Below are 72,089 nucleotides of genomic sequence, written 5' to 3'. Positions count from 1 at the left end.
TGTTTTGTGGAGGTATAATTTTCAATCATATAGGTGTTCCATTAATTGTCCAATTATTGAGTGTTTGTTTTATATGTGTAATTTTTACAGTTATAAGTTAAGGATTATCTTTCCATATAAATCTCTGTGTACTTTTCTGTTTTTCCCCGTAGGATAAATTTGTAGATGTGGAATTTCTGGATCAAATGGTATGAACCAGTTTGTTTCTTCCCCTGTCCCCAACCACATACATATCACCTAATTTATTTGTCATATGTGATAAAAACATTATTTTCCAGTTGTTTTTTGCCTATGGATTTTTTGTGTCACTTATGGTGGGGTTATTTTTGCATGTTACAGTTTTACATTTTTAAATATCCGCAACTATCAAATTGTAGTTTTGTGATTTATTCTTTCCTCTGATGCGTACATTCACCTGTGTTTTTCCCCTAACCATTTCATTGCTTCATTTTCTACAATTAACTCTAATCATGTGGAATTTTTCTGAAGTAGGATCTAATTTTGTTCTTGTCTTTTTTCAAATAGGTCACCAATTGTTTCAGCATCATTCATTGAATAATCCAGCCTTCTTCCATTGATTTGAAATGGCAACAACTGTTCTCTCATTAGGTAGGGTGTAGCCTTCCACAGGTCAGCCATTTTCTCTCTACCTAAGATGGTTACATTCCACAATAGCACTCCTACCTTCTTGCAGCTTTGGAAAGCGTTCTAAAGGGTCATGTTCATGCTTATGCTCTTCAAGAATTCTAGGCACATGCAGTTTTAAGCAGGGTTTTCACACAGGATTTTAAAATTAACTATTTAAAATTTTTATTTTTATCAGATGTTTTTTACAAATTAAAGTTGAGGAATCTGAATATATAAAATCACTGTTCCAGATGTGCTATTCCTCTTAGACACACCTGAATTCTAATTTTGTGTTCAAAAGAATATCCCTGAGGTTAGTGTTACTCCTAAGGTTCTTCCTTCAACCTCTTTTTCTACTCCTTAGGTACTCAGAGAATTAAAGCTGTCTGGACTCAGTTCCTGAAATTTTCTAGAATGGTATAAGAGGGAAATGTAAGAAGTGTATGAGGAGCAGTATTCTGATCTAGGGATTTAAAGGGGATAGGGTGAGTCCCAATCCATGACACCACTGTCACCATGTCTTATAGATAGGAACACACTCCTATGGTTCATTTCTTCACTGCAGGTGGAAGGCTTAAGTATAGAACATTGAATCTTTTAGTGGAAGATGGGTTAAATGTTGCTCACAAAAATATTTGACTATTAAAATCACATGCCATTCACTGTTGACCACCCCCATCTCCAACACAGCCTTCTTCCTATATTATCTGAACTGGCCTATAACCTTTACTGATTCTAAACGAAAACAAAGGAGCAGGGGTGGGAAGATGGCTTGCCCACCCTTATTACAACAGGCTCCTTTAGCTCATAGCCACGGCCCCAGTCCTTTCTTGACTTGCCGCATTAGGCTGTGATTTGTTTGTGACTAGAGGCTGGTTTCCCTGGCAACGGCAGCATGCCAGCACTTGCGCATTCCCTCCTCTGCAGTGGCAGAATGCAACTGTGAAAGCAAAGGCCGGGTCTTGAGGGCCAGAGTCACTGAAGGAGTTATTCTGCAGTCATGATGTCAGCTTTTCTGGGCTAAACTGCCATCATTATTGTACATAAAGCATTGTATTTTTAAAATTTAATTCAATTTTATTCCTCCCCCCATTGAGCCACTTCCTTTTTCTTCTCCAAAATTACCTGCTCTCAGTATGTCCACCAGTGACCACAAAGTCTTCCCAAAGTTTGAGGTTACTGAAGCCCTCAGGGGGCCAAGGAGATTCATAGTAATGCCAGCACAGGAAACAAACTGCCTGGTTTCAAACCTCCTCCAATTACAATTAATTTGTGTGTGCCTCAGTTTCCTCAGATGTAAAATGGGGATAATAATAGCACCTTTAGAACAGTGTTTGGTAATAATAACCACTGTGTAAGTGTTGGCCATTATTATTTATTGATATTGAAGGAGACTTGCCTTGAAACACTTTCACACAAACTCACCCTTTAGCACACAGACTCTTCCCATGGCACACAGATGACAGGGCAGAAACACTTGGCCCATAGCGTACACACATTTCCTGTATTGCTCAGACCCAGAGGCACACATATTTTCCCCAAGGCAAAAAGACTCACCTAAGGGACACAGAATCGCCCTACCATAAAGACTCTACTCATGAAACATAGAGAATCCCAACATCACAGACTGTCCCCATATCACAAGGCCCTTCCCCTGGCACACAAAGTTTCTCTAGAGCACATAGACTGACCCCATAGAACATAGATTCTCTCAAAATCGTGCATATTCTCAAAGCAAAAACACTCACTCCACAGCACACAGACAAGCACTACAGCACACAAATATTCCCTATAGCACACAAACTCTCATTACAAAACATAGACTCTGCCCATGACAAATAGACTTCCTACAGTACAAAGATTGTCCTCACATTGCACAGATTCTCCCCACAGCTGAAAGATTCTCTCCACACAACACAGTGTGTCCCACAAACCTAAGAGCCGCACAGCCCACACCTATAGAAACACTCCTTAAACACGAACTGTCTTCACAGGACACAGGGCCCTCCCTATGGCACACAGGCCCTCCTCACTTCAGTTAGACTGGCTTCAAGATGCACAGCCTTCCCCCAAGATGCAGACTTGCCCTACAGCTTGAGGACTAACCGCATGGCACACAGATTAAACCCATAGCACAGAGACTCTCCACAGCACTCGGACAAGCTCATCCCAGAGCAGAGAGATGCAACAGTACATCTTATAGCACATATATCCTCTCATGATGTACAGGGTTGCATCACAACACACAGACTTTTCCTTCAGTGCATCAATTCACTTCTCAACAAACACAGTTATCATGCAATGCACATACTAGCTCCATGGTGCACTTGCCCAACAACATCTAAGCCTTCATCAACCATACAGTTACCACATAATACACACTGTGGCCCTGTAGCAACAAAACATACCCCAAATTCTTCAGGCAAACTGCAATAAATAGGCACACCTCACAATGCACAGCATTATATCACAGCATTCAAATTGGCCCTTCAATGTGCAGACTTGTTTGACAACAGACACACTCATGCCACAGTAGCACCAAATCTTTCTCCAAAGTGTTCAGATATTCCCCTGAGGACATAGTCAAGACGTGATCCACAATACTCTCACCTCACAACATAGATGCAACCAATCCCGTACATACATACAAACACACTCCACAGCACAACACTCCACCCCTGTAATGCACAGAATTGTGTCACAACACACACTTGCCATACAATTAAACTTCACAAAAACCACACTCCTTATGGTGATTATACAGTGTAAACACATGCTCCAAAATACCTACAAGCATTTGCTCTAGCACTCCTACATTCACCTCAAAGCAAATAGACTGTCCCTGCTCACACTGCTGCCCATAAACAAAATAGGCTGAGCCATGCACAGAACTCCACCAAAATGCATAGATTCTTCCATCAATATGCATACTTGCTCCACAACACACACAAACACCACTGAACACTGAGACTCACTCTAAATATACAGACAAACCCTTTGGGAAATTGACTTTACCTGCCCCAAAACATAGTCACCCCCACAACACTTAAAATTCACAGGCATGCCTGTTAATGCATAGATTTCTTCTGCAATGCACTGAACTGCATCATGACACAGACTTACGATAAAATGGGATACAATGCAATAAACATTACCGTCCAGTGCAAAGAGCTCCATCATAGTTTGCAGACATGCTTTACCATACTGTTGAGCTACAACTCTGGCCTACAACAGATACACAGCTTGTGTAATGGTTAAGGGCAAGGCCTCTGGACCTGTACTACTGGGTTTGAATCCATGTTCCATCCCTTTCTAATTGCATCTCCTTGGGTAAGTATATTTCTCTGTTGTCTAGTTTGCTCATCTGTAAAACAATGATAACAACATTATCTACTCAAAAGGGTTGTTTGTGAATATTAAATGAATTAAGGTATGTTATGTATTTAGTACAGTGCCTGGCACATAAGAACTATTACAATGTTAATATATTACTGTCACCCACCACCACCATTACTACTAAGGTTAAAAGGCCCTTCCTCAAATACCTAGAATCATGTGACAGCACAAAGATTCATCACATGATACAAAGACTAGCCCTAGAACATCTAGAGCAACATACAGACACCTCACCATAACACCCACATACCTACAGAACACAAACAGAACCCTAAACAAAATGTCACTCACAATACACCAAACTGTATCACAATTAATAAATTTGCTATAAAAAGCGCAGGCTTGCTCCATAACACCCAGCCACATCCCACCAGACACAGGCTAACAACACAACACAACACAACACAACCCAACACAACACAACACACATGCACCCTATAATTCAGCAGTAAGCCCTATATTATATAAACACATCTTACTACACACTAATTTTTGTCACACAATGTGTGGGTATATCTACTATTTACAAACATGCTCCTAAATTCATGCTCCTGAATTTATAACACTTACACCATGATACTGACTCATCCTGCAACACACAAACTCACCCAATAATTCAGTGGTGCTCTATGATGTGGACTTACCACAATACACAAACTTACCCAAAGGCATATAGATATGCTCTACAGTACATCGGCTTGCTGCAAAACAGCTTAGCATACACAGACATACTCTGTACATTGCATGGGACTACATTATAATAGACTAAACCCTCAACCTAAGGCCTTTCCCCATAAACTAAGGTTTGCCTCAGGAATAGGAAGAATACTCCATGACGCGTTACATCTCCCAAGACAGCTAGAGGTATGTTAATATGCACAGAGAAGCTTCACAGTGTTCAACATTACATAACGTGCACTCTCACTCCACAGTGTACAAATTCATCCCTCTCTCAAATGCTCATTGGCCTCCAATGCATAGACATGCCCCACAACACAAAAACACTTTCCATGAGCACAAACAGTCTCAAAATACACCGATGTACTCCGCACCTACACACATACACACCTTCTACCCTACAACAAAGGCATTCTACAATGTACCCCTCAATGTAGCAATTAGCCTCAGAATACCTGGAGACCCCTACAACACATACACATTTCCCATAGCCAACATGGTTCCCCAATGACTCACAGAATTGCTTCACAATCTACAAACTTCTTCTATGAAGTACAGATCTAGGCAACAATACCCAGACTCATTCCATAAGGCACAGAGACATGTCATAGTCCAGGGACTAGACTCACAACAAGGAAACATACCTTTCAAAATACTCTTGTAAACACACAAAATTCTATGACAGCTCACAAAATCACATCACCACCCATCTTTTCTTTAAAGCAGAGGCTAGACACGCCAACTTACAGTGTTGGCCGCAATAGAAAGTCTTGCCACACAGTTCAAATATTAGCATCTCAACTTCCAAACTTGATATAGAACAATGTCCTTTCAATAAGATCCACCCTGCAATTCACAGATAAGCCCCACAATACTTGGATAAATTTGACAATCCCTAGGTACGCTGCACCCCAATACATGCCACAACATCTAGACATAACCCATGAGGCCCAGAGACATGCCCAAAGACATGCACGGCACACCCCAAAACAAAGGGGAAGTACAGATTGTGCTTAAAAGCTTACACTTAGGATTCAGGTTGCCTGGGTTCCAATCCCACATGTATCATTTACTAATTATGTGACCTTGCAAAGTTTCCTTAACCTTTCTTTGCCTTATTTTCCTCAGCTATAAATTGGGAATAATAATGGTACTTATTAGAGTTGCTAAGAGGAATAGATGAGTGAATGTCTTACGAAGTATTTAGAACAGTGCCTGGTATAGAATTGTTGTCATCCATGTTAACTGATCTTGTTGTTGTTGTTTCTACGCGTGGAACGGGACCATGATGGTAAGACTCAACCTAAAATAATTAGAATTTACCCCCAACACATAGAGTATACCCCCATAAAGCACAGAATCACATCACAGCTTACACTCTCACAAGCCTTCCCTTACAATTTCCATGTAGACTACACTTAGCTCATAACATCCAGAAGCATGTACCACTTGTCTGTACATTATAGGCCATGCTGAAGCGTTTTATATCTATATAATGTATAGACAGTGTCTGCAGCACCTAGAGTCATCACAGAACACCTATGCACACATTGCAATGAGTAAACATACCTGCGATACAGAACCATCCGTGCAAAGATTCATTCCATTCAACTAAACGCACCCTATCCTATATATCATGCTCGACAATACACATACCACATATCACATAGGCCACACAACACAAAGAACTTATTTTAAGTTCCTTAGAAACAATCCACAACACATACACGTCTTCAACACATAGGATTGTATCACACCATCGTTATGAAAACCCACAAAAATTACCTGTATACCCCAAATTACCCACAGTGCCCCATAATTCAGGTAATCTATCCACAGGATCCAGATTTGCTCCACAGCACACATACTATTCCCATAGCACATGAATTGGCCCAGTCCCCATAAATATGATCTTTAATGTACAGAGTCATCCAACAAAGCAGACACACCCAACAGCACATATACTGGGCATGCAACACACATATCAGCTCCATACAGTGAAGACTTACTTAACCCAAAACATCTAAAATCAACCCAGTAAAAACCTTCATTTTACAATGCCAAGACTTGTCTAAGAAAATACAAGAAAAACCTTGTTATGCACAGACCTGATATAAAACACTTCAGCATGCCTTATAATGTATAGACCCAACTGCACAGTACAGACTCCTCCCACAAAGTAGAGAATGGCATCACAATACCTGGACATACTTTACAATGGACAGGCATCCCCACAACCCAAAGCCCCCAAGGGAACATAATTACATCACAATACAAAGGCCCCAAATCCTTCAGTTGTCCTCAAATAGTTCCCAAATAGATATGCAAAACCCGTCGCACTCAAATACAGCCTATAACCACAGACTTATAACCAAAGACTTATCTTACAATCTGTAGACAGGCCACAAAATGCATAAACATCTCTTACAACACAACCCTCTGCCTGCATTAACTACCCTCACATCAGAATATCCAGAGTCATCACACTGCTCACAGATTACTCCACAACCCACAAATATGCCACAAAACAAACAGGCATGTCTCTCAAAGTATGGACACAACCACTACCCATAAGCTCACCCCATAATGCACAAGATAATAACACAATGCTAAGGTATGCCCCACAAAGCCCAGACTGCCACACAATGCACACACTCACCACATAGTTAAGTCGTGCCCCCCAATACAAAGTATAAACCCCAACAAAGATAAACCCCACAATTCATGGACTGGCCTCATAACGCAAGACATACCACATAACACACAGACTCTCCTAACATGCAGGTGTTGGAATCACAATGCACAGGCTCACTCTACAAAGCTGATTTGTTCCACAATAGACACAACTGCTCCACAATGAAAACACTAGAACCAACACCCAGGCTCACTGTACAGCATTCCTCCCCCATTTTCCCACCACATAAGAGGCCCCGTAATGCATAGATATGCCCCCCAATACACAGACTTGCCCAACCATACACTGCATAGACATGTGCCACAATCCAGACAGATGTCGGAATACCTCATATGCAATACAAACATGTCTCAAAACAATCATCCACAATGTACAGACTTACTCCACGAAGCACTGGTTTATCCCACTGAGTCTGATCCAGTACCACAATCCTAGACTTGCCCCAAAACACAAAGGCATGTCCTAGGATGCGCAGAAATGTGCCACAACATTCAAAATCACCCCATAACGCCCAGATTCACTCCACAATACCCAGAAACTTCATACTGTTAATGCACAGACAGAAATTCACAGCACACAAACTTGCCTCAAAAGTGCATACTTGTACCACAGTGCACAGACATGCTCTACAACAGAGAAGGTGTTTGTGCAAACACCTGGCTTATAAGGAAAACAGAAGCAACAAAGCACCTATACCTGCCATGCATTACAAAGACAAATTCTACAATGTCCATCCACAGCCCACTACACAACAGATTCATCCCACCAATTGTGAGCTCAGGGCACAGCATACAGAATTGCAAAAAAGCCAATGCACAATCACAAATGCAAGCTCAGACTCTTCCCCAAAAGCACAGAATTATATCCCAAAGCACTGATATACCCCACAAAGCACAGTATCAAGTCACAACGGGGAGACACATCTCATGTCACAAGACTCTCTACAGTGCAGAAACATGCTTCAACATACATCTCTTCTCCCATAACACAGTCATCTAGACTTCCTTTACAATTTGTAGATGCAGTGCCAAGACACTGCCCACCATTCAGACCCACACCAAAACACACAAAACCACCCCTGAGCATACAGATTACCACATATTGTATAAGGTCAGCTGATGACACACAGATGTGCCACAAAATACTCACAATAGACACAAAACACATACGCACACACATACACACATCTCAGCACTAAGACTGACTCTAAAACACAGTCAATGACAACATTTAACCACCTCTCCCAAGAAGGCATAGAATAGTATCACTCAATCTGTCCTATAATATATGGACTCATCACACAATTAACTCACTTACCCCATGGTGCAAAGATTTGCCTAAGCAGTGCACACAGATGTACTACAACATGTAGAAACACCCTACAATGCAAAAAGTTGCCCCCAAATGTAGACCCCTCACACAACACACAGGATTGCATTGCAGCCAATCAGCTCACTATTCAAGACATAAATTAGCCTAACACACACTTTGCCCCACACTGCACTAGCTCAATAAATACCAGATTGTACCAAGTTATACATATTTGACCCATAGAGTCTCAAACTCACACTACAACACACAGGCTCTAAAAACAGCTGCCAAATCATGTTAAAACATAAAAACATGTCCCATGGAAACACTCCTTACCAAACCTATGCTTGTCCTGCAATGGATAGAAGACACAGCAGCAATCAAACTCAGTTTACAAGTTTTTGAGTTGTCCCATAATGTACAGAATTGCATCATAATGCACTATGACTAAGAACTCACAGACCTACCCCAGACAACAATGATTTACCCCACCACACACTACGTAGTTCCCAAATTTGCACCAAACCCTCACACTCAGCCAAAAATACACAAACTCATGCTGCATGAAGCACAGCATAACACATAGATTTACCCTCACTTAGAATCAATTCACAACTCACATTTGTCCCCCAATCACAACTTAGACACTCCCAAAACTCTTGTATACATCCCACGATACGCAAAGCATGCACTCCTTAATGAATGGGCCCCTTCATAACATCCAGTCCCATCCTCAAATGCATAGACTCACCCCCTCCCCCACCAGCATAGTCTTCTTATTTAGTAGCTCTAAAACATGACACAGAAAATATTTGCCCAACATTGTGTAGAATTTTACACAACTTCCAAATTCATCCTATAATTCACAGACTTTCACCCCTACACACAGGGTTATCGCACAATGCAGACTCATTCACAAAGCAAATAATTAACCTAGAGTACACCACAACCACCAGATATGCCCCCAAATACACAAACATGCAGCACAACACCAAGAAATAATCAACAACATGAGCCTTTCTATGCCCAGCCCTCCCACTACTCCCATACTCGCCTCTTAATATCTAGACCAACTTAGGATGTCACATATGCTCCATGACATAAGACTCCCACCACAGCACATGCAATCACATCACAATGCACAAATTTACCTTACAATGAAAAAATTCTCCAAAAAATGCTATGACTTGCTCCATAAGTCATCCAATATTACTATAACACATAGGTTTACCTCAAAACTTAGTTTATACTGTAATACTACAGATATGTCTCATAACACCTATAATAAACTTACAATAAACAGGCTTGCCCCACAATGCCCAGACTTACCCCATAACACTGAAATATGTCCTATAACACAGAGGTAAGTTCCACAATGCAAAAACCTCCCTATAATGTACAGCTGTACTCTACAACATAAACTCACCCGCTATAGTAAGAATAGACTGCAGGTATCCAGACACACTCCCAAATACAGTCTTGCCACACAACACTAAGACATGTCTTACCATGCACAAATTAGCTACATAACACCTTCACACAGATAATTTACATAGACAGATGTGCCCTATGACACAAAGGTTTCTACCACAAACACAAAATTGCATTCTGATGTACAGATTCACCCCAAAACACAGAGGCAAATACCCTACAAAGAAAACGTGTTTCCAATGCCCAGAATTGCCCTATGACACACAGGCTTGCCTCACAGGATGAAGGCATGCTCCATATAGCACACTGATGCTACTCACCAGACATGCTTTACAGCACAGCCTTGCCCCACAAGGCACCCTTGACCCAAAACCTAGACACCATCTATGGTGCACATACTCACCCCCACAACACCTTGGCAAAAACCCAGATGAAAAGATGCATCCTACAATGTACAAAATCTCTTGAAAATACAGACACTCCCACAGTCCCAGAATGGCGACTTCATGCTCAGACTTTCTCCAAATGCAAATTCACTTCAAGACACCTAGAATCAAATCACAACATACAAACTCAACCCATATAACATTCTGCCCACGATGCACTGACATGCTCCTCAACACACAGACTCTCCTACATACATAAAATATCATTACAACTTCACATCACCTCACAAAATCAATACGTGACCCACACCATTACAGACAAGCCTCATGATGTACACACTTGCCCCACAGTATTGAGAGACATACCACACAAACACACCCCACAAGACAAACATCATCCAATATAAAGATCCCAAACTCAGGACATACTCAGTTACACACTGGTATACCCCACAACACAGAATTACCCCATAAGTCAGATATGTCTTACAGCACACAGAGTAGTCCCACAGCACAAACACAAGTTCTCCCACACCCAGACTTGCCCCTAATAACCTACACTCTCTTGACAACACCGGGACACACCCAATACCACATACAGAATTAGCCTATATAATACAGGTTTGCCCCATAATGAACATTGGACCACAACCTCCAGAAATGCCATACTGTGTACAGACATAACTCTACACCTAACAGACTTCCCCCTTTTAAAAAACTCACGTAGATTTCCCATAAGGCACAGACATACCCTACAATGCAAAGATTGCCCCTATGACACAATGATTTACTATAGAACCTCTAGAATCAACCCATGACACATAGTCTCATCCCATTATTCCAAGATGTATCCTACAATATAGAGACTGCAATGTGTAGACCACAATACCTAGACATGCCCTACAATGTGAGGACATGTTCTACAACCCATAGATTTCCCTCGCAGTATACCCCAAAAATTCACAGTCATAAAATTCACAACATTCAAAATCACTCCCACAAAGCACAGTCACTCCAAACCAGATACTCAGGACCCACAAGGCCCATAATTCATAGAGACAATTCACAATGCACAGCTTTAGCTGCTCACAGCCCCTAGCTATGCCTCCCTTAAATGTTGAGAACAGCCTCACAGTGCACACACAAGTCATACTAGTCATAGTCTGACACCACAAGAAACTCATTCATAGGACCTATAATTTACTAACACATCATACAACCCATATATTTGCCCCACAACACCTAGACCCACCTTCATACAGACTCACCCCACAACAAAACTCATCACCCCAAAACACAGACTCAACCCACAATTCAAAGAAACTTCCCTTGTAACAAAAAAATTTTCTCTACCACACTCAGATTCACTTCACCTCACCTGACTCACCCCACAACACCTAACCTTACACCACTACACAGAGACATGCTGCCTAACCTAGAAACTAGCCCAGAAGACTGGGACACCCTCCCTATGGTTCTCATAGACTCATACTACCACATACACAGAGAGACATAACCCACAACACACATATTCACCCTGCATCGTACAGTCTTGACCCAAAATTTACAGACATCCTTAATAATACCAAGGATTGCTTCATAATACTCAGAAAACCTACAACACCAAGAAAAGCGGCACAATATATATGCTCACACTAGAACATTTAGTTTCACTTCTGGAGGCCCACACTCACTCTATCACATTTAATCCTGCCTCCTAGGGAAGAAGGTAGAAGTAACTTTGGAGTCTTTTGTAATAGGCAAGCCCGAGGAAGCTGAAGGTGGGGGGAGGCAGCATGTGGGCCCTGGCTAGGGCCCGACATGGGAAGGAAGATAGGTACATGCCAGCGTTTCCAACAATGGCAGTGGAGTTTGAAGGTCTGAGCGGACATTTGTTTTTTGTTTTCAGATTATAAAAAGCCTATGTTATTAGACCATGGTTACCATCTTCAGTAATCAACATTTTTCAAAGGAGGCTGTCTCTTAATGTTTATTTTCCTGGCTACTTCAAGAGTAGGAAAAAAATCTTGAGTCCCTTCTGGTTGGTTGTATTATAGAAAAGGAGATATAGAAATGATAAGAAAAGTCTTTCCAGAAGAAAGTGCTCATATCTACATACACACATATTCATCATAGCCAAGTACATACACAACAGAATACATACATACACACACACATGCAATATCACAGATGTTCATACTGACTTAGGCCTACAGGTGTGTCTTAATCCTACACACTATACATTCTTAAAGCTACAACCAAAGACATTTATTTGCACAAATACAAACATAAAACCCAGAATCCCAACAGGAGCAATTTCATGCATACACATATACACACAAATGCCCACAGTTCTGTGTGTAGACTCAGAGCAACATACAGTCACAGATATTCACCCCACACTTGTACAGACCCAGAGAAGCACACAGAGGCATATATATGCCATCCAGACAATGTGTTTATTGATTCATAACCTCAAAGATGAAAAAACACACATACATACACACATACAAACACACACAGATGATTCTGAAGGCTCATGAGACACATTCTGAGATACCCCCGGATGTTTATGCAGAAATGTAGATAAGTATACACAAACCCACACAGGCACATGTGTGTTTATATATGTGCACACATACCCATAGACATGCATAGAGTCATTCATATGCAGACACAGGTATATGTGTTTTTACTAATTGGCAGAAACACACAAACACTGAAACAAATTCATTCATAGGTAGATACATGTGTTTTAAACATGTGCTTAGTGGCATTTTCATGCTCACGGAGTCACATTCATATACACACAGAGGCATAGTTGTTACTAAAGCACACATGCATAAGCTTGCTCATGCCTGTATATGAAACCTGTATTCATGCTCACAATGAGCACATGTAAATGTGCATGTGTGTATGTATGAAATGCACATGAGCACATATGAGAATATTCATGCATGTGGGTGTACATAGAAAAATGTACAAGCACAAAAGTGTGCATACATATATGTACTTGTACATGGAGACATATACATGCACATACAGACAAAACAGAGATGGATCCATAAAGAGATCTCTACATGTATATACCATTGAAGACAGTGGTATATACATTAGAGAGATATGCTTTCATATATAGTGAGATATGCATTACAGATACATTAGATGATAGGTAGATGATAGATAGATGATAGATGATATAGATAGATAGATAGATGATAGATAGATAGATAGATAGATAGATAGATAGATAGATGATAGATAGATGATAGATAGATAGATGATAGATAGATAGATAGATAGATAGATAGATAGATAGATAGATGATGATAGATAGATAGATAGATAGATAGATAGATAGATAGATAGATAGATAGATAGATGATAGATAGATGATAGATAGATAGATGATAGATGATAGATAGATAGATGATAGATAGATAGATAGATAGATAGATAGATAGATAGATAGATAGATGATAGATAGATGATAGATAGATAGATAGATAGATAGATAGATAGATATAGATAGATAGATGATAGATGATAGATAGATAGATAGATAGATAGATGATAGATAGATAGATAGATGATAGATAGATAGATAGATAGATAGATAGATAGATAGATAGATAGATGATAGATAGATAGATAGATAGATAGATAGATGATAGATAGATAGATAGATAGATAGATAGATAGATAGATAGATAGATGATAGATAGATAGATGATAGATGATAGATAGATAGATAGATAGATAGATAGATAGATAGATAGATGATAGATAGATAGATAGATGATAGATAGATAGATGATAGATAGATAGATAGATAGATAGATAGATGATAGATAGATAGATAGATAGATGATAGATAGATAGATGATAGATAGATAGATAGATAGATAGATAGATAGATAGATAGATGATAGATAGATAGAGAGATAGATGATAGATAGATAGATAGATAGATAGATAGATAGATGATAGATGATAGATAGATAGATAGATAGATAGATAGATAGATAGATAGATAGATAGATAGATAGATAGATAGATAGATGATAGATAGATAGATAGATGATAGATGATAGATAGATAGATAGATAGATAGATAGATAGATAGATAGATAGATAGATAGATAGATGATAGATAGATGATAGATAGATAGATGATAGATGATAGATAGATAGATAGATAGATAGATAGATGATAGATAGATAGATAGATAGATAGATAGATAGATAGATAGATAGATGATAGATGATAGATAGATAGATGATAGATAGATAGATAGATAGATAGATAGATAGATAGATAGATAGATGATAGATAGATAGATAGATAGATAGATAGATGATAGATGATAGATAGATAGATAGATAGATAGATAGATAGATAGATAGATAGATAGATAGATGATAGATAGATAGATAGATAGATGATAGATAGATAGATAGATAGATAGATAGATAGATAGATAGATAGATAGATGATAGATAGATGATAGATGATAGATAGATAGATAGATAGATAGATAGATAGATAGATAGATAGATAGATAGATGATAGATAGATGATAGATAGATTAGATAGATAGATAGATAGATAGATAGATAGATAGATAGATAGATATAGATAATTGATGATAGATAGATAGACTTAGCAGAGATGCTTTCATATGAAGAAGCATATAGCCACACATATAGGCACAGGCCTAAAGATCTACATAAATATATGCACAGGCAAACATTAGCACTCACACAAAGACTCACTTAGAAGCTCAAGAGAAGCATGCAAAGTTACATACATGCAGAGAAAATCAGGTAAATTCACAGAGACACAGGCACGTGCACACAGAGAGGTACCCATACCCATATAGACTCACAAAGAGATGGGCATAGAAGTTTGTGCAGATGTATGTAGAAACATATACAGATTTATACACATACAGGCCTTCTACATGGATGTACAGATAAACATGGAGATACACAAACATGTATGTGAACACCTAGGCATACAGATACACACAGAAGCATGGATGTCTATTGACCTGTGCATGCAGACATAGAAATATGGGCACCCACACTAGCAGAGCCCAACACACCTTCACTGACACATACTTCTACAAACATTTGTGTGTATAGTCATATATATGTATGCAAACATAGATGACCATATATACCACAGAGGCATGCACAAACGCAGGGACAGAGACATACCCGTACACACAGGTATAGAAAATTCTCGTGCATATACAGTTGTCACATGCACTCAACATAAACATCTGCACATGGACACACAGATGCAGTCACCTAGAGAGTCATCCAAAGAAATTCATTCTCACCTGGCCGATGTTGCTCAGTGGTTGAGTGTCGACCTATGAACCAGGAGGTCAGAGTTCGATTCTCAGTCAGGGCACATGCCCAGGTTGCAGGTTTGATCCCCAGTAGGGGGCATGCAGGAGGCAGCCGATGAATGACTCTCTCATCGTTGATTTTTCTATCTCTCTCCCTTTCCCTTCCTCTCTCTGAAATCAATATATATTTAAAAAAAATAAATTTATTCTCATGCAGACAGATTTATGCAGACATACACATGCCCCCATAGACATGCAGATGGGTCACACAGACATACATATGCAGACAGAGGTGGATGAACAGATGATTGGACATCAAGGCATACAATGTGAATATAGAAGCACCTAGACACAGAAAAAGGGGCTTACAAACAAGAACATAAAAGTACACTTAGACACATAGACTCACACTCACACACACATACATATATTATGTATATATTATGTACACACACACATAGACATACAAAGACCCATCTAACAAATGAATATTTGCAAGCAGTAAACTTAAGGGTAAAGGTGTCCACACAGACATAGATGCTATGGACTCATGCAGAGCTAAATACACAGAAATAGAGGTACAGTCCCATAGACATATATGTGCACATAGACATGGATACTGCACCCCCAAAAGACAAGATTCCACCACTTAGATGGTGACACACTCCAAACTGCCCTTAAAGGCACATGCACACAGAGCTCCATAAATGCACTTGCACATACAGACACATACGGGGGTGGGCAAAAGTAGGTCTACAGTTGTTCATATGGAAAATAATACAATAATTAATAATACAAGAATAAACTGTAAACCTACTTTTGCCCACCCCTGTAAATGCACACGCAGATGTACATGCAGATGCCAGATGTACCCCCCCCACACGTACACAACATCTTCACTATATGAAAGTAAGAAACATATACATATATCTGCAGAAAATACAGACCTAAAACACACTAAAAAATACAAACATATTCAAAGGGACTCAAATGCATAGATGCACAGATATGCGCCCTCACATGTCAACATATGCACAATTGGCATGCAAGAGCGCACACACACCACTGAAATATCACGCAATGGCTATTGAATTTGAAAATGAATGAAAGCAATCTTGTGTTTACATCCCAGCTCCAGCACTTACAAGCTCAATGATTTGGGACCATCCTTTTGCTTTCTTACCTGTAAAATGGGGGTAATATTAGCACTTGCCTCTTAGAGCTTTTCGAAGATTCAGTGAAATGAAGGGCTTAGCCTCCTGTTTGGAATGTCAGAGATGCTGCTGCTGCTATTGCTTCTTGGTTTTGCTAGAGCTCAAGTTCTTAGCTGGATAGGGTTTGGAGTTTGTGGTCAAAGTGAATGTTTATATCATAGATGTATTAATTGATACAATTATTTGCAAATGGTATTAATGAAGAATAGATTAACTTCATAGACAAGGCCACTTCTGAAATTTTCGGAGATCATTGGGGCTTGTTACTGTCTCTGGCAAATGGAAAGACCTAAAATAAATACTTCCTGTTGTTGTTTGTTGTGATTGTCATTGTAGTTTGTATTCTTTTCCTTTTTGCAGGAGGAGATGGAAGAGTGAGTGAGCCAGTGGAAGACAGGAAAGAGGGCTTCCCTCCTTGTGCACATTTGCCACCTAGTGACCATATTGAGTAAGTACAGTATTTGTGGATTGCTCAGAAATATTCCTAAAATTTTACCTATTGCAAAATTGCATAACCTCCCTGCCGAATAAGCTAGTGTATGCTATAGTGGTTTTGGCTACATTCAGAAACTAAAAATAGTTACATCATAAAAAGGAACCTTTCTTTCTAAATGTTATGCCTTCCTGACCCCCCGCTCAGTTTTTCTCTGGATTTATTGAGACTATGTTCTAGAGCAGTGGTCTTCATACATTCTAATTATAGGCCACCTAAAATAATTTTGAGAACCTATGTATCCCATTGTACATCTTTAAGTTAGCATCTGAAATTTATTATCATAAATTTAATTGTAGTTATTATTTCCAGCATATTATAAACACTTGTGCTTTTAAATAATGCCTTTTGAGACACTGTTTTTAATCCAATGTACTTATGAATACGATTTAATCACATTTTTGCATGATCCAATAAATTAAAAATACCATAGTAATTTGATACTCATCATTTAAAAGCAAAGAAATGAAGAAAAAAACATAAACAGGCAAAAATTTTACATGGTTTTATTATCTCCTTGAAATTGCCATTCTATTCAACTTCCCATACATAATTTATCCTAACATAATGTATTTTTATGTTTAAAGGTTTTTTGTTTTCACCACCCCATAAATCTCTGCAAGAAGTATATATGGTTTGAAACACATTTTCCTATAACTCTAAGCCTCTATTAATATTTTATCATTAAATCACTAGCAGTATACAGTTGATCAGACCAGCATAAAATATTATACATTTTGATAAGTAATTATTTAAAATGAAAACTAGAATTTGATTGTAAATGCATCCCGTAAGTGCATATGATTGTTTATTTCGCCCCCAATTAGTTCACTACTCTGAGGATGACTTTTACTTTACTTCTAATGAGACAGAGGGCAGTATAATTTTTTCCTTATTTTTTTCACTTTTATAGATATAAGAATTCAGAAAACTTTGTTCCCATACATAAGGAGAAGGGGATGGAATGAGTGCCCAAGTCATGGGTCAAAAATCACACAGTGACCTGTCAACAAAAATAATTTTAATGATTTAAATTATTTAATTAAAAATTAATTTTTAACAGACATATTCATTAGGCTTATCTTTTATAGCATGAAAGTAAAGAAGCCCCAATTTACAAAAGGATTTGTTGATTAATCATTTATTTCTGAGTTTCTGGGAAGTTTGCCAAAATGACCTTTTCAAGATTTAGAAAACGACTATTATAACTGTCATACTTTCATTTTGAGGCATTATTTTTAATCTAATATACTTACAAAAGGCTGAGAAAATCAAAATACTTAAATTGATGTGTCTTAGCCAATATAATAATTTTGTTAAAATTTAAATTCATTATATCTTTTAAATATAAAACTTTGAGGCCACAGATTTAGCTCATCAATTTCATAAGAAATATTTATAATATAACTTAATTGGCAGAGGCAATATTTATATCAAGATAATCAGCCAAATCCGCTTCACCTTCACAAAAATTGTCTCACTTCATGTTTCAATGTAAAAAATGAATTAATATGCATTCTGAGGAGCATTATTAAAACCATGGAGAAATCAATTAGGGGATACCTCTGTTAAATATTTTATTAACAAACTAAATAAAAGATTAAATGATGAGATTTATATCCGCTTCAAAATAAATTAATAAATTGAATAATAATTTTGTTTCTCATGTAATTTTAAACTAAACGATGTAATATGTAGCTAACATTATAATTCATGTATGAAACAAAGAATCTGATGGCAGGCATAGTTTCCTTTGGTAAACAAATATGCATATGTTTTTAGAACTCTATTGCTGGGTTTCTGGAAATAATTAAGAAACATGTACAGGGGTGGGCAAAAGTAAGTTTACAGTTGTAATACAAATAAATAATACAATAATTTATAAATAATAATACAAGAATAAACTGTGTTTAACATGCTCACAACTGTAAACCTACTTTTGCCCACCCCTATATAAAAATTTTAAAATTCATTAATGTAATTAGACCACAGGATCAAACTCTTCAACCATATTTATGAAAGAGAAAAACATATATATATCTCTAAGAAATAATGGGTCTAGCAACCATCGTATTTTATTTTTGATAGCAGGAGGTAGAAAATAAGACTATTTATAAAATAAAATAAGAATTAACCTTATTTGGAAAAGATATTTTAAGATAACAATCTGAGAAAACAGATTTTAACTAGTTTAAGGAATGATGTGCCTTATCTGAAAGAAATCACATATAATTTCTATGCGTAAATTTTGTCTGTGTAAAAACACTTTGCAGTACAGGAAAACATTCCAGTTGTATTTAACGGAATCAGAATCAACATTGTATAGTGCTCTCAGTTAGGAGGTGCTTTTCTTTTCAGTTAGTGAGAGATTTAAGTGATTAGTATCTAGAATAGCTGCAAAATAATCCTTGAATTGAAGCAAGTGGGGAAAAAGTGGCTCTTAGGCAGGTGAATTTAGACGAGAATACATGTGCAGCTTGAGAGCCGGAGAGTGGGCTCCCTGCGAGCTGGCCCTGTCGCATGCTTCTCGGGGGCATCCCCGCGCAGGAGCCGAGGCCGAAGGCCACCGTTCTAGACTGTCTTCAGCGCATAGTCATGGCTGGGGCAACCCATTTACTGTAGTTCAGTCACAATGCAGTGCAAGTAGCTGCCACTCTTGAATTTCTGCGAAATGCTTCTATGTCTGATTGTGCTCGAGCAAAATATTCTGGAAGGAATTATTTTATTTTGCTGATAAATGTATGGACCGACTTGGCCTACACTGTCCAGCATGGGAGCCAGTAGCCACAAGTTGGCTATTGAGCACTCGAAATGCGACTGTGTGGACTGTGGCATATTGTAAATGTAAAATAACAATACACTCCGGATTTCAAAGACACGTTGAAATGATGATATTTTGGATATGTTGAGTTAGATAACATATGTTATTAATATTGATTTCACCTGCTTTTTTAACTTTTTAAAATGTTGCGACATAAAAAATAAAATTACATATGTGGCTTACATTATATGTATCATATGATGGTGCTGCTCCAGAGCTTATATCAGATTCTCTAACTTCATCTGGAAACATAGCCATGGGAAAGAAATGATTTTTCCACTACCCTGTTTTCTGATGTAGCCAGTACCTTTTACTAGTGTTTGGGTTTCGGGTTGGGAATCTCTAGTTGTAAGCTGGAATAAGTAAAAAACAAAAACAAAAATCCTCCAGCACTGTATTAAAGATATTTAAAAATTTGTCTTTTGTTAGTATCTAGAACATTTCCAAATATGAACTTTGGATGGCTTCTCAATGGATGCAAGTGAAGCTTTTCAAACTCTTCATCACATACAAAAGCATCTCAAATGTGATGAAACATTTTTTTATGTAATTACTTTTTTATGTAACACTAAGAAAGCAAAAAAAACTTCCAAATAAACTATGATGTAATGCTGTCATATCCATAGAATTTTAATTTTATACTTACTGAAAGAGCATTTTGGCTTATTTATTTGTATATTATTATCATATGTATGATACTACAATAGCCACCACCAAGTTTGAGTGTATAATGGCGGTGACAGCTCCCTTTCAAATGCCTCCTGGCTGACATTGATTGTAAAATTCCATTGATTCAAAGGTGCTTTCTGATTTCAGAGATGTGAAAATGTGAAGAAAATAAGCATCTTAGAATTAGTTAGATACGGTAAGTCATTTGTCAAGAAAAAAGGACCATAGAGTGCAGAAAGCCAAACTCCAAGATATCAAACAGCCTAGTGAAAACACTTTTCCGTGTATTATTATATTTACAAAAAACAAACGTGGTTCTCATAAGTTTATCGTAGTGCACTTAAATAACTGCATTATATATTTCATCTTAATTATATGGTGGTTTCCTTAATGTTCTTTTATTTCTTTTCTGGCTTGGAAGTGGGAGGGCTAGGGAAGAATCATGATGGGTAGGGCTATGGCTGGGACAGACTGGATCTCTCCAGACTGAAAATGTCTAGTATGCCTGTTGTGAGAACCACTTGGCACGGCCTTGTGTGAGGCTGTGCCTTCAATGGCGCTGTTTATGCTTCGCAAGTGGGCTAACAGAGGGAGCCTTTCTCCTTGTCATGGCTTAGTTTAGTTTTAACATATTCAATGTATCCTTTCTTAACTGAAGGGCCGAAGAGTGGGAGGAATGGTGATTGAGCTGCTTTCCTAGTTTTTGTTTTATACAGTATTCAAGAAGGTCAGCAAAATGAATCAAAACTCTGCAAGAAGTACATTAAGTCAAGAATCAATGAAAAAATAAATTTGTCATCCAGGAATTGTGGCACATCTCTGATTCTAATGATACCCTTGGTGATAGACAAATTTACTAGAGGCAACAAAGCCAAAAGTTCTCAAGAAACGAGAAGAATCAGAGATCCAATAACATGTTTCCTCCCTTGTCTCTGCCACTAAACATTACATGAAAACTTAAGTGTCTCTCAGGGGCTCGGGAGCGGGGCTAGCTTCACGGGCTTGTGATCTGTATAGTCTCATGGGGCCCTGTGCTTAGAAGGTCTCTTCTGCTGTCATGGTGCTAAAATTCTTAATTTTTGTAAGAGAGGCCACATTTTCTTTTGTCATGGGGCCCCACAGATTATGTAAATTATCCTGTTCAAAATGAGATACTTGCCAGAGAATTATTAACTGAAGCTGCAAGATTAAATTAGAAGCATTGATTTTCTAATGCTGTGCACTGAATTCGTAAGCTACTATTGCTGTTGGTGCTGTTAGGAATAATAGTCGTAGAAGTAGTAATAGGAGCAGAAGTATTACTCAACAGCACTTTATACTGACTCCCCCATCTATTCATATGATTTGGGGCATCTTCTGTGTCTCTATTTTCTCATCTGTTAAACGGCAGTGACATTACACCCACCCTCCTTAATTCCAGATAAGGCTAATTGGAATCAGATTGAAATGATCATGGAAATACTTGTAATCTGTAAAGGATGAAATAGATAAATATATATATTTTTTATTTCCCCACCCAGCATAGAGTTTGGGTGGCAATCACTCGCCTGGGGTCCTGGGGGCCTTAGCTGGGCTCAGTAATGAGGCTGCTCTGGCCTGTGACTGTAGAGCAGGCGTCCCAGGAGGTCCTGGAGCCAGAAAATTAGTGCTCCTGAAATCTCAAGAGCCTGACCAGCACATCTCAGTGCTGTCAAAAATGCTGAGGCAGGGCACTGGGAAATCACAGATATGCAGACAGGACTGGAGGCTTGAGGAGAGAGGAGAGGAAGTGCAGCTCGAAAACATCTTCCGAGTTCCCAGAGCAGAGTCACATGGGCTTTTTCTAGGGCACCTGCAGCTTCATCCAGTGTTGGGGAGGGAATTGTCAAGGGTGCCAGACACCTCTGATTGCCACAGAAGTTTTCTTATAGCCTAGAATGGAATTGTCTTCAGAGCTGCCATTATTTCACTAAGAAAAGGAAACTTTTGCCTCCATTGAAGAAACTCATTTCTTTGGATGTAAAAGAGAAAAGAGGCACAATGGAAATTCTGAAGAAGTCAGTGAATACCACGTGGCTTTTAAGTGTGCAAGAATGTCTGTCATTGATTTCCTGAGAGTCTTATTTAAACAATTGCAGGGTTTGCTGTAAGGCAATAGACAGAGGTGAAAGTAGCACTTCAATGAGGTCACAGAAAACGCCATTTGAAATATCTTGGTAATGTCCTCTGTCACTGATGAGACATGGTAACCAACAGTTTGCCTTCTTTCACATATCAGAGATCGCTGAAGACTTTATTTCTTGTATGTGACAGAAGTGAAGAGATGTGGTCTTTCAGGAATGAGTGTCCAGGAGAAGGCTTTTGGTTTCCTGTTTAAAATAAAACAGTATGTTTAATTGCATATTTCTGTTAGGAAATAGCAGGGTTACAGTGTTCTGTCAGAATGCAGGGGTGAAGTGGCTGGGATGTATTTGTGTTAGTGGAGGAGAGAGGGCCTCATCTCCCCCAGTTGCTAGTGGGGGTGGGTTTCTTGAGATATCCCGAGAAAAGGATTTCCTGAGACTTGCATGGAGGGTGCGGTACAGTAAAAAGCTTTATTTCTGTGGAATTACATCCCTGGGTTTCCAAAGTCCCATTTCCCTTTGTCCTGCCATAGATGAAGTGTAGCTGGGGCTTCAGTAGAGCTGGGATCAGAGCCAGTGCCCAGAGCTTCCTTTACGTTGGAGCCAGGTCCAGCCGAGCATCAGGCCAGCTTAATTTGTGTTTCCAGCTGCAGTTCATTAGTCCATTGTGTGTGGGGTCCACATGGCTGTGGGCCATATGTGTGCATGCAAGGAAACCAAGAGCAAGCCAAACACACAAGAGAGAGCAATAAGAGCAACAGGAGAGAACTCCTTTGTTCAGGAGATTATGCATTCCCAAATTCCCGTGTGCTTGCAGTGGCCACGCTCATTCTGGCAAACCATCTCTGTCCCCAGGTTTGACTGATGGGCACCTTCCCTTTGTCACCCTAACTTTACTGGGTATGTGACTATTTTTCCTTCGTTGTATCCCTTCCCCCAGTGTTTTGCAGGGAACAGGACAATGGTTCCCTGGGGAGTGCAAAGTTGCAGCTTCCTGGTAAAGCTGCCCAATTGACATGCCTATAATGTCTGGCTTCCCCCTTTGCTCCCTTTCTATTATTAATCACTAACTAATTACAACAGTATCACTTGCATTATTTTGATTTTTTGTGTGCCTGAGTTTGCGCACTAGGTTCATCCTGCAGCAAGGGCTGCGGACGTGGTAAACCAGTAGCAGAGAGCCAATGTCTGGTCTGCGATTGGTTCAGATCTGGGACTACCAGCTGCTTAGCAACTTGGCTTGGGAATGACAAGTCCAGTCCATGACAACCTATATCCGGATTGATTGGGCAACTGCCTTGGTACTAAAGCGGGTTTGAGCATACCACTGAGCATCTGCATTTTGAGAGGCTTTCATCACAAGGGAGCCTGCAAAGAGGAGCTGGCTATTGCACACAGAGGTCTGGGTGCAGGTGCAATGATGCCTGTGTGAGAGGATGAGGAGGGGGAGGGTCTGTTGGGGGGGCCTTGTGAACTGGCTGGATGGGGGCTCCCTGTATAGGTGCATCTGTAACTGCCTTAGGTGTAGCTTTGCTCAGGTTGGAATCAGAGTTTTTTAGAGCTACCTGCCTGAAATCCCTACTGTGTTCCCAGACCAACCAAGAGAGGCCACATTTGATGAATATTCTAGGGTCAGTGCACTGTATTCAGCCCTAAAGGAGAACTTTTTTTGGTCTTGTTTTGTTTTGTTTTGTTTCCAAAGAAGAACTTTGGCTCAGCCTCTTTAACGTGCTTGCCAGCGTTCCTGATCTGGAAGTGTAGGATCTCCTTGCTTTGTCTCCTCTCATTTCTTTAGGCTTTTCTCTCTTTCTTTGCCTGCCACCGCCTTTGCGAAATGTGCCCCTTCCTCAATTTGACTGCTCAAATTCATCCCATTCTTCAAGGCTCACCTCAAATATATTCCTGCCGTCCCTTCCACCATAAGCAAGAAACAAAATCTGCGGTGATCTCCAGTATTCCTAGCTCTGCATACTCAGTGGCAAGTCCTAACCATTTAATCAGCTCCAAGGTCAAGAGGAGAACAAGGCCCTAGACTTTCTTGTGGCAAAAGGCTTCTCTGTGTCCAACAACAGTCCTTCACTGTGTTCTTTTGCACCAACTACCGGGCACAGTCATTTGCTTCTATCTTCCCAATATGGCTCATAAAATAGTGCCAGATTAACTGGGCTCTGTGCAAGCCCCATAATGAAGATTCTCTTGCTTTCTCTATGCAAATGTTTCAAAATCTTGTAAATGTATCATCGATTGGGAAATCTGTCTTCCACGTTTTTGGAAAAATTCACTCCCAACTCCTATTAATTAATATACAATTGGACAAGCAAAACTGCATTACTTTTCTGGGTAAATGAGGATTTTCTGACCACTGCGTAATTAAAGCATAACACTGACAAGGCATAGGGAAGCCAACATTGAATGATGCAGAACTGTTTCTGGATAATTCCAACAGAAATCACTGAAGAGAATAATTAAAGGAACAAAAGGACCCAAACATATTGACCCCAGCTCTCTCTAGCACACAATTGCATATTAGGAAAGCACATGTTGATAGTTACTAAGCATCTTTTTTTTTTTTTTGAAAGACTTTTTAGTTACCACACACTCCTGAATATCAGGCAGATAGCTATTAGTGTTTAAGTGAACTTTACTCTTGTTTCCTTAAAAAACAAATGAGAGACTAAAGAGGTTTCTGTAACCAACCAGTGGCCTTTAACACCCCAGGTACCCTTTTGTTTAATACAAGTCTGTTAATGAGGATTCTGATCAGTGCTACCAGATGTGCGGATTGTTCCAGAAATCAATCACTCTATTCAACTGGGAACCACCTGAGTTAATTGGACCCTTTAGCCGCCTGATTTTTTGTGTGTCTGCTGAAACTGACAGTTGAGGAGACATCAAATAAGCTGTGCAAAGCCTGCATTAGAGAAAATACTTCTAGCCCTGCTTGTTCAGTACAGAATATATACTGTACATGTAAAATGTACACTAAATTTCCAAGACTTAGTACTGTACAGAAAAAATAATAAAATATTCTATTTTAAAATATTGATTACATGTTGAAATGATAATAGTTTGGGTATATTTGGCTATATAAAATGTTACAAAATTAATTTACCTGTTACTTTTCATTTTTTTCCATGTGTTATCCAAAAAATTTAAAATTATATCCATGACTTATATTAAATTTCTATTGGACTGTCTTGGTCTAGAGAGTTACTCCTACTGCATGTGATATCAGTTTCAGTTACTTAGAAACCTCCCAAGGCTGAAGCCATTGAACCTTGCGGGTCTGTCTTGGATGAACTTAAGAATCACACCAGGATCTTTTAAAAAATACTGATCCTTTCCTCCCTATGATTCTCATTCACCTGATTCAACTCATAGTGACCTTCTTTCTGAGCTTTGAATTTCTTCCATAAAGCCATAGGGTGTGATCATAAAAAAAATAAATAAATAAGACTCTGTTATGTGAAATACAGAAACGTGTGTAGCCCCAGCTTGAACAGCTGCAAGGGGATGCAGCACTGAAACAGACTTAGTTCAGACCCTCAACTAGTTCTTAAGAGCAAAAGGAGGGCCTTCTCCTTAGCTATTTGGTTGCCTAAAATCAATCAAACAGGAAAAAGGAACTGGAATTAATTCTGTCTTAGCTGCTGCTGCTTATTTGAGTTTCTGAGAGTCAGCTTATTACATTCCATCTGGCCTCCCAGGGAGGTACTTGGTATTGTTTAGTATGTTTTCAGAGAGAAAAATGGGGCTCAAAGACTGTGACTGTCTCCTTGGTTAACATAATTTCTTCTACCAAATATTTAGTTTTTTATTTAGTTTTAGTTTTTGTGGGGGGATTTTTTCAGACTCTTAAAGGGTTTAAGGAAGGAAGCATAGAAAAGGTAGTTTGATTGGAGTTGGACTGCCTGCTAGAATGAAGTAAGCAGCCATCGAGTTCATGTTGATTCCTAGTAGCATAAGGTGCATTTGCAGCCTGACCCTCAAATTCTGAGAGTCACCCTCTCTGATGTCTGTCATCCCTATGTGCTCACTAGATCCACAGTTACTTGTGCCTGGGCCTAGCATGGGCCTTAGCTACAGAAGAAGCTGCTCTTCCCCTGACAGAGCTATAGGTGCCTGCCCAACCTCTATGAATTACTAAGGTTGGAGTCCTGCTAATGAATTTTGAATAGGTTTGCAAAATAACTAAAACACCTAGGTTTTAAAATCAGACTAAATGGAATTGTATCCTGGTATACTGGGAAGTCACAGAGCTTCCTGGCTGTAGCAGTGCTTCAAAAATTTATACTGAGTTACTGTGATCTTGAACAGCCAAATTTGGTGCCACCTACAGTGGTGATAATATCTTGTCAAGGCAGGGGAACGTTAGTAAGAGAAAAGTTCCAGTAAATAGTCCTATGTGTCCACAGTGCCCTGAGGCTTTATCAATCCTCTGTTTAAGATTTTTGATTAAATACCACTTCCCCAAGTTAAAGATTAAATTAAAGGTGTCTATGTTGTCTGAGTTATTTTGGAGTGGCTCTGCCACTTACTATCTCTGTGACTTTGGACAAATGACTGCTCTAAGTTCCACTCGTAAAATAGGAATTACAATAGTACCTACCTTATATTCTTGTAAAGATTTAATGAGTTATTCCACATATCTTCAGAACCTTGCACAGTGACATGCCCAGAACAGCAGCAGATGAAAGTTTTCTTGAATGAATTCATAAATATTAATCTTGCAGTGCAAGTGCATGCTTACAGAAATGCCTTGTTTTTGGATCAATTTGAAAGTGCCAATGTTTAGTATGAAAGCTAATTGCTAAGGCTTAATTAATATTTCTATCAAATATTTAGACTTGGTATATCTCTATTTCCTTGGCATTTTCATAAAATATATGCTAGACATAGATGGAGAGCTAGAGAAATCATCTTCTACAAATTTGCTTTGAGTCTTACATTGGCCAGAGTACGCATTTTACATTGCAGAGATATTTTAGGGGGTCAAATGCTCTCAAGTGCAAAAGTGATAAGTACAGGTAATTTATAGCCAAATGTAAATAAATCCTACTAAATAAGGAGCTATTGAAATGGACAAGCATAGTTGCATTGGTAATTAGTAATTATATATCATTGAAACATATACATTTAAGTACTTGACTAAAAGAGTAGAATTCTTTGAACTGTGTGTATAACCTCTCCCTTCTGACGGCTGTCAGTCTTTGAGCTGAAATTTTAATATGAAAGTGTAGCTATTTGCAAGTAATACTAAAGTGTACCCGTTGGGGGCATATTCGCAAGAAAGAAGCACAGCCTGAGCACAATGATCTGCAGTGCTGTGGAAACTGTTTTTTCTGTCACAGACCCTTTGTGCATTTTTGGATACACTTGACAAGCACAACTGCATTCAGCAGGTGGCCCATGATTTAGTATATTCCCGTTGTGTGCCCAAGTGTAGATTCAGCAGATGGATGTCGTTGTAGACATGATTCTTTCTTATGGTTTGTCCTTGGTCATCACTAAGCACACAGGCTGTTACAGATCTTAGTAAATCCTGGATGAGCCCACAAATCTCCCTTCTCAAATGAGCTTCAACACAGGGAGCTAAAAGTCCCCTTTGCAGATTCACAACAATCCCTGTAAGTTCCTGAGACACAGGGAAATTAAAATGGATCTCTTTGAGACCTCTGTGTCTTACACTCTCAAAGCTCTATGCAAATATCATTTTATCGGCCTAAAAGTAATGGAATCATATTGCATTGGAAAAATGTTGTTATCATATGCCTTAATCAAAAAAGGATTTAAAACTGGCTGGTGACAGGTACTCTGCCAGTAATCAAACAGTCCTCCAAGGATTAAGCCTTAAGTGTCTTCTGCCCAATTTATGCACTTTCTGTCAGAAAATAGGTCTTAATTCATACCCTGTTTTTAATAAACATTAATTAAATATATACCAAGAAAAAATTATGTTTGTCTCCTCATAATTTTTTTCTTGAGAAGGGATATTTTGGATGGCTTATAATTGTTTAAAAAGAGTATCCTTGGATGTTTCCTAAAATAAATGTACTTGTGGGAAACAGAGGCTTTCAAATCGTTCATAGAGTAGAGCTAGAAATGTAGAAAGGAGGGAATATAAGTTCAGAGGGGTTAAGTTCCACAAACAGAACATGGCATTTGGGTTTGATCCCACCTGTATGACCTTGAATAAGCCTGTGTTCAGACTCAGTTTCTTCACCTGAAAAATACAGCACAGACGATTTGCTCATAATACAGCATTGTGCTGAGGGAGGAGTAATTAAAATACTATATGAGAAAATGCTTTGTAAATGGCGAAGGGATATTCAAGTGTAAGGAATTGCTATGGTTATCATCACCATTCAGGATTCTCCAGCCTATAACTAGTCAGTTTGTCTGAATAAATAAGTAAATACATGCATACATAAAGCACTTCTATCTCCCCCCACTAGGTGGCAGGCTAGTCACTTGATAAAGTACTGACAGTGTCAGGGATCTAACACCAGAGCAATGTTCCAGTCTGTGAGGCAGTGCAGCAAGGGACAAGGGGGTGAATAAGAAACTGGGAAAAACAGAGACATCCTGAAATATTCAAATAAATCTCAAACACCATTGTTTTTCAGTTTACCGAGATTTTTGTATCTATGTGAATATGGTCTCTTTTTTTTTTTTTGACAATAAAGGTCAGCCAAGCAATTTCTGCAAATAATGAAAATGTTCAGCTCACTTAGAGTTATAGCTAACAGACTGCATGATTATTTATACCACTCGACAGGTAATGTTTTCATATACATCAGGGGCCAACAAACTGCTTTCATAGAGGGCCAGAGAGTAAACATTTCCAGCTTTGCGGGCTGATCTCTGTTGCATTGGCTTAACTTGACATTAAGCAAGTGAGTGGGCATGTGGCTGGGTTACAATAAGACTTTGTGGACACTGAAATTTGAAATTCATATAACTGACTTGCCACAAAATATTGTTCTTTTGATTCTATTTGACCATTTAAACATGTAAAAACCATTCCTAGCTCAAAGACCATACAAAAAATGGCCACAGAACTGATTTGGCCCTCAGGGGGTATTGTGCAGATCCCTGCATTAAAAGCCTTACTAATATTAACTATCAGATTGACAATGTTCTCTGTTAGTATAAATGTTTTTTTATTGCTTTCATAATTAATATTTCAATGTGTCTGTTATTTTACATATATAAACTATTCAGAATCCTTGTGATAGTTTTGCCCACCTCTTAATATAAACTTGTGTCTTGTTTGTTGGCCTATAAACAAAGAATTCAAGTAATTTTTGCATTGTTCCTAGTTGCCAGAAAAAAAAAAAGACACTGAGTTAAATTTGAATTTTAACTAAAGAATTTTTAAAGTATATATAGCATAGGACATATTTATATTACAAAGGTATTCCTCATTTATCTGGAATTCAGTTTTAATTGCATGATGTATGTTTTTATTTGCCAAATGTGGCATTTGTTCTTGTACTTCAAGACTGCCTGTTACTCATTTACTAAGCACTTAAAGATAACCAGAGATCTGCAGACAGGGCTCCTGAAGCAAAATATGCGCTTAGAGGTTTGGGGGAAATATGCATTTGTAGGTCCTGGTTGCTTTCAGTGCCCGTCACACGTTCAAACAAGTGTGTGGCATAAACAGCCATGTTTCACATCCATTTTCCAGGGGTATTTTCCTGAGCTGTGGCTCTCACTTGGACAAGCCATATTTAAGTTGTTTTGTAAGCAGCCCAAAGCAACCTGTAGACCGGGACTTGGAAACAGCCTCCGAGAAATGTGAGGTATTTTGAAGGGGTTTAGTGGGAACAACAAATTCAATCCTCACCGCACCCCTCACCTCGGGGCCCCAAGAGGGTGTGCTATGGGGTCCCCCCGTTTGCAGGCCGATTCCTACCGCAAAGCCCCGGCTCTCTAGGCCCCCTGCAGACCCCTGATGGGGATTTCAGGGGCGCGCAGGCTTCTTTGTGTGCGTGCTTGTTGGGGTGCGCTACTGGCACTGGACGTTGACACAGATCTCATTTGCTCGGTGAACTTTCCCGCAAGACAAGGCGTGCCAAATCCTCCCCCCGGCTGATGTGCGTTCCGGCTTTAAAGCTGAGCGACTGTCCCCCCGACCGAGTGACCAACGGCGCCTGGCGGAGTCTCTTACCGCTTTCGCCTGGACGTGGTTAATCGGAAGAGCCTCTAGGCCGCGCTGCCGGGACCGAGTGGGGCGGGGGCCGGGGGGCTGCGGGGTGCAACTGAGGAAGTGTCCCCACAGCCGCTCGGAAGTGACAGCGGCGCAGGGAGTGGGCCGCGGCGAACAATGGGCCGCGCTGGCGGTGGGCGGGCGCGGGGCAGGTCTGCGGAGCCGCGGGGGGCGCGCGGGGGGCGCGCGGGGGGCGCGCCGCGGGCACCCGCCGCCTCCTCCGGCCCGCGGGGAGCACACTGCGCCTCGGCGGCGGGCACAGGAGATTGCGGGGCCTGGAGCAGCCAGAAGCAGGTAAGCAGACGTCCTGTTTGTATCCCGCTTGAACCCAGCCGGTTTCCTGGTCCACCAGCCTCTGCTCCCAGGCAGCCCGGCAGCGGGAGCGCGACTCCCTACCCTCAGCCTCCCGGTCCTGCGAAGGCCCATTTTGAGGCACACACCCCCCCTGCGCCTTTTCGGGGTGCCTTTTACTCTTCTATCTGCAAAATCATGCCCATCGCCCTCACTCAAATCATCAGGGCCGGGACAAGGGTACATCTAGTGAGGCACTGGCCTCGGGAGCAAAACTTAAGGGAGCACCAAGATATTCAGTAATCGATAAAATTTTTAAATGAGATAGCTCGGAAATTCAAAGTTAATGCAAAAACTTCCATGGTGAACAAAATATGAAAATGTTAAAGACATGATCCGACCCACAGCTTGATCACCTCGCAAATCAACTGTGAAGTGATGACCTCCTCTCTCCGCGGCCCCAAGCTACCTGTTATTTGGCCTTCCGTGGCAATGAGCTGGGTTTGCCTTGGATGCATGACTCCGCGGCTATGCGAGTCTGCAAAGGGGACTTTACCACCTGCGCCTCAGTGAACACAGCCCACGGCTTTGCTCATGGAGGCCCTAAGGACGTTATAGATTTTGCAGGTGACCGAAGGTAAGAATTCATCCCAGGGCCCCAGGTTGTAAAGCTAGGCATTGCAGTCACCAAAACCTCACCGAAGCAAGGCACAGGAGAAAGCTGTGGTCTCTTAATTAGCGCTTATTCAGAAGTGGGTTGAATAAAGATGCTTTAAAGTAACCACAAAAGCAAGGAAGGGCCTTTGAAATTGTTTTTGCAGAAAGAGGGGTTCCTGTGCACTTGGGAACTCCCATTCTTCTGTAGCCCGCCATGAGCATTTCTTGGAATTGCAATCCAGTCTGAATTTAAAATAACGCTAGCACCTTTGATGAGGATCACACTCCTCAATTTACAGCGCATCTCCCCCTATCGTACTTCATTTAACTCCCAGCGGGAGGCCACTGCGCTTGGCGCCGGCTAAAAGCTGCTTTCAGTTGTCATCACGAGGAGCCATTGTATGCTGAATGCTATTGTTTGCTACCCTTAAGGTTAAGAGAGAGCAAATGACATCTAGCTCCTGGCTTAGGCGATGGCCTGATTGTAGTTCAAGTTGGGACCTGGCCAGCCTAGGTCTTTGATTTCTGGATTCCTTAAAGTGTTGCCTAACTAAATGCTTCATTTTGTCTTACACAGGCTACTGAAAATGAGAAAAGAGAAAGAGTAAATGCAGATCAGGAAACTATTGTTACAATTAATGTCCCTTTTAAAATCTTTGGAAGCTTTGGGGGGTAGCCAGCCCCTCAAAAGATAAGGGGAAAATGGCATTTGTCAAAACACTTGCCCAATTCCTGGCCTGATAAGATGAATTTGATTCCCTGGAGGAGCGATGAAGTCAACATTATGGTTAACGTGATAGAGGAAGAAATTGGGGGAGCGCGGACATTGCACGCCCGTCAGGAGGGGTGCATTTCAGACGAGCTTGGCTTTTGCGTTCCTTCCGTCTGGGGATTAGCTGTTTCGTGCTGTTGCCAGCAGAGGGCACTGTTGCAGCGTAGACTCCGTTTTGACTTCTTAGGGGGAGAATTTGCAGAGCTGTAAAAATACATGGATCCAGTAAGAAATATGCACAATTTCCTATGGAATTTGTGAAAAATAGATTATTATAAATAATTTTTGAATGTCTATTTGATTAGTGACCCATCGAACCATAGAAGGAAATGAAGATGTTTCATGACTGTCTTTGTTACCAAAAATTAAATTGCAAGAACAAAAGAGCAATGTGATAATATCAGCATGATATCCCTAAATTACTCAGGACACAAATAGTTAGGACTTTTCCCCTTAGGAATGTTTGTGTCGAGACCTAGTAACAAGGAATACACTTGATTTATCCTAAATACCTGCTTTTTTATTCATTACAAACATAAACACTTCCATTAATATCAAGACATTTAAACATAACTCCATCTCACCAAAGAAATCCAGCATCTGAGGCCCTCTATGATTTGTCTCAACAGACAAAAAACTCAATCCTGTTTGTACGCACAAATCCTCACAGGGTTTAGCATTAAAAAACAAAAAACAACCTCACCTTTTTCTTGATTGAAATGCTGGCAGAAAAACATCTTGAGGGCCTCCTGCCTTTGTACACTTGAGCAGTGTTAGCCACAACTCATGACCGCGGAGCTCCACCAGCTAGGCTTTGTTTCTCATTGGAGAGGATGCCGGGCATCTTAGACCCGCAAGGACTGGAAGAGCGATGTTATACTCTCAACCCAGTAGGTAAATGCATTTTGGAAAACCACCTTGAAAAGAGGTGCACTTAATTAGACTGTTATTTCTTATCCTAGCAGCTGCAAGTTTCTCTAGTTGCAGAACTGAAAGGTAACATAGGAAGTCTATTTCAGAGATTTTATTCTTTATACTAACTTGGCTCCAGAATCTTACAAAAGTGACACATTCTTAGCAAGGTCAGAGAACACAGGACGAAACTCTGACCCAAAGTGAATGTTATGGGTGGAAGTATATTCTATCATTTCAAATTCTGTTTAGTGAAGTTTCACCCACAATTATCAGTTTTTATGCTCTTGTTCGCTCCTTATTTCTTTCATAAATTTCCATCTCCTGTATGGTATAGAAAATAGTTACTAGCATTATGAGGTTGAACTGTCTCCAGGTTCAAATAATCTGGTTTCAGGTAAAGTTGCTATAAATATTTTGTTCAAATTTGGTAGAGAAAAAGAAAACTTGGAAATTGAGTCTCTTACCTTTAAAATGGTATTGGAATTTAGGCTTCATAATGTTTTAGTATTCTATTGAGTTAAAGCTAGGAAAATATTTCTTTTAAAATTATTTCCCTCCAATGATCAGCTTTTATTTAGTTGTAACTCTTCACCTTGTATTTAACCTGAAAAGGCAGTGATACATATGTGATAGGGCCTAAAATGTAGCCATGAAACATGAGATTATTCCTTCATGCACTCATGTATGCACACACACAATTTTTTTTTTTTTGAGAATGTTCAAACCTACAGAGAAATAGAAAGAATAGTGCAATGAATGCTCACCCACAAACCACCTGAATTTAACAATTGTTAACATTTTTTCATAAAATAAATTATTCATTACATAATTATGTGTATTTGCTTCAGCTTTCCCTCCAAAAAGTGAATATTTGCCTATCTATATTACCACAGTTTGAGTATTATCTCTAATAGAGTCAACAGTAATCATCTAATCTCATCTAACAGCCAACTCATTTTCACTTTCTTCTTTCAGTTGTGCCAAACTGTGACTATTTATTAGTTATTAGTGAAATCATTATCATAAGATCAGAGACATGAGAACATGGTACAATCACTTACTTGATATAAGTCAGGAATATAGATTGGTAGCAGAACATAATTTAAGCCAGAAAATGTGTAGTAATTATTTATTCATTTGGAAACACTTCTCTCCCCAGGTTACACTGGCTCCTGGAGAAATTGAGTGATCAACCAGAATCAACTTGAGCCCCCAATCTGGTCATCATAGGGCTCTGACGCCACCATAACTTCTGTGTCTCTAGTGCAGAGGGGAAAATACCATCGAGAGAGGCCTTCAGACACTCCTATAGATGGATAGTCAGTTATTCCCACACCATTTATTGAGTAGTCCATTCTTTCCTCAATACCTTGAAATCATACCACAGAACTATAAAAATAATGAATGAAAATAGGTGGACATAATTTTGTCATGTTAAGGAGGGGAAAGATTTTCAAAGCAAGGTATGAAACATTTGACTACATAAATATTTGAAACCTTTTATGGCAAAAGACAAAATAAATAAAATTAAAACGTAAATGACAGGCTTGGAGAAAATGTTTGCAAGAGAGAATGAAAAAGAAGAGTTCCCTAATATGCTGATAGTGTCCATAAATCAGTAAGAAAAAAATTTAAAAGGGGGCAAAAGACATGAACGGGCAGCTTAAAGATGAAGAAATGGAAATGGTTCACCATATGGAAGCATGATTAAAGAAATGAAAATTAAAACAAAAATGAGCTACCTTGTTATTTACCTTCTGCTTGGCACAGATCACAACGGTTGATAATATTTGTGTGGGCGAGCATATGGGGGAAAAGGGCTCTCGTCACTGTCAGTGAGCATGAAAATTGGCTCAGCCTTTGCAAGGTCGATTTGGCCTGTATTATTAGCCCATATTTCTGTAGCCTCTCTAGCTTATAATCTACTTATGCAGACTGCCTGTTTCTGACTTAATTTCCTATTTTTGTGTCTGCTTCCTTCTAGATGGTGATATTTGTGCTTCTCATCTCAGCCTGGTCGCCTGACCTTGACTCCAGAATTCTGTGATCCCTCCACAACTGCAAGTCATTCTCATACAAAACTTGAGTTTACCTAGTCTGCACCTTTGAGAGTTTGGGAACAATATGCAAGTTCAAGTCGCCATCATGTTGTCTTGCTGAATATCTCATGTAACAAGATCAATATTTTTGTTTCTTGCTTCTACCCTTGTTCTTCTGTCTGTTGCCCCCTCTACAGCTGTCAGTCACACACGTGGAGTCTTGCAAAAGCTGTTTTCCCTTTTTATATGTCCTGTGAATGTTGTCATTTGCTTCTCGTATATTACAAATTAGTGTTGTGTACCACTTAGTGATATAAAGCATTCAATAATTGTAAATTTGCATAAGTTTGGGTAAGAATAGCATCCAATCAAAAGGCAAAAAGGTAGATGATAGAAACAGATTCGAGACAAGTGAAGAGGGCAGGAAAGGTGATGTCTATTGCAAAAAAAAAATGAGAGTTTTTGAAATGCTTGATAACAGTGGAACCAAGACCTCTGTAGGGCATATTTTTTTGGTGTTAGTGAATCTACAATTCATACAAGGAAGAAAAATGAGAAAGCTGTTAGGGCTAGTGAGTTGAAGGGCACACAGAAATAATTAAAAAAATCACACATAACTCAAAATGCCAAAATAGAGAAAATGGAAAGAGACTTGTATTTCTAGCTTCTAAAATAGAGAAGGCTGAACAGGCCTCTTTCTGTATATATAATCCACCAGCAGGCATCACAAAAATGCAAGTTTAAGTTTCAGTCTGGATGAAAAGTTATAATATTCATCATGAATAATGGGTGGTTGAGTAGGTTTAAGAAATGCTATGGTCTGTATGAAAAAAAAAATGGCTAGCAGAGGAAGGAGATCATGAAGCTGCTGCAGAGTATCCTGAATCCCTGGAGAAACTGAGGCTATTTGCCTGAAAAGGCATCCAGTATGAGTGTATTACAGGTGGCCCCCATTTGTAACAGTTTTAATGTGTTCCAGCATGGCCGGGCTTCAGCCGTGGGCTAAGCCACGTCCCAGCCATGTGCATTTGTTTACTCTCAGTGACTGGTAAATACACACATTTACTAGACCTATTCAGTATAAATTTAAAATTACAGTAATACATATAGAAAACTTTTCTGTGAAATTAAACTTTTCATACACACTTAATTTTAAATATACAAACGTGTCTACCTAAGTAAAAACAGGTAAACTAAGTAATTTGTCAATTTTCTAACATATGCATTCAGAAAACCTACTTTATTACATAAAGGACTTTTGGCTTTAACGGGCACACCCTTGCCCAAATTAGTCCATTATATCAAGGTTTTACTGTACTGGTTTTAAAGTGTTTTGTTCCTGAGGTTAAACAATATTTATACCAAAAAAATCTTGAATTCAAAGTGTTGCTGATTCTGGACGTTGCTTCCACTGACAAAAGTGCAATAGTAAGTGCTGATCCTTGTGTTAAAGTCATCTCCATCTCCCCCAGTGCAACAGGACTCCTTCAACCCATGCATCTGGGAGAGCTAAAAATGTTTCTGATATACTGTACTCGGGATATGTCTGACTGCCTTGCAGACCTTATGAGAGAGACACCAGAACTTCCTGTGAAAGAAGCTTGGCAAAATTTCTCCATTTGTAACGCTTTAATGATAGAAGAACCAGCGAGAGAAATAAAATGATCAACCCCTAATGGAGCTTGGCAGAAACTTTGGAATGAGGTTGTAACTGATTCTGAAAGTTTCCTTCCAGTGGTAGAAGAAATTGAAAATATTTTAGCATCTGCAAAACCTTTAGGTGGTGAAAAGTTTGAAGACATTGAATTAAGTGTCATTGCCCAACTGTTAGAGTCCCACCCTCAGAAGATAGTTGAGAAATATTTCAGAGATGTGATCACACTGAAAGTTGATAAAAGAGGTAAGCAAAAGTTATCATGCAAAACTGGAAGAACATTGAAGTAACCACTCTGTAAATCAAAATGCCGTGATGATTCATAAGAAAGAGATCCTACGGTGGAATATTTGCTGACCTTCAGGTAAGGCTTAAATAATTACCCATAACCCTGTAAAGCAGTCATATGAAACTTTCAAACAAATGTCAATAAGTCTTTTCTCTCTGCTTGCTTCAACAGGGAGAAGAGGCTGGACTCTCTGGCCGTGTCATACAAACCCATTCTGCAAGCAGCAGGCAGAAAAGCTGTGCACAGATAGCTGACCTTTGGGGTTCAGACTCCGACCAGGCCTGGTGGGGTGGCGATCCGTGTGCCAGAGGATGAAAGTGGAGCAGAAGGCAGAGCTTGCTTATCTCCAGACAAAATCCAATTTTCTCAGTTTTTTTCCTATCACTACTGTGATGACCAGCATTTTCACGGATGCGTGATTGTCCTCACCTTGAGATCAGAAGGAAATAGAAATTAATTGCCTAATAATCACTATTGCTAATGTAAATTTAGTAAAATGCCATCAAGATTCACTTTTACCTAGTGTTTTATTTCTGTGAACAAACCAATTTTCTGAGCTTTGATAATACTCCTTTCCCTGCCCCAATTTTCCCCCCAAAGCTCATAAATTCCTCCAACACAAATTCCCCTTCAATGAGGGTTTTAGGAGTCGATTCCAATACCTAGGGAGGGGGTTACTCTATTTGGCTGGACAATTTGATTTTGTACTCTTGATCCTGAAATTTATTTTAGTTCTCTTTAAGCCCAACTATCTCAATAGAAAGTATCGAAACCTTTTCCTTTTAACTAGTTTGATATAAATTAATTTGTTTTTCAGCAACTGTATAAGGTTGATCCGGAAAGGCAGTATATTTAAAATGGATTCCTGGATTGGCTTTGGTGCCTAATTGGGGAGGAGATGTGGCTCGAGTTTATTGCCAACAATCTCTCTTCTCACATCTCATCTTCTCAGTGATTTGAACAGTTAAATATCCTCCAAAAAAGATATTGATGCTTCCTCTTCCCTAAAGGTGGTGGAAATCCAATACCCCCCTGCCCCCTTCCCCGACGTGGAGTCTGAATTATAGGCGGCCTATATCTGAGTTTGCAGTGATCAGGGGAAAGGGGGAAAATGTGAACGTTAAAAGGGCTCGCTTACCTGGTTACAGCTGGATGGCGGCCATTCCTCAAAAGAGAAAGATGAGAGTAGAAAACCCATTATAATGTTCTTTGGAGCTAGTGACTTGTCACAGTGCTGAGAAGCTTACATTCTGCTCTAAGCCACAGTGATTCTCAACACTAACTGCACATAAAAACCACGACAGGGAGCTTTGGAAAAAATACAGGTTTCTGGGTCCTGCCTCTAGGTATGCTGAATCATGAATGGGGACAGCATCTGTATATTTTGAAAGTTTCTCAAGTGATTTTTTTAATGTAGTCATGATGGCAAGCCACTGCTCTAAATCTAAACAAAATTATTATATAAAATATAATACAAATGGTATGGACCCGGGAGCTAGGAAACCTTGATTTCAAGTTTCTGCTCTACCGCTAGGTCAATGGATGGTCTTAGTCAAATCACACTCCTCTTGCCTTATCTGTCAGATGAGAGAATAGGACCACTTGGTCTCTAAAGCCCATTCATTGAAATTGCTGCCTTGGCAATTTTTTTCTCTTAATTTGACCAGAATTAGAGAAATCAAATTTTAAATTAAACCAGAAACTGTGAATATAGAATAATGCAGTGGGCCCTGGTGGCGTGGCTCAGTGGTTGGAGCGTCAGCCGTAGACCAAAGGGTCTTGGGTTCGATTTCTGGTCAAGGGCACGTACCTGGGTTGTGCCTGGGTTACAGGCTGGATCCCCGGCCTCGGTTGGGGTGCATGCAGGAGGCAACCAATCAATGTCTCCCTCTCACATCGATGTTTCTCTCTTTCTCTCCCTCTTCTACTCTCTCTGAAAAGCAATGGAAAAAATATCTTCTGGTGAGGATTAAAAATAATCTAAGAAGTCTACTTAGCGGGGGTCTACTTAGAGGGTAAATGATAGACCATTTTAATATGATTAAATTGAATATGTCAGCAGAACTTACAGGAGGATGTGAAAGTTGGGATAGACTATGTGGTAGAAATGGAAGTTAGTGATGACAACGCTGCCATGGAAACAGGTTTTTCTTTTTTTAAAGTTGAGAATAGTCCTCAAAATTGAAAAGTTAAAATTTCTTCTATTATATTTTACATACAGTTTGAGAGGAAAGAATCTGTTGTTAAATGGTTCAGGTAAAATTTTGTGTTCAATATTATGAAGTACATGGCATTTTCCTCCTTTCCACACATATTTAACAACTGGCAGAAAGACAAAGTGGGCGGGGAGGGAGAAAGGGCAGTCCAAGTTGCTGAAATTTGTAGAAAATATTAGAAAACTGGCATTACATTTTAAAAGAGTCTTTTTGTTTGTTTAAAATCTCTTAAATTCAAAATGTAGAGAAAGCTCTTTAAACTGGACTTTGGATTACATAGCTCCCACCACCTGAATGCTAATAAAGGGCTTTTACAGTGTATATAGTCTAAAAGAGTGTGTGAATTATGTTTGTGTTGTGAAATACATTGATCACTGAACTTTACATAGTACTATTACCTTTTAATAGCCTTTGAAATCAGTGTGTTCTGGTTGTTTATCTAAGAATTCAGAAATATGATGTGCTATGAGCAAAGTGTGTATGTATTTGGAAACCATAAAATCAAAGAGAAACTAGATGAAAGGATAGTGTATTTCATTAGCATGAACAACAAATACTAAGGAATTAAATATGAGCCTGGTAGGCTTGAGACATCACACTTCATCTTTCTGGCATTATAACATATAGCCTAAGATATAATTAACCCATCGTAACAAACACCTAACGTTGGCTCTTGATTAATTGGCAGTGGTATGATGGGTGCAATAAAGAGAAGAACATGGCTGGCTTCTTGTGTGCCCTGGGCTAGGACTCTCTCTTTTGGGGGGGGGTGCTTAGTCCTGGTAGGATAACTCTTGGGGCATGAGAAGCCAGCACGAGACCTAAGGCTTTGGAATCAGAAAGACTTGTTTTCAATGCTGTCCTTGCCGATTGATTACTAGCTTTGTGACTGTGAGCATGTTTTTTTAACCATTTTAGACATGGGTTTCTAATCTGTAAAACAGGGTAAAAAATACCTGCATTATAGGCTTGCTATGAGATTATATGAAATGCTTAGTACAGTGCCTGGCATATAGTAAGTACTCAATAAATTGTTGCTGTTATTATTATTATAACAAATGAGCGTTATAGAACTACATGATAGTTTATTCCTGTCTTTGAAAAATTTTAATATTTTGATATTTTATCAAATTTGCCTCAAAATAAGGTATGCATGATGGTTTTAAGAAGAGATAAGGAATAAAAAAATGATTTTAATAGTTGTCTTTGTTTGCTTCTGAGAGATACCTAAAATAATAACTCCTTTGTCTTTATGTTACTCTTTGACCTGTGGTGATTCCATATGCTGTATTTATAATGTGGTTGTCATTGCATGATACTTATTTATCTAGAGAGTAAAGGTAACTACTGTTTTCACATCTAGGGGATTCCTATTCTCTAGAAAATAATCCATCAACTTGGTTCCACTTTTAAGATAATTAAGTCACTTTTGTGTTGATAGGAGCTAAAGGTAAAACTATGTAAGACCTACGTTGCTTAAACCACAAGTTATTAGCTAAGCTGCTTTTGAGAGAATTGTATGTCTAAATAATCTCCCTAGAGGAAAATCCCTCATAACTATCTTCTGAACTTCTTTGTATTTTGTGTATTCTGTGGTGGCATCCAAGAAATTTAAAATGGTGGTATTCAGAATGCAGAGCATTCACTGTAACTCTAATGCTGTGTCGGCTGAACCACAGAACTGTCACTGCCTTACTTAATCCAAGCCCTTGCTATCACTTAACCTGGATGATTGAAGTAGCCTCATAACTCACATCCCAAGCCTTTAAGTGTTTTAACTAGGAGCCTTTTCTGTTCTAGTATATATATCTAATAGTCTTTGGTATTTAGCAACTTGCTAATTTACTAGCTTCCCTTGTGCACTATTCTGATTCTGTTTTCCTTGTTCAAAAATCTTCAGTGGCTGCCCATTGTCTATACAGTGGTGGGCAAAAGTAAGTTTACAGTTATTTGTATGGAAAAAGACATGAAGATTAATTAAATAATAATATAAGAATAAACTCTGTGTTTTGCATACTCACAACTGTAAACCTACTTTTCCCCTCCCCTATATAGTCCACTACTTAACCTTTAAATCATTGCCCAGTCCCAACATACCTTAGTCAGGTTTGTCTGCCACTGTTCTCTTTCATGCAGTACATGTGATAGTCCCTGTCTTCCTCAGCCCTATCTGGCTAAGTACTAAGGATCTTCAGCCTACAGGTCAACTCTGATCTCTTCAACTTGTCACTTAAGCTCTGGTGGATGAGATCAGAAATTTAGATTTATTACCAACCTGTAGTCTCCTTCTTGTTCTCCTCCATCATTGCAGATACTTAACATTATCTCTTGATTAATTGGTAGTGATATAATGACAAGAACTTAGAGTTGGGGTTTGCCACTGGCTTCTTGTCTGTCCTGAGATGGCTATTCTTGTTTTTTGGGAGAGTGGCACTTAGTCCTGGCAAGATGACCTCAATTTGTAGGGATGAGTTTCTTTAATTTTCTTCTTAAGCTTCCAGCCTACTAAATTAGGTCATCCTCACTGAACCCTAGCCCCTTTGTCTGGGGCCCTGAATGCTACCCACTTAATTTTGGCTCTGAATATGAATCACCTTGTTTGGGCCCCTGAATATTTAAGTGGAAATCTAAATCCCATTCTTAGGTTCCGGCCAGCCTCATCTCCTGAGTATCATCACATACATAGTATATTTATTTACCAGTGGGCTTCACATTGTTCTATGCATTCTCCTGCATGTGAATGCTAGCCTGGAATGTACTTAAGTATACCATACCCTAGATTTGGCATCTAGATCTGGGTCTGGCAAACTAAAACCTTTGGGCCAAACATTGGCAATATCTTTCAGTCTAGCCCCCCCCCCCTTTTTCCCAAACCATGCCCACTCATTTATGTATTGTCTATAGCTGCACTACAATGGCAGAGTTGAGAAGTTACAACACAAACTGTACAGCCTGCAAAACTTTAAATACTTACTATCCGATCCTTTATAGGAAATGTTTGCTGACCCCTTGTCTTAAGCCAAGTAGATATTGCTTAAGCCAAGCCTTAATATTGCTTATTCTTTGATAATTTCTCATTCCCATCCTGTCAACCAGTAGAGACCCAGAAGGCCAGCTAATAGAGACTAAGATAGGTTCCAGCCCATTCAAACTACTTGTTTTAACTTGAATTTCCCTGCTTCCTCTTTGTAATCTTTCTAGAATGGCCTTTCCCTGTGCTTTTTAGTGAAAGAAATGCCATAGTCATAAAGTCTATTACAATAGCCTTATGATATGTTTTTAAATGTAATATCAGATTCTAATATGAAAGTTTTTCAACATTGTCAATATCTTTCAACATGACCTTCTAATATCTCTAAGATTAGGCTTTTCAATTCTTCATTGTCTCTAACATCAGGTATTCTGAGCTCCAGAGCTCCCAACATCTCCAATTGCCAGATCTTCTAAATGTTATGTCCATATCTTTCACTCTTTCGCCTGCAACACCTCCAATGCAAATGTTTTCTAATCTTCTCAGTATCAGGGTCATTAAAAGTCTAGGTCTCCTAGTATCTCCAACAATCACCCTTCAAGTTCTCGGTCTTGTCTTTCAGAATGCAGAATTCTAACTTCCAATTTTACTATGTTTCCAGTTCTCCATTACCTTGTATATACCAGTCTTCTAGAGCTCATATATTTCATTGTGTCAAAGTCCAGCACTTACATCATTCAGTTCCCACAACTTTTAGTGTCTCCTAAATTCTGATTTTATAATGTCTCGTTTCTCCAATACCCAAGTTTTTTGATATCTCCATGAACCTGGTCTTTCACTATTCAGGTTGTTCAAATATCCCTAATATTGAAGTGATTGGGTTTCTTAACATCCTGACCTCTTAAAGTCTAGGTCTCTTAATATCCAGGGCTTCCAACATCTTTGACCTGCAGCATCATGAAAATTACATCTTTCAAATTCTATGTCTTTTAACATGAATATGTCAATATTCAGGTTTTCCAGTGTCTTCCAATATCCAGGGTTTGTGAATTTAGAATTTCTAAATGTCTAGATCTTCTGTTGTCAATACCTTCCAATGTTTAGGGCACCCAAGGTCCAGGACTTGCAATGTCTCTAGTGCTCAGGGCTTCTAATATCCATGAATTTCAATATTTAGGGCTTCCAAGGTTTCCAATATCTAGAATAACCAATGTCCTCAAAATCCAAGGCTTCCAATGTCTCCAATATCCTGTGCTTCCAATGTCTCCAATGTCCAGGGCTTCCAATGGCGCCAGTGTCAAGGTCTTCCAACAACTCCAGGTCTTCCAGCAACTCCAAGTCTTCCAACTAATTACAAGTCTTCCAACAACATCAAGGTCTTCCAGCTAATCCCAGTCTTCCAGAAAATCCATGTCTTCCAGACAATCCACGTCTTCCGGACAAACCACGTCTTCCAGACAATCCATGCCTTCCAGCAAATCCAGTCTTCCAGCAATTGTAGGTCTTCCACAAAGTCCATATCTTCCAGGAAAATCCACGTCTTCCAGAAATCCATGTCTTCCAATGATTTCAAGGTCTTCCAGACAATCCACTACTTCCATCAATATCAAGGTCTTCCAGCTAATCCACATCTTCCGGAAAAATTTAGGTCTTCCAACCAATCCATGTCTTCCACCAAATCCAGTCTTCTGGTCAATCCACGTCTTCCAGACAAAATCTATGTCTTCCACTAAATCCAGGTCTTCTGATAAAGCCACGTCTTCCAGAAAATTCATGTCTTCCACTTAATCTTTGTCTTCTGCAAATCTATGTCTCCCTTGAGATCTACGTCTTCCCGTAACCTCCAGGTCTTCCAGCAAATCTACATCTTCCAAACAATCAAGATCTTCCGGACAATTCGGGTCTTCCTGAAAATCCATGTCTTCCAGGAAATCCATATCTTCCAATCAGTTCCAGGTCTTCCAAACTATCTACGTCTTCCATCAAATCCATGGCTTCCAGAAAATCAATGGCTTCCAGCAAATCCTTGTCTTCCAACAAAGCTGTGTCTTCCATCAAATTCATGTCTTCCAGCATACTCACGTCTTCCAACAAAGCCACGTCTTCCAGAAAATCCATGTCTTCCAACAAAGCCACGTCTTCCAGAAAATCCACGTCTTCCAACAAAACCACGTCTTCCAACCAAGTCACGTCTTCCAACAAAGCCACGTCTTCCAGAAAATCTACGTCTTCCAACTAAGCCATGTCTTCGAGAAAATTCATGTCTTCCTACACTTCCAGGTCTTCCAGCATCTCCAGGGCTTCCAGCATCTGCTTGTCTTCCAGCATCTCCATGTCTTCCAGAATCTCCACATCTTCCAGCATCTCCACGTCTTCCAACATCTCCACGTCTTCCGACAACTACCTAGTCTTCCAACAATGGGCTCAAATTCCACGTCTTCCGTCTCCCGTGTACCGGTCTTCCAACATTCAGGTCTTCCAGTGTCTACGATATCCAGGTATTCTAACATGTTCCATAGTTCATGTCTTCCAACCTTTCCCCAGGTCCAGACTTTTTCTAAATTAGCCTTTCCAAGCCTGAGCCTTTCCATGTTCAGATCTTTCCACAGACAAGTCTCCCAACTCAAATATTCCTGCTTCTAGTGGAACTAGCTTCAGAAAATTTAAAATGGCATCCCTTTTTATAGACCAGATCTTATGGATTGACTTACCAAAGCCTAATAGTGGTTTTTGCTATTAGAGAATGTGTATTTATTCTTTACAATTTTAAAATATAACATTCATAGAACAGCTTCTATAGAAAAAACCACAGATATGCGATTGCTGTGATAAATATTGCTACTTTACTATTGCTTATAATTTTTATGTGGTCAACTTTGCTTAGGTGCAAATGAAATTCTTATTTTAATGAACAGAACTAAAGACTTTATTATTTTAGCTAAAGTTAATATACAGTGGAAAACATACAGTGTATTTATCCATTTTTATAACATCAATTTTTGTTTGGTCTTATGTGACTAATAATAATAATAATAACACTTAACAAACATAGTATTTGCTATATCCAGGCACTATTCTAAGGTCCTTACATGCATCAACTCATTTAATCCTTGCAAGAACCCATTGAGGTAGATACTATCATCCCTGTTTTACAGATGAGGAAACTGGCACACATAGGTGAAGTAACTTTTCCAAAGGACACAACTAATAAGTGATTGAGCTAGGATTTGAAGCCAACTAGCCTATTTCCAGAGTCCATGATTTTAACTACCATACTATAATATCTGCTGTTGAAAATCAAGATGAGATTTATGAGATCCAAAGCTTGATTGCTCCCATTTTATGTGTAGACTATTATAAAATCTTATATGCAAATGGTCTTACTGTATCTTGTCACTATCAAAACCTATTTGTTTATATTCACAGATCTCATTCATGAACTAGCTACTGTCATTTCCTTGCTCATGTATATGGTTCTAGGCACAAACACTTCCTCATACTATTTTCAATTTGGGTAGAAATAATATAAGACAGCATGAGTTCAAGTACCCTTTGCTTTAGAATCATATTTGTAACTCCATGCTTTGAGTACTGGTGCGTGGAATTTAACTGTCTCATCCACTTTACTTCCTTATCTCTGACTGTTCTCCAGTTTGCACCTTACTATCTAGACCACTTACCATTAGTTTGTTTCTGACCTCCAGGAACCACCTGCTTCAAATATCACTGATCTCTTGGATTCTTACCACTGCTTATGTCCCACTAACGGTAACTAAAACTCCTTAACTCCCAGCATGCTGACCTAGAGAACTAACTACTTGGTTCTCCAAGTCTCAGCTCCTATCAGGTACTTCCAGCAACATTGCTACCCATACCTCTGGTTGACATGACAAACATTAAAGCCACATAGTGAAATTTTAATTAGTCAAGAAGTCTCTAAAGATTTAGAATTATCTACATGGTAATATAAATTAATAATAATAATAATATCTTACAAATGTCTAATGATTTAGTTTACAAAGTGTTGTCACTTCATTCATCCATCCACTCATTCAACAAACATTTATTGAGCACCAACTGTATGCCAGGCATATTTTAATGGAATTTCAAGTCATCTGGGGGAAACAGACAGTGTTCAAATAACTGAAAAATTATTTTTAAGTTTTGTAAGGCCATGAAGGAAAAGTAAGTATAGGATGCTGAGGAAGTAACATTTATGCTGACCAAAGGACCTAGATTCTCATTTATCACAATAACCTTGTGACTTAGATAAGATGGATGTTTTTACCTAATCAGAGGTTAAGCAGCAAGTTCTAAAGATGGGCATGGGATCAATGTATTTTGACTTATTTTTTTCCCTATTATTCCATGCTGCCTTAAAATATATAGTAAGTACAGTTTTGACAATATATGTCAAGGGATATAAAATTTTTTGTACTCTGACTTAGTATTGTCACCTCAATGAATATACTTAAGGGAATTATCTAAAATGTGGATAATTCATTCACAAAGATGTTCCTCACATAGTTATCTGGTATAGTTAAAAACAGAAAAACCTAAGGGCCTAACTTTAAGAGCATAATTAAGGGAGTGTGCTCTTTCCATATGATGGAACATTATTCCATTAAAAAAGCTATGGTCTGTTTAAATTATATAATATTAAGCAAAAATCAGCATGCAGGATTATATAAAGTATGATTGCAATTATTTTAAATATATAATCAGAGACAAATGACAGAAATAAACCCATTGGAGATTGTGAACGTATCATCTCTAGGTGGATAAGATAATGTGTGATTTTCGTTTACTTCTTTATGTTCTTTTTTCTTCCAAAGTCCTTACAACGTGGAAGTGTTTTATATTCATGAAAAAATGTAAATGGTTGTGCATAAAATCATTATTTATTCATCTTATTACACATGTAATCAAGTTTTATGGTTTAAAATGCTTTAAAATATAAGTAAGCAAAGTGAAAAACTTAAAACCTCAAATAAACTCAATATTCAGAGATAGTGCTGTAAAAATTTTGGTGTATGTGCTTCCATACTGTTTCACAGGTATGTTTGTTTAATTTTACAAAATAGTATTATACTGCCATTTAACCTAGTTTTCCCACTTAATAAGTTGTAAACATCTTTCTATGTCAGTAACTGTGCATCTATATTATAATTTTAATATATTTACTTTCTTAAGTTCTTTTTTTTAATTGTAAAAACTGCTGTGAGCCCTACTTGGTTTGGCCCAGTGGTTAGAGTGTCGGCCCCTGGACTGAAGGGTCCCGGGTTCCATTCTGGCCAAGGGTACGTACTTCAGTTGCAGGCTCAATCCCTGGCCCCAGTTGGGGGGAGGGCTGGAGGCAACCAATTGATGTGTGTGTCTCTCTCTCCCTCTCCCTCCTTCCCTCCTTTCCTCCCTCCCTTCCTCCCTCCCTCTACTCTCTCCGAAAAGCAATGGAAAAAAATATCCTCCAGTGAGGATTAAAAAACAAAAACAAAAACAAAGCCCTGCTGTGATGAGGACATATGTTGTGCAAGTTGTGCAGAACACAAACTGCCTCATCCTAGATGGTGGCCCTGTACATGATTGTGTGCAAATTTATTCAGATATTATTGAGAATAAAGTCTTAAAAGGAGAGTTGCTTATCTAAAGGATATATACAACATAAAGCTAATCCCAGCATAAAAATTATAAGCAATGGAAATGTCCAACAATTGTGGTGGGTAAATAAAATTATATTGTAAATATATGATGGAATACTATGCAGCCATTTAAGTTTATACCACAAAAGAATAATTATTGAAATGGGAATATGTTCACAAGATCTTATTAATGAGAGGACAGGTCACATGAATGTATATAGTATTAAAATTTTGTAGAAAGGAAGCTATAAAAATGCCCTCAGAAAAATAACCCGAAAAAAAAAATTAAAATGTTCATAGTAAATGTCCCAAAAGGAAAATGTATAAATTGTGATATATTTACACAATGGAATATTATACAGCAGTGAAATGAATACACTACAGCTAAACAATAATAATATGAATGGATTTTACTTCTATAATGTTAAATTAAAATATCAAGTCCCAGAAGACTATATATCACTGGATATCCTTTATATTATTCAAAAACAAGTAAAACTAATAACTGTATTATTTAGGCATACATATATATTTGGGATTAAAATATTTTATTAACAAGCCAATTTAATATCAATTTAAAAATTCAGGATAAGGTCATTGGGGTTGAGGAAAGGGAGTTGGAATAAGAGGATGATAGAAGTGGATTGAAGTTATTGTCAATATTCTAGTGCTCAGGTTCAATGGGTGAGTGAGCTAGTGTTCATTATGTAATTAAAAGGATATTGTTAACTACTTAATAATTGTGTGATTATTATGAAAATTAAATAAAAGAAGTTAATGCCTGGCCGGTGTGGCTCAGGGGTTGAGCATCGACCTATGATCCAGGAGATCATGGTTCAATTCTTGGTCAGGGCACATGCCTGGGTTGGGGGCTCAGGAGGCAGCTGATCAATGACTCTCCCTCATCACTGATGTTTCTATCCCTCTCTCTCCCTTCTTCTCTCTGAAATCAATAAAAAAATATTTTTAAAAAAGAGAACAAGTTAATGGATAAAAATAAAAGAGGACCATGCATGAATCAGTGAGACAATGTGTATGATCTGTGGCAGCATGCATGGGTTATTCAGAATCCAGTTTTGTGCACTTCTCCGGGTGTTGGGAATACATGTACTTTTTATGCTCTTGTGGCTTTTTATTCTCTATACTAATTGAAAAACAAGCCCAAAATTACATATAATAAGATCTCAACTATCTCAAATATGTAAAAAATGCATAACAGGGACTGAAAAGAAAGTGTTGACATGTTAATAATAATTTCCTCTGTATAGTGAGATTTCATATAGCTCTTTAATGTTTCCTTATAGTTTTTTTAAAATCCCAGTGTCATAGAGTGAGATTATGTTGTTGTTGTTTTGTTACAAAAGTAACATGCTTATTATAAAAGTAAAAAAGGCCGTAGTATATGAAAGAACAAATGCAAATACGCTTCTCCCAGGCCCACTGCCCAGAGACAGGCATGATGATTTGTTTGCTCTGTACCTTCCAAGGACTTTTTCTGTTTATGTGCATGTGCTCTTGTGTGTGTTACAAAATGAAGCCATCCTGTATATACAGCAGGTCCTCTACTAACGTTTTATTCACTGTTGCTCTGTTAAAGTTGATGAGGAGAAAAATCAATCCCTGGATGGGGCCACTGTCTGTGTGGTTTGCAAGCTCTCCCCATGCCTGCGTAGATTTTCTGTAGGGACTCCGGTGCCTTCCCACATCCCCAGATGTGCACAATAGATGCAGTGGCATGCCCACGGTGTCCCAGTCTGAGTGGGGGTCTGTGTGAGTGCCCCCGTGCTGGAAGGGAGTCCTGTCCCAGGGGGACCCTGCCTTGTGCCCTGAGCTGCCAGGAGAGGCTGCAGTCACCTGTGACACTGAACTGGAATAAGAAGGTTGGAAAAATCACTCTGTGATTTGTTTTTATTCATTTTTCTTAAATGTATATATAACTGACATTTATTTCAGTGTTTGATATTAGAAGTGTTTGGTTCTTTAGAAGTTTGGTGATGTTTTTGTGACCAGAAATATGCCCTAGGCACTTAATTCTTATTTCTATCCATTAGTTTATGGTAAAATTGGTTTCATTATACATTGCTTCCCTTAAAGTCACAGCTCCCAAGAACCTCTCTATGAAGGTAAGTGAGGACTTAACTGTACTATTCTACAACTTGCTGTCCTGTAACAGCTCATAGAATTCCATAGTAGGGTGTACTATATAATTTATTCAATTCTTTCCACGTGATAGATCTCTGGGTTAACAGTTTTTTAATACACATAATGCTATACAAAGCATTCTTTTAAATCTATCTTTTGCATGCTTAGAAGTATTTTTTATAGGCTAGTAGCTTAGAAACATAACTGCTAGATTAAAGGGTTTGAGTTCAGTTGCCTTCTTGGCATGATTATTCTTTTTAATTTTGTCAGCATTTTGGATGAAAAATCCAATCTCATTCCTTTAAGTTGTTTTCCCTACCCACTAGGAAAGTTAAGCACTTTTTAATATATTTATTAGCTATTTGTATTCTGTTGGAGATTGATGAACACATCTCCTTTGCCTATTTTTCTTTTGAGTGATTTATCTTTTTTTCCTTGTAGATATGTAGTTCTCTAGATTAGAGATGGCATCCTTTTGTCTGTTATATATTACAAATATCTGTCATTTCTCTCTTTTTTTCTTCCTTTTTTTAATTGTTTTTTTTTAGAGAGAGAGGAAGAGAGAGGGAGAGAGAGGGAAACATCCACATGAGAGTGAAACATGGATTGGTTGCCTCCTGCATGCACCCTGACCAGGGATCAAACCCTCAGCCTCGGTATGTGGCCTGACCAGGAATCGAACCCACAACCTTTTGGTATATGGGGCAATGCTCCAACCAACTAATTAGGTAGGCTTCTATATCCTAAGATTATAAAAATATTGTTCAATACTTTTTCTAATATTTGACATATTTTATTGCTTAGTGCTTTAATCCATATGGAAGTGTGTATGTGGGGGGGGGGGTGGAAAGTAATTAACCTACGTTAATTTTTTTCAGAAGGCATAGCTTTCCTAATTTATTTATTGTATGGAATGATATTTACACTAATTTGGAATTCTCTTTTCATCATGAACTATATAGGCTTGCTTGTTTCTTTTCTGTTTAATTTTTGTCTATTACCGACCTAATACCTGACTGCTTTAATTACTGGAGAATTATAATATGTTTTGAAATCTGATGGGGCTGCTCTCCATTCTTTTTATTCTCAAAATTTATTTGGCTATTTGTCTACATTTTCTTTTTCCAGATGAATTATAGAATTAACTCTCAACTTCAGTAAAAAGAAAAAAATCCCTGGAAGTGCCTCGGACCTTTTGAGTAACCTGTCAAGAACTGGCATCTTTACAATAGTTTTGCATTTATCTTGTATCCAGGCATTATATTAAACTCTATTCCTAGCTCTGTGTTTTTCCACCAGTTAATTATCTTTAATTCCTAGCTACACAATCCTGTCTGTTATAAATAAGGAAATGTTTGTTTTTTCATTGTAAATGTTTGTTTCTAATTTGGTTTTCCTTTTGGCATATTGGTAAAGATCTTGTGACTTCCAGGAGAATGCAGATTTATATTGATTAATAAAGAACAGGCCTCCTCCTCTTGTTTTTGACTTTAATAGAAATATCTCATTGTTTCACTCTAAAATATGATGATTAGCATTGTTTCTGATACCCTTTTACAAGTTATGGAAAAGCCCTTCTATTCCTGATTCCTGATTGTCTTACAGTTCTGTCTGGAACACATAGAGAATGTTACCGAATGTCTTCTGGAATTTGCCAAGGTGTTAATGTGGTTATTCTTTTTAATCCTTAGTGTAGTTCATTACACTGATAGGTTTCCTAATGTTGAACTACTTTGGCATTCGTGGAATAAGACTGACGTGGGAGTGGTGTTTTGTCTATATCAATGTTTCATTTAGGATATAAAACTCTATAGTAACATGTTCCTAGAGCAGCGCCCCTTACCCTTTTCACATCATGACACACTGGGGTAAATTAAATGGACAAGATTGCTCAGGACAGAGACAACTGGCTTCCCAGGCTCTGCCTGTGGGACCCCAAAGCCTTAGAGGCTATAGTATTACACATACAACCCACCCACAGGACGCCAGTGTGCCAGGCACACTTGTTGGGAAACTCTCATTTATTGTTTTCCTTTGTGTGATACCCTTTTCCTGATTTAATATGAGGATTGTATTAATCTTATGAATGAACTTAATTTTTTTTCTTATTTTACAGTCTAAATAACTTAGACACAAGCTATTCCCTTGAACACTTGGCAACACTCACCCATAAAACCATTTTGTCCTAGTGCTTGTTTGGGGAGTGGGAGGGTAGAAATGTAAACTTTCTTTCAATTTCTTTGATTATTAATCTATCCAAGTTTTCCACCTCTCCTTGAGTCAATTTTGTCAATTTGTCTGTAAAAACTCTCCCATTTCATCTGGATTTTTAAATGTATTGATTGTAAGTTACATGTAATAAATTCTAATGTGTATGAATTTGCACATATATGGCTATATCTTTTTTATTCTTTTCCTTAATAGGACTATTTACATATTTTATTTTCAGTTAACTATTAAAAAGCAAATGTTTTTTAAAATACCACTTACTGCTTTTGTGAAAACCTTTTTTCTAGTCTTTGGTTCTGTTTGATCTCTTTCTAGATTTAGGTGAATGCTTATTTTATTTTTAGTCTTTCTTATTTTTCTATTTAATGCATTTAAATCATAAATTTTCCTCAGAATACATTTGAATGTGTTCCATAGTTTTCACATGAGGTGTTATAATAGTAATTCTTTTGGTACCTTATCTGTAGTTCATTTTCCTTTTTAATCTAAGAGGTATTTAGAAGTGTATTTATGTCTTTCAACATGGTTAGGTTTTAGTTGATGTTTGGTTGTCTATCCTTGTTTTCCTTATTACTAATTATACTCTCATGGATGGAGTATGTTTTCTGCATGAATTATACATTTTGGAATATTGTCTTTGTGTCCTAATGTAAAAATGTTCTATAAATATTCTATGGGCAATTGAAGAAAATGTGTATTTTCTTTTTGTTTGAGTAATATTATATCATATTTCTACATATTAAGTCACACTTATTCATTGTTACTCAGATTTTCCCTATTATATTAATGTAAATTTTCTGATAAAATTATGTAAAATCTCACACTGTTGTTTTATCACAGTCTGCTATTTCTTTTTTCTTTCTATTTATTTGTGAGGAGATCTTGAGCAAATTCCTCAACCACTCCATGCTACAGCTTTTTGCCTCTGTAAACTGAGGATCAGAGCACCTACTCCATAGCCTGCAAGGATAAACTAAGTATATTATGTACACAAGGCACTTAGAACATAGTCTAAACATAATATGTATTCTTTATTAACGCTCAATAGCATGTATACCAATACCTTATTAGTAAGATGAAAACATGAATGTAAACTTTATTTTGGGGGCGGGGGAAGAAGAATAAAAGCACAGGCACTGACTGACCAGTATACAAGCAGAATGCACTAGACACAAATCAAAGTCTGGACAGTTATCAGAGCCTGTCTTAACACCAACACTGATAAAACCAACCTCCCTGTGCGCCACACTGAGGCCAGAGGGTACCTGGGTGGGAAGCTCCCAAGTGTGTTGGCTCTATGTGTTGTGACGGACCCATAATGCGAGAGATAATTAGCGTGCCACCAGACCAATGGGCAGAGGACACCTAATATATGAATGCTCCACTATAAACACTTATGCCTAATAACTGACCTTTAGGGGACTTGTGGCCTCATCTTAGGATATAACAATATAAACTAGGGTCAATTATCTGACGCCTGAACTACCAATGGGGAAAATCATTAATCATCACATTCTAATAACAGAGCAAATCTGCCTTCCTGAAAACCAGCAAATTCTAATGTAACCCCATTTCCCATAACTTCTGGTATGAGAGGAACTTTAAATTTTAGTAGTCCTTCAGATCTTTTCCCACGCCTGAAACTTATATGCTCATATTAACCATTGTCACTCCAATAATTTTTTAAAATTTATCTTTATTGTTGAAATATTATAAATGGTCTCTTTTTCCCCCGTTGATCCCCTCCCCCCTGCACCCCTTCTCTCAGGCCTTCACCACACTGTTGTCTGTGTCCATGAGTTATGCATATATGCATATAAATTCTTATGTTAATCTCTCCCGACCTACCCACCCATCCCTACCTTCCCTCTGAGATGCGTCAGCCTGTTCCATGCTTTTATGTCTCTGGATCTATTTTGGTCATCAGTTTATTTTGTTCATTAGATTCCACATATGAGTAAGATCATGTAATATTTGTCTTTCTCTCACTGGCTTATTTCTCTTAGCATAATACTCTCCAGGTCCCACCATGCTGTCCCATAGCATAAGAGACCCTTTTCTACAGCTGCATAGTATTCCATGGTATAAATGTCTGAGAGGATGCATGATATGATTTCAATCTTCTTGAACATGTAAAGATTTGTTTTGTGTCCTAACATGTGGTCTATCTTTGAGAATGTTCCATGTGCACTTGAGGAGAATGGCAATTCTGCAGCTTTGGGGCGAAATGTTCTGTAAATGTCAATTAAATTAATTTGATCTAGTGTGTCATTTAGAGTCACTGTTTCTTTGTTAATTTTTTGTCTGGAAGATCTACCCATTGAATTCAGTGGGGTGTTAAATTCCCCTACTATTAATGTATTGCTGTCAGTCTCCCCTTAAAGTCCTCCAGAAGTTGTGTTGTTGTTTTATTCCAGCCTCTGTGAGTCTTTTGTTCTGAGGTGGGTCTCCTGTGGGACAGCATATGTTTGGTTCTTGTTTTCTTATCCATTCAGCTACCCTATGTCTTTTGATTGTAGCATTTAATCCATTTATATTTAAGGTTATTATTGATAGGTACTTATCGATTACCATTTTATTTCTTTATGCCTATGCTTCTCATTCTCTCTATTTCAACATCTTATTACAGCAGTCCCTTTAACATTCTTTGCATTGCTGGTTTGGTGGTGATAAACTCCTTTCTTCTTTTTTTTTTTTTCTTTTCTGGAAAGCTCTTTAATGAGAAATCAGCTGACAGCCTTATGGGAGCTCCTTTGTAGGTAACAGATTGCTTTTCTCTTGTGTCCTTTAAGATTCTCTCTTTGTCTTGAATTTTTGGCATTTTAATTATGATGTGTGTGGGTATAGCCTCTTTGGGTTCCTCTTGCTTGGGACTCTCTGTGTCTCACTCTGTTGTGTGACAATTTCCTTGACCAGGTTGGGGAAATTTTCTGCCATTATTTCTTCAAACATGTTTCTAACCCTTGCTTACTTTCTACCTCTTCTGGTACTGCTATGATGCAAATATTGTTTGTTTTGTAAACATATTGTTATGTTTCATGTTGTCCCACAGCTCCCTTAAACTGTCCTCTTGTTTTTTAATTGTTTTTTCTTTTTGGTTCTCTGTTTAGATTCCTCATATAAGTGAGATCATGTGGTACTTGTCTTTCTCTAACTGGCTTATTTCACTTAGCATAACATTGCAATGTTATTTAAAATAGCCAAGATCTGGATGCAGCCCAAGTGCCCATTAGTAGATGAGTGGATAAAGAAGCTGTGGTACATTTACACAATAGAATACTGCTCAGTTGTAAAAACAAAAAACAAAAAAAAACAAAAAGGAAATCTTACTTTTGGAGACAGCATACCTAGGCAATGATGTTTTAAATATGGTATCAAAAGCACTGAAAACAAAAGTAAAACTAGACAAATGGGATTACATTAAACTATAAAGATTCTACACAGCAAAGAAGACAATCAATGGATCCCCAGTCTGGGCTCATGCAGGAGGCAACCAATCGATGTTTCACTCTCACATCAATCCCCCCCCCTTCTCTCTCTAAAATCAATAAAAAAGCATGTCCTCCAGTGGAGGATTTTTAAAAAAGCAACTGTAGAAGCATGCAAGGCCTCTTAAGACATAGTTTGTAACTAACACAATGTTACATTTACCACATTCTATCATTCAAAGCAAGTCACCAAGTCAGATCCAAGGGATGGGGAAGTAGATTCCACTCTTCAACGGAAGGAGCTTCAAAGTCACATTGCAAAGTCTAATGGATACAGGGAAGCAAATAATTGTGGCCATTCTTAAAAGCAGTATACCATAGGGTGACATTTTTCAGTATTTCACTTCAAAACAATAGCCTTCAGTGTGGGGAAGAGTATGTTCTCTTACTCTTTTAATTATGCTTTCCCATCTCTCCTTTCTCTTCTTCACCATTTAAAACTTCTATTAGACCAGACATTGACTCAGCTACTATATCTATTCTCCATACCTCACAACTTTTCTTTCTTAGCTTTCCGCTTTCTCCCTACACACCTTCCCAATATATTCTAAAATTGTACTGTAATATGATCTTCCAGACATGTAATATGATTTCCTGCTGTGTTCCTTCTGATATTTATGCCTTCTTTTGAGCAAGTATTTTATTTTTTTAATTTAGCAATTATATTTGTAATGTTCATAAATTGTTTCCTTTATAATTATACCTTTTATTTTCAACAGTAGCTTACTCTATTATTTATTGATACAAAATCCTCTTGAATCTCTCTGAGGATTTTTTCCTAAACACTTCTTCTGTTTCCTGCATCAACCCTTTGGAGTTATTTCCTCTATTCAGCTCAGAGTCACTATTTCATGCTGTTCATTTTCTTCAGGTAATGGGCAATTACTTTTCAGTGGGCCTCTTCTGAGCTGCTAAACTTAATTATCAATGATCATAATATGAATACTATCCCTGTTGTTACTCTGGATCACATGACATCGACTTATCTATTTGAGAAACAATTTTATAGTAAATCAGTGCTTGTAACTTAGAATATTATAATTTGGAGTACCTGCTTTTGTGGCTTTCAAAAAGAGACTTCTGTATAAACACTGTTTGATTTTTGTCTTCTTGGCATCTTAATGCGTATGGCAGGGCTTTCTTGATTGGCAGACATAGAGGCCTCTGCTATAGATTCTCTGAAGCATATTTATGAGATGAGTTTCCCCCGATTGCCAAAATGAAGCTTATGTATTTCAAATAGCCAATATTTTGAGTCAGACTATTCTAAACATACACTAAAATTTTGTTGAAAATTCATGCAGCCGTTTTCATGTGTTAGTGATAAGTGATGATAAAAATATTCAACACAGCATTGTTTATAATTTCAAGTAATTGAAAACCTATTTGAAAATATTTTGGCATATTATGTAGCATATATAGCATATGTTCTGATATATATGCAGTGAAAGGATGCACCATTATACTGTGAATTTGCTAAACGTGTAACTTTTTAAAAAATGTCATAGGGGGTTAGCTGGTAGTAGAGTTATGTGGAATTTTTGTTTCTTATACATTTTGAATTGAGAGGAAGAAATGTTACTTAAAAAACAAATTATGCAATATTAGCTCAACAGTATGAAAATGCATAGAAAAAAATGTGATAAAAGGTGCCAAAATATTAACAGTGGTTATCTCAGGGTTATGGATGGTTTTAAAAATATTTTCTGTATTCTTCACATTTCTTTAATTAATATATAATATTTCCTTAGCAGAAGATAAATAATAAACAGTTGAATAAAAATAAATTTCACAAGATGAACAAAAACATAGAACATATGTATTGTGTTTATACTGTGCAAGTTATGAGTTTATCATTATAATGTTGGTGTCCTAAATCATTTAAATAAGGGATGGTTGAAAAACGATGGCTTTGCTAAAACATATTGGAGATTAAATTCAGAAGATAAATAGGCTGTATCCATATTCTGGCCCCAGGTCAATGTTGTCTTTTCTCTCCTCTGAACTCTTGAGGACTTATTTTTCATTAAGGACATGTCCTTTACTCTAGTATTCCCTACTAAGTGGTTTTATGGTGGGAAAGGGCTCCATGTCTTAAAAGTCGCTGTATTGTTTATAATGCCTAGTGCAAAATTGTCATTAAATATATATGTGGTGGTTGATGAAGAAAACTGCCATAGTTTATTTTATGACACTGAGTAGACTAGTTATTTGACACAGTAAACTTGTTCTTTTACTGTTATGGGGGCTTAGATAATAATAGATAGCATGAAGAAATCAACACATATGAAGGTTATGTACCTTGCCCAAGGTCACACAGCTTATAAGTGAGAGGGCTGGAATTTGTACTCAGGTTGCCTTGCTCTGAAGCTTTGGGTGTTTACTAATTATACTGTGTCAAATGGCCTGACAGATTTGGCTTCTGCAATAAAAATAAAACAAAACAATAAGCTCAGATAGATGCAGGCAGTGCATTACTTACATAACACAAGCAAGATCAGTTCCCCATAACCTTTGTCCCACAGAGGGACACTGAAACAAAGGGGGCCAGATGACAGGCAACATGAGCAGTGGGGTACATTGTTGCCAAGAGGCCAATTCCACACCATAGCTAAAAGGATTTATAGCCTGCAGCTCTCCCCTAAGGTGGTTTGCCTGGAGCAGTCTTCTAACCTCTACTATCTAGATAAAATCTGGCAAGTGGACAAGTGAGTCAGCTCTTTTGAGTAAGTGGGAGATGTAAGCAAAGAAGTAGCAATAAGCTGCAGGTTTAGGTGACAAGTCTAAGAGGCAAAATGCCTTGATACTGTGTGTGAGGAGCTTGGCCTTGGTGTATCAAGCAGTCATTTAAAGTTTTCAAGAAGGATTATATAAGGCTGAGGTGTCTGTAACAAAAGCATTGTGTCAGAATAGCTGTTAAACCCACATCACAGAAAAGTTTAAGTGGTTGTTATATGATTATATTATCTGCTCTTGAGAGTTTAGAAGAATCTACTGTGGCAATGGGCTTCATGGAATTCAATAAAAAGACCCAAGCCCTTGTCATTGCTGCACAATTCCATTTTCAAGATAATTTCTCTGTTTACCTAGTTCCTTAGTTTGTCTAAAATAAATTAGCTGGCCCATTGTCTTAAAAGATCACAGAAATGATTCTATAACTAATTTCTTAGTAGTATGTGACATTTTTAGCATAAATCTAGGAAGCCACATGTGAAAAATTAAGTTTATATGTAATGGAAAATGCCTGTAATGTGGAAGTCTTCCCAGATTATATTTCCTTTTTTACCAAATGAGAATATGTCATGGCTGAAGAGTTCACATAAGTTAATGTTCTTTTTCTTTTTCAAACATGCTCTTTCTATAAATGGGTTATTTATTTTTAATTTTTTAAATTGTTCAAAATATTACAGATGTCCCTTTTTCTCCCCATTGACCCCCTTTCCCACCCCCCATCCCCCTTCCCAGTCCCTCACCACATCATTGTTTGCTGTACTTGGGTCATGCATATATGCATATAAATTCTTTGTGTACTCTCTCCCCATCCACCCACCCCCACCTTCCCTCTGAGATGTTTCAGTCTGATCCATGCATCTGTCACTGAATCTATTGTGTGCATCAGTTCATTAAGTTCTTTAGATTCCACATATAAGTGAGATCATGTGATGTTTGTCTTTCTCTGACTGGCTTATTTCACTCAGCATAATATTCTCCAGGTCCATCCATACTGTCCCAAAGGGTACAATATCCTTCTTTACAGCTGCATAGTATTCCATGGTGTGACTGTCCCACAGCTGTTTTAACCACTCACCTACTGATGGGAACTTGGGCTGTTTCCAGATCTTAGCTATTTGTAAACTGCGCTGCTATGAACATAGGGGTGCATATATTCTTTCTGATTAGTGTTTCAGGATTCCTAGGATATATTCCTAGGAGTGGGATCACTGGGTCAAAGGGAAGCTCCATTTTTAATTTTTTGAGGAACCTCTATACTGTTTTCCATAGTGGCTGCCCCAGTCTGCATTCCCACCAGCAGTGTACCAGGGTCCCCTTTCCCCACATCCTCACCAGCACATGTCGTTTGTTGATTTGTTAATGGAGCCATTCTGGCAGGTGTGAAGTGATACCTCATTGTGGTTTTAATTTGCATCTCTGACAAGTAGCAATGTTAAGCATTTTCTCATATGTCTCTTGGTCTGTATTGTCCTCTTTAGAGAAATGTCTATTCAGGTCCTTTGCCCATTTTTTAATTGTATTGTTTGTCTTCCTCTTATTGACTTGTGTAAGCTCTTTGTACACTTTGGAAATTAGCCCCTTTTCAGATGCATCCTTGGCAAATATATTCTCCCAGACCGTGGGGTTTCCTTGTATTTTGAAGCTGTTTTCTTTTGCTGTGCAGAAGCTTTTTAGTTTGATGTAGTCCCATTTGTTTATTTTTTCTTTTGTTTCTCTTGCCCTAGGAGATGGATCAGTGAAAAGTCCATTACATGAGATGTCTGTGACTTTGCTGCCTATGTTTTCTTCCAGGATTTTTATGGTTTCGTGACTTACATTTAAGTCTTTTACCCATTTTGAATTTTTTCTTGTGTATGGAGTAAGTGGGTGATTTGGTTTCATTTTTTTGCATGTAGCTGTCCAATTTTTCCAGAAGCATTTATTGAAGAGACTGTCTTTACTCCATTGTATGCTTTTTCCTCCTTTGTCACATATTAACTGACCATAATTCCATGGGTCGATTTCTGGAGTCTCTGTTCCATTGATCTATATGTCTGTTGTACCAATACCAGGCTCTTTTGATTACAGTGGATTTGTAGTACAGTTTGATATCTGGTAAAGTGATCCTTCCCACTCTATTCTTCTTGCTCAAGATGGCTGCAGCTCTTTGGGATCTTTTTTGGTACCATATAAATTTTTGGAATATTTCTTCTAGATTTGTGAAATATGGTGTTGGTATTTTAATAAGAATTGCATTGAATCTATAAATTGCTTTGGGTAGTACGGACAATTTAATGATATTTATTCTTCCAATCCATGAACACGATACATTCTTCCACTTGTTTATATCTTCCTCTATTTCATTTTTCAGTATCCTGTAGTTTTCTGAGTACAGGTCTTTTACATCCTTGCTTAAGTTTATTCTTAATTATCTTATTTTTTTAGTTGCAATGGTAAATGGTATTTTTTTTTTCTAGTTTCTCTTTCTGACAGTTTATTGTTGGTGTATAAAAATGCCATCATGTCAGTTGTTATATCGCCTCTTTCATTTCTGATTTTATTTATTTGGGTCCTCTCTCTTTGTTTCTTGGTGAGTCTGGCTAATGGTACATCAATCTTATTTATCTTTTCAAAGAACCAGCTCTTGGTTTCATTGATTTTTTGTTTTTTGGGGTTTTTTTAGTCTCTATGTTGTTAATTTCTGCTCTGATCTTTATTATTTCCTTCCTTCTACTTCTTTGGGGCTTTTCTTGCTGTTCTCATTCTAGTTCATGTAGTAGTTGTGTTAGATTATTCATTAGATCTTTTTCTTGTTTCTTGAAGTATGCCTGTAATGCTATGAATTTTCCTCTCAGGACTGCTTTCGCTGTGTCCCGTAGATTTTGGGTTGTTGTCTATTCTTTTTCATATTTTTCCAGGAAGCGTTTGATTTCTCCCTTGATCTCATTCGTAATCCATTCATTGTTTAATAACATGCTATTTAGCCTCCATGTGTTTAAATATTTTTGAGTGTTTTTATAGTGATTGATTTCTAGTTTCATGGCATTGTGATCCAAGAAGATGCTTGATATGATTTCAGTCTTCTTGTGTTTATAGAGACTTGCTTTGTGCCCTAACATGTGGTCTATTTTTGAGAATGTTCTATGGGCATTTGAGAAGAATGTGTATTCTGCTGCTTTGGGATGAAATGTTCTGTAAATGTCAATTAAATCCATTAGATCTAGTGTGTCATTTAAGGTCTGTGTTTCCTTGCTGATTTTTTGTCTTGATGATCTGTCCCATGCTGACAGTGGGGTGTTAAAGTCCCCCACTATGATTGTGTTGCTGTCAATCTCCCCCTTAAAGTCCACCAAGAAATATTTTATATATTTAGGTGCTCCTATATTGAGTACATATATATTTATAAGGGTTATTTCCTCCTGTTGGATTGATCCCTTTAGTATTATGTAGTGACCATCTTTGCCTCTTGTTATGGTCTTTATTTTGAAGTTTATTTTGTCAGAAATAAGTATTGCTACCCCAGCTTTGTTTTCTTTTCAATTTGCATGGAATATTTTTCCCATCCCTTCACTTTCAACCTATGTGAGTCTTTTGCTGTAAGTTGTATCTCCTGTAGACAGTATATATTTGGGTCCTATTTTCTTATTTATTCAGCTACCCTATGTCTTTTGATTGGACCATTTATTCCATTTAGATTTAAGGTTACTATTGATATATACTTAATGCCATTTTCCCCCTTTATGCTGATGTACCCTTCTCTCACTATTCTCTCTTTTCTTAGAGCAGTCCTTTTAGCATTTCTTGCAATGCTGGTTTGGTGGTACTGAACTCCTCTAGCCCTTTTTTTTTTTTTTTTTTTTGTCTAGAAAGCTCTTTATTTCACCTTCAATTTTAAATGACAGCCTTGCTGGATATCAGTCTTGGTTGTATGTTCTTGCTTTTTATTACTTTGAGAACTTCATGCCACTCCCTTCTGGCCTGAAGAGTTTCTGTTGGGAAATCAGCTGTCAGCCTTATAGGGGTTCCCTTGTAGGTCACTGCTTGTCTCTCTCTTGCAGCCCTTAATATTCTCTTTGTCCTTGACATTTGCCATTTTAATTATGATGTGTCTTGGAGTGAGTCTCTTAGGGTTCCTCTTGCTTGGAACCCTGTGTACTTCCTAAACTTGTGTGGCTTTCTCCTTTGCCAGCGTAGAGAAGTCTTCTGTCATTATTTCCTCCACCAAGTTCTCTATCCCTTAGTCACTTTCCTCCCCCTCTGGTACCTCTATCATGCAAATGTTGTTTTGCTTCATATTGTCCCAAAGCTCCCTTAGACTGTCCTCATGCTTTTAAGTGTTTTTATCTCTCTTTTCTGCTCTAATTGAGTGATTTTTTTCTATCTTATCTTCTAAGTCACTTAGTCTATCCTCTGCTTTATTGAGCCTGCTTTTAATTCCATCCAGTGTATTCTTGATATCAGATATAGTATTCTTCATTTCTGTTTGGTTCTTATTTATCATATCTAGCTCTTTTTTCATGTTTTCATGGACCTTTCCATTAAGTGTCTTGTAGTTTGCATTAATTTCCTTGAGCATCTTTGTAACCATTAGTTTGAACTCTATTTCTGATAAGTTAACTCCATCTCATCAAGGTCTTTTTCTGGGTATTTTCCTTTTCTTTAGTTTGAAGGTTGTTTCTTTGTCTCCCATTTTAGTGACTCTTAGTGTTTTTATCTAATATCTCTTGTATATTAGATATATTTGTGTCTCCCGGTCTTGTGGGGTGGGATTTTGTAGTGTATGTCCATTGGAGCCCAGGGGTGTGTTTTCCTTATACATCTGAGCTATTTGCTCTAGGCATGTTCCTTTTGTGATGTCCCTTTTGTGGGTTCTTTGGGCTCTCCTGTTGTGATTGGGTCTAGATTGTGTTTGACCCATTTTGGGGAGGACTCTCCTCTCAGATTGGCTAACTGTGTGGCTCAGCCCCAACCACATTATGTGAGCTGTTGTATGGGTGCTGGCCAGGCAACACAATACACAACCAAACTGCGAGGAAACAAGAACTATCTTACAAAATATCCTGATAATCACAATGAAAACATCCCACCTGAAAGTAGAATTGGGAGAGTGCAGTGAGAACAAAAGTGCTAAAGCAAAAAAAAAAAAAAAAAGGAGAGAGAGAGACAGAAAAAAATAAAGACAGACAGAAGAGGATATTATTGCTAATAGTAAGGAAAAATAAAAAATAAAAATAATAAAATAAAATAAAAAGTAAAAAATAAAGAAGCTAGTGGGAGATAAAAGGGACACAGAAAAGATTCTGAAAGAAGGGAGAGCAAAAAATTAAGGATATAACATAGGAATAGAAAAATAGTTGAAAAATAAAAAATAAAAATACAATAAAGAGACAAACAAAAAGACAGGAAGACAGAAGGGACAAAAAGAAAAGAGAAAGAAAAAAAAGTTATGCCAATGGATCAAGAGGCGAGAAAGAGAGAAAAAGCAAGAGCATGGTGCGAGTCCAATAAAAGATTGGGGGAAAACAATAGAAAAAAGCAGTAAACTTATTGCTTATCATGATAATGTCCCAGCAATTAAGCAGAGAATATCAAGAAAATCTTGATAATAGAACAAAAATCAAAACAGAACAAAGCAAAAAAATCCCCAAAAAACCAACAAAGCAAAACAATTTAAAATATAATTAATTAAAAATTTAAAAATTAAAAAAAAATTAAAATATTTAAAAAGAAAATTTTTTCTTTTTGCTCTTTTTTCTGAAAAAAAAAAAGAAGTCAATCAGTGAGTTTTATCTGGGGCAGCTTATGTTGTCTGAGGCTCGCTGTTTTGTGTGCTGATTTCAGTTCTCCTGGGAGGTACTTGTGCCTCACCCAATGTGAGGAGCTGTCTAGGTTTGGCTCTGGTGTCCTTAAGTAGATGGTTGGTCTGAGGCTCTCCGTGGGCCACCTCCCCTTGTCAGCTATTTTGCAACCTTGTAGTTGCCTGGTCTTGCTCCAGAGTCTTCTGTCGAGTCTTCAGGGTGCAGGGTGGCTAGTGTCGCCCGGGGTATCACTGCCCTTAGAGGTGTCGCTGTCAGGCGCTCACTCTGCGGGGGTTAGTCTCTGCTCCACCGCCAGCTCCTCAGTCCCTACCCTGTCCTCTGAGTCTAGTCCCCCAGGCTCTGGCCTGCTGCAGCTTCAGATTGATTTCAGCCTGTTGCCTTTTCTGTCTGGGCCGTTTCAGCAGCCTGGGCTCCGTGGGTTCGATTAAAGAACATCCAGGTGAGCCCTTTGCCTGCCCTGCCCCCAGCAGGGGTTTTCAGCGGTTCCTCCAGGTCCCGAACAACAGACCCTGAGAGTCTTATTCTTGCAGAGTCCTCCTGTGAGCTGCTCTCCCTTCCCCTCAGGCCTGTGCCCTGCGGGGGTGTCTGGGGCCTCGGGGAGCAGGTCCCGCCCCTTTCCTATGGGGGGGTGCTCCTGGCTTCCGGAGAAGCCAGAGGGCTCCCCCCCTCCCTGCTCAGCTCTGGTTGGCTGGTCGCCCGGGCCCTTATTTTAAACTCCCCACTATGCAGACACAAATCCCAGCTTTCGCTGCTCTGTCTCCCTTGTGCAAGCCGGGAAGGTGGGTGCCCGTCCAGCCATCAAAAACTCGAAAACTCACAAAGCAGCGCACAGGCAGAGAGCCCACCCTGTTGGTCCTGTTGCCCCAGCGCCTTGGTACCAAGCAGGAGGGGTCACAAAGCCAGCCCCCCGCAGCTCCCCTGCGCAGCTGACCTCCGTAAAGCTGGGGCCGCTCCTTGCGTGCTGCCCCGGCTCCCTAAAGAGCAGGTCAGAAAACCCAGATTCACCCACTGGCAGCTCTGGTGGCTGGAGCCCGATCCACCTTCTGGAGGCTCCGGACCCTCTCTGGCAGCGGGGAGACTCTTCCCCTTCCCCGCAGCGCGCAGATCAGATGCTTTCTGGGCTTCCACACAGGGCCTCACGGGAAGGCAGCCGGTCCCTGTGCGTGGCTGCTCAGTGCAGCCCCCGGCCCCTTTCTATTCAGGGGCCACGCCCTGTGGGACAGCTTTCCCCATGGTCAGCACCCGGGTGGAAAGACGCCAGTCCCGGCCTCCACCAGAAGCTTCCTTTCACTGGGAAGGTGCAGCCTCCTCGCAGGCACGCTGTTCCCCTGGGTCCCTCTGCCCCCCATGTACGGGCTCTCCTTCCCTTCTCCTTTGTTCCGGGTTCGAGATCCCAGCTTTTGGAGGCCAGTCCATGCTCCCAAGGGGAGGGAGCTTCGCAGCCTCTAGCCCTAGGTCCTCAGAGCCCAGCACAGGCTTCAGGGGGTCTCCCCTTTTCTATGCCCCTGTCTCTAACCAGACTCTATGATGCTTCTCCAGTGCTCCCTACTCAAAATATGTGCACTCAGGTATATTTCTCTGGTATTTCCAAGCTGATTATGCAGTATTTTAATGGTTAATCAAGTCCATGGCTGGGAGCAAGGGAGCTTTGCTTCTTGTCACAGTGCTGCCATCTTCCCAAGTTAACATTTATAAATGGAAAATTATTGTAATGAAACCTGCTTACATTATAATTTGCTCCAGAGAAAATCCTTGAAATTAAACAAATTGGTATGAACCTCAAACAGGGACTGTATTTACTGAAATGCACAAATACACACACACACACACACACACACACACACACCAATCCCAAAAGTGGAGGAATACTGGACAGGGATCCAGAAGACTCCTGACTCCAAGACTAACTCACTGACTCAAATCACCATTTCCTTCCCTGCAGGTTTAACTGCAGAATGTCTAAGAGATCTGATCATTCTGATATACTGAATCTAAGATTTTCATAATGTGCCATGGTTCATTAACCCCTTTTTCCTAGCAGTTCTTTAGAATAGTAACATATTCATTCCACAAAGTCATTTTGATATCTCATTGTTGACATGTAATTGTTGATTCCTCTAATAGTGTCAAATATTGAGCCTAATGAAACCCATAGGAGGAAATGTATGATTTATGCAATTCACACACTTGGACAAATCTCAATCATTGCTCTCCAGGAGGCAATAACGGCTGTGATAAACTAGCAGAACTTTCATACAGATAATCATGGTCTGTAATGGAACTGTAAAAAGAGTCCAGTTGATGAGATGGCTATTGAATGTTTCATGTTTACAAATGTTAGCTCACTAGATTTTTATTGGTGATAAATATGAATACATGAAAATCTGAAAAGTGCTAGGTTTTCATTTTAGGAAATACCCCCAAATCTCTGCTTTGCTTTTTAGCAAATGAGTCTCATTGGAGCTCCCTGAATGTTAGAAATACAGTATATGGATTCACAATTCTGACTTTCAGAAATGTCTTTAAAAACTGTAAGGCCAATCTCTTCACTTATTTTTATTATTTTTTAATTGTCAAAGGAATTAAGAAGCAATTTCTGGTTTTATATTTCATTGCCTCTGAGCTGGCTTTCATGTTTAATTATTGTGCTACATACATTTTTAATAATTTAATATTTGAAGTATAATAAAACTAAAAAAGATATAGACATCCTGATATGGGAAATAAAAATTGCAATTAACCTATCATCTGAGTAACTCATTAGGTAGAGATATTTTGAAGTGTTAATGTAAGGAATAAAGTTGCCTTAGGAGTTTTCTTTCAACAGGTTCAGTTTATTTGACTACAAAGGCACTGCTTTTTAATGTGTAATTGCTATTGATCTAATATTTGTATCTCCCCCAAATTGTTAAAACCTAATGTCCAACGCGAGGGTATTTGTAGGTAGGGCCTTAGGGAGGTAATTAGGCCTCCATGAATGAGGTTACTATCCTTGTAAAAGAGAACCCAGAGAGCCCCCTCACCTCTTCCCCCATGCAAAAGACTGCAGTCTAGGAACCTGCAAATGAGTGTTCGCCAGACACTGAATCTGCTGGCACCTTGATCTTGGACTTCCAGCTTCCAGAACTGTGAGCAACACATATCTATTGTTTATAAACCCCTTAGTCTATGGAACTTTGTTACAGCAGTCCAAATGGACAGTAATAGAAGGAAATATTAATCTTGTTACTTAATTTCGTTATGTGAGAGAACCATATTGGTAAAAGGTTTGAGAAAGAAACAATATCAATGACACTGAGAACCACAGTCTCACACATAACACATGATGCTAGTGTGCCAAACACATGATCTACTTTGATTGTTAGTGTAAATGCCATGTGTACTAGTATGATTTTTTTCAAGACTGTATATATATTTCTCGCAAGGTATATTTGAAACTCAACCTTAGCAAGTCAGAGAGGCCGTTGATAGAAAGAGCAGTGAATTGGCTTCTGTTTCTACCTGTATCACAATTTAACAATTGTTACCTTGGTCAAGTCCCATCCCTGCCATGGTCCTCATTTGTAACATGAGTAAGTTAGACTAGAGTACTTTAAGGGACTCTCAAAATATGGTCCCAGGCCCAGTGCTGGGCAAAACCACCTAATGGGTTATAAAGGAACCTAAAGCATGAGTCCTTTCCTTTGTTATTGCAGGCAAATGGTACATAAGTCTGGAGACTATCATTTTATGTATGATTAGGAGAACTTACCTTTTTATTTAACAAGCATACGGAGTTTACTATATGCCTGACACTGCCCTAAGCAATTTCTAAATACTGACTAAATGTGTTTAGCTCTCATAAAAACACTATAGGGTAGATGACACTCTTACCCTCCCCATTCTATGGATGGGAAACTGAGGTACAGAGAAGTTATGTGAATTGCCCAAGGACACAGAGGTAGTAAGTGGCAGAATTGGGATTCAAATCTATACAATTTGGCTCCAGAGTCCATGCTTTTGACTATTATTTCATACTATTAACTTACTAAGAGAATGATTAAAGATTTCCAAAGCTTGATATTCATAAGCTAAAATAAAAACTTTGCTTAAGTTTACTGAAAATTCAAATTCAGATTGTAAGGTCCACATGGTGCATGTTTACACACAGCTTGCTGATAGTTTTCAGGAAGGATATATATATATTTATTGTTGACTCTATTATAACTGTCCCCCATTCCCCCTCACTTTTCCCCCCTCCACCCCGCTCCCGCCCCCTCCCCAGGCCTTCTCCACACTATTGCCTGTCCATGGGCTCTGCATGTATGCATATAAGTTCTTTGGTTGATCTCACCCTCTCCTGCTTCCCCTCCTCCCCTCTAAAATATGTCAGTTTGTGGCATGCTTCAATGTGCCTGGATCTATTTTGTTTTAGTTTATTTTGTTCATTAGATTCCACATATGAGTGAGATCATGTGATACTTGTCTTTCACTGCCTGGCTTATTTCACTTAGCATAATATTCTCCAGGTCCATCCATACTGTCCCAAAGGGTAAAAGATCCTTTTTATAGCTGCATAGTATTCCATGGTGTATCAAGTTTTAAGGTCCAACATGTGAAGTATGAAAATATCATAATAAGCCACAGGGTCAAAGCTGGGGTAAAAGGGACCACTTAGGGCACCAATAAGTCAGTTGTACAGAACAGAAACTGTGGATAAATGTAAAGATACCCCTACATTTTAGGTGGCCTGACTCCAAGCTGTGGACATAATTCTTCAAAGGAGCTTTGTGGGGCTAGATATCAGCTGTATGCAACACGTACTTTGTAAAATCTTGGGTTGCCTATTTAAGCCACACATATGTATTATTTGGTAGATGGGTGGCTTAAATGCTATGCCACTTAGAGCAAGATTCTAAGCAGCTTTCATGGCCAGGTTTGGAGCTATAGGTCAGCTGTGTCACCTTAGAAGTTTCTAGGTTAGCGCTGTTAGCATCTTCCTCAGATTGGGCTCTAAAATTGTGTGGGAAGGCATGAGAAGGTGCTTTCTGTGAGCTTCTCTTCATGCCAAGTGCTTGGAAAGAAGACTCACCTATTTTTTAAAAAAAATATTTTTACTGATTTCAGAGAGAAGGAGGGAGAGGGAGAGAGGAAAACATCAATAATGAGAGAGCCATTGATCTGCTGCCTCCTGCACGCCCCCTGCTGGCGATCGATCGTGCAACCTGGACACATGCTGTGACCTGGAATCAAACCACTATATCCTGGATCATAGGTCGGTGCTCATCCAGCAAGACTCACCTATTTTTTAGTCATCACATATCACATCAAAGATGCCACGCACTTAGGTGACTTTGCAAAGAGTGCCCATCACTGCTGTCCTAGTGAGCTTCTGTTAAAATTGTTTACTAGGGCTTATGTGTAAACAACCTACAGAAGCATTCAGGATATTCCTCTCCCTCCAAATTTTTCTGTTGAAATATCTGGTAAGAATGATCTTTTAGATATGTCAAGAAATGAGTTTTTGATTAAGATTGTGTTTTTCTCTAAGAATGGTGTAATAAAATATAATTGTTTTTATTTTTATTTTATTTTTTGGCACTTTTATTTTTTATTTTTATTTTATCTTTAGTATTACAGACATCCCTCTTTTTCTCCCATTAATCCCCTCCACCCTGTATCCACCCCACCCCCAGGCCTTCCCCATACCAATGTCTGTGTCCATAGGTTATACATATAAGCATGTAAGTTCTTTGATTAATCTCTCCTCACAAAATTGATTTTAGAGCTGGCCTTCCAACGGGTATCTTGTTCAAAAGCTTAATATCAGAATTGAGGGAGTTAAGTGTTTGAGACCTACATGTGTTTCAATCTCTGAAAGTTTTATTTTTATTTTCATTGATAAAAAATTAGACAAAATTATGGAAGTGCTAGAATTTTAATTCCTTCTAAATAAATAATTCATTAGCTATCCTGCCCCACAGGGGAGACTATAATTGAAATACTGAATTCATTTCTTCAAGACAGAAATAGTAAGAGGTAATGACATACTCTGACTGACACCTTAGCTGCTTTTTTGAATCCTTGGGAGACTGGTGGATTGATGTAATAGGATCTTTAGTAGTTAGAAACAAACATCTCTCTCCTGTTATTTCTTTGTCAAAAGCTATTCAATTCTATGGTAGTTTATGTTTCAGAACTTTCTATATCTAGCTAATGTAAGAACATCTTTGACATGTCTTATGAAACTTTGTATATGTAATGGAGATTTAAAAATTAATGTTATAATTTGGTTTGCTTTCAAGATAATTAATATTATAATATAGTCTTCTAATGAAACAGAACACTTGGAGAGTGCAGGAGAGGTTCATTTAGGGGTAATTTAGGACAGAAATGGGTAGACGCAAAAGAGAACAGTTGGTTATAAGTTGGTGATATCAATGCTGTATCTACAACATGGCCACACTAATTCTTTACTAAATATAATAGTAATGATAACTGCTATTATAGGGCCATTAAAACAGGTATCACAGTGTTCTGTAATTATTTATGTGTCTACTTCCCTCTCTACAGGGTGAGTTTTTCAAGGGCATGGTCTATGTCTCATTCATATCTCTATTCCCTGGATGTGTTAAATTCAGTGCCAGGCTCATTGAAGTTGCTCCCTAAATGGCCTTCAACACCCTATTGTCTATGTCCATGGACTATGCATATAAGTATATAAGTTCTTTCATTTATCTCTTCTCACCACCACCCCCACCACAATCACACACACACACCAAAATATGTCAGTTTGTTCCATGCCTCTGTGCTTCTGGCCAATTAATTTTGTTCATTAGATTCCACATATGTGTGAGATCATGTGATATTTCTTTCTCT

The 72,089-nt window shown here is 38.6% G+C and overlaps 1 long non-coding RNA gene and 1 pseudogene across 2 annotated transcripts; both read left to right on the top strand.

The window, feature by feature from the left end:
- The first annotated feature begins 33,166 nt into the window (after nt 1-33,166).
- Nucleotides 33,167-39,806, top strand: LOC107544481 (uncharacterized). The gene is made up of 3 exons (XR_015716462.1): nt 33,167-35,496; nt 36,018-38,090; nt 38,187-39,806. It is a non-coding gene; the product is annotated as an uncharacterized LOC107544481 (long non-coding RNA).
- Nucleotides 39,807-44,437: 4,631 nt separating this feature from the next.
- Nucleotides 44,438-54,025, top strand: LOC148090384 (uncharacterized; annotated as a pseudogene). Its single transcript, XR_015716514.1, has 3 exons — nt 44,438-44,776; nt 44,851-45,700; nt 52,112-54,025. The product of XR_015716514.1 is annotated as an uncharacterized LOC148090384 (transcript).
- The last annotated feature ends 18,064 nt before the right edge of the window (nt 54,026-72,089 follow it).

Source organism: Miniopterus natalensis, chromosome X (genome assembly GCF_054644295.1).
Source record: "Miniopterus natalensis isolate mMinNat1 chromosome X, mMinNat1.hap1, whole genome shotgun sequence".
Classification (NCBI taxonomy): domain Eukaryota; kingdom Metazoa; phylum Chordata; class Mammalia; order Chiroptera; family Miniopteridae; genus Miniopterus; species Miniopterus natalensis.
This window is presented reverse-complemented; position numbering and strand designations above follow the sequence as displayed.